This window comes from Passer montanus, unplaced genomic scaffold (assembly GCF_014805655.1).
Source record: "Passer montanus isolate IOZ18808 unplaced genomic scaffold, ASM1480565v1 scaffold8, whole genome shotgun sequence".
NCBI lineage: Eukaryota > Metazoa > Chordata > Aves > Passeriformes > Passeridae > Passer > Passer montanus.
Genome location: NW_024373256.1, coordinates 15,759,197 through 15,828,844, shown reverse-complemented (window position 1 = coordinate 15,828,844; position 69,648 = coordinate 15,759,197). Strand labels below are relative to the sequence as shown.

The 69,648-nt window shown below is 56.1% G+C and overlaps 1 protein-coding gene across 6 annotated transcripts; it reads right to left on the bottom strand.

Annotated features, from left to right (window-relative positions):
* Nucleotides 1–33,240: 33,240 nt before the first annotated feature.
* On the bottom strand, nucleotides 33,241–68,928 carry NTN3 (netrin 3). 6 transcript variants are annotated; one of them, XM_039732579.1, is made up of 8 exons: nucleotides 65,414–65,506; nucleotides 64,473–64,584; nucleotides 54,757–55,752; nucleotides 48,383–48,571; nucleotides 42,567–42,716; nucleotides 41,560–41,613; nucleotides 35,011–35,085; nucleotides 33,241–34,768 (listed from the first exon to the last, which is right to left on the bottom strand). In XM_039732579.1, the coding sequence occupies exons 3-8, from the start codon at nucleotides 55,721–55,723 to the stop codon at nucleotides 34,440–34,442; spliced, it is 1,764 nt and encodes a 587-aa protein (XP_039588513.1). In that variant the 5' UTR covers nucleotides 55,724–55,752; nucleotides 64,473–64,584; nucleotides 65,414–65,506; the 3' UTR covers nucleotides 33,241–34,439. The 6 variants fall into 6 exon arrangements, with proteins under 6 accessions (XP_039588513.1, XP_039588515.1, XP_039588514.1 ...); XM_039732581.1 differs by lacking the exon at nucleotides 65,414–65,506 and adding an exon at nucleotides 65,239–65,359; XM_039732580.1 differs by lacking the exon at nucleotides 65,414–65,506 and adding an exon at nucleotides 64,997–65,077.
* Between the last annotated feature and the right edge of the window lie 720 nt (nucleotides 68,929–69,648).

Here is a 69,648-nt window from a genome sequence, read left to right as displayed (position 1 = left end):
CATGAGAACAGCTTGTGAGACTTCAGGACTTGTCAAAGCTGAAGTTGAACCCTTGTCCCAGGCTGGCTGGGTGCCCACAGCCCAGCCAGCCCTAATCTGGGACTGTACACTGCCCATGTTTAATGAGGTATTGTGTACGGATGTGTCCGGCTGTGTGTATGCACACGTTGTGGGCTCTGGGTGTCTCGCTCAATGTTTGCAGCAGTCTGTTAGTGAGTTTGGGCATCTGGGGCTGTTTCCCCTGCCTGATTAAATATTTCCCCAGAAGCAAGTTTGTGTAGCCGAGGATCTTACCGCATGTGTCGGTGTCTGGACGGGGAGGAGCTCACAGCTCTCCACGTGTGCAGAATTTGCACAGTATCTGTGCATCATGCTGGGCTGTCCAAGTTGCTTCCTCCACCGTCAGCATATGCTGAGTGATGGCAGACGGGTGAGTGGCCAAGGAATGGCCAGATCAGTGCAGAACAGGATGGGCTTCCCCATCAGTGGTGGGCAACAGTGGGGACCAACACTGCTCGTGGCTATTCTCTCTCCTCAAGGGCATGTGGAGCCCAGCCTGGACACTATCCTGCATCCCATGGCCATGGAAGGAGGACAGGGCATCCCTAAAGCTTGGATGCAGCATCAGAGATGAACCCATCACTTGCAGTGAGGTGCTCTGTGAGGGGCTGCTGGCAGCTGTTGTGGCCCTGGGCCAGGCTGTGCCTCAAGTCTGGCTGGGCCTCCTCTAACTCAAGTGGCTCTACGGTTCAGGAGACACCCCCACTGCCCAAACAGCACATGATAGAAAAGGCAGTGCCTGTGTGACACTCTGTTCCCATGTCTCTTCCCTCCTGCTCTCCCTGCCTCCATCCCGAGGAGTGTCCCTCCAGCTGGGTCAGTGCCTGCATCATCCTGCAGGCCCTGCAGGGCGCAGGGCTGGCAGCCACAGGAGGTGGGAGGATCACAGCCTCCTGCACATGTGCTGTCCAACCTGTCAGCACCTCCGTGAGGCAAAGCCGGTGCTGGCTGGGGATGTGCCCCCCAGCTCTCTCCCTTTGTCATGAAGAGCTAAGCATGCGTGCCAGAAAGCTCACCCTGTGGTAGAAGCCATCCATCTCCTCTGGAGCTCAGCATTCCCTCCTTGCTCCTTGGCCGCAGGGGTTTTTGGCTGCAGATATTTACCGAGCAATTTGCATCCAATTACAGAAGCCTGAAAGGCTGGGAGGATTTTCCTTCTAGTTTCTCGCAACCAAAGCCAACTTGTCCGAATTACAACCTAGGAAGCATCTCATTAGTGGGGAGTGAGGTCTCCAAAACATAGAGTGCTTGGAAAACACTGCCAGAGGCATAGGAATGTGGGCTGGCTGGCAGGCGAGTTGGTGAGGAGCCTGTTTGGTCACCATCTTCTCTCACCCACGGTAATTTTCCCCATCTTTTCTTCTGTGGCACCTGAGTGGAGAGGAGATGGGATTTTGGAGGCTTCCAGCTCATCACATCACTTCCCTATTCCCACTTTGGTTCAAAAGGTGTTTGATTTTGCTGGGCTGAAGCATGAACTGATCTTCCCACCCATTTCTTTTCCCTCCAGCTTCTCCTGCCTTTCCTCTCAGCTGTGTAGTGTCACCCCAACCAGGAGGTGAAGATCTAGGAGCAGAGTCATGGGAATGATGGTTACAAATGTTTAATCACATTAGTGGAAGTAGGATCCTCAGCAGCATCTGGCTGGTCTGTCTCTAGTGCCATCCCAAGAGGCGGGGGCACATCCCTCACCCAGCCTCATGGACATCTGCTCCCTGGTGTGGCTGTCCCAGGGGGACTTATGCCAGAGGCACCTGTGTGGAGCCTGCATAGCCCCAAAACTTGCTGGAGGCTTTGTCTCAAGTGGGATACAAGCTGGCACAGGGGCGAGGATGTGGGGAGGAGGCGAGGCAGGATCCAAAGTGATCTGGTGACTACCAGCTGCAACTGCAGGGGAGCTTTCTGCCAAGGTTTGAGAATGGGAGAGATCAGGGAAGTGCAGCTGGCAGTTGTGCCTGGGCTTACATGGCTGCGAGGTGACTCCTATGCCAATGATTTAATGCCCTTCCAAAAATACTTCCCCAGATACAGTTTGCAAGCAAACTGCTGAGCTAGCTTGTACCAGCGCTGGGGATGGTGGCAGACACGGCTCCAGTGCCCTCCTCCCACCCAGCGCTTGGGGTGTGCCCACACAGTGCTGGCAGGACTGAGGGCACCTGTGTTTTGAGTGGCATGGTGGGTGTGGGAGCCTGTTCCCTGGCTGCCTCCCTGTCCCAACAGAGCCTGTGGGTGCTGGTGGGGAGCCGCACCATGACCCTGGCTCCTGGCCCATGTGGGGAGGGGTTTGTGCTCCCCTGCCATGGCACCATCTGCTCCCTGAGCTGCTGGCCAGGCTGATGATCCCTGCCCGCCTATCTCCCAACCATCCTCAGCTGCCTGGTGCCTGGGCAGGAGGATCTATGTGGGCTCTTGCTGCTGACGTGAAGGTGGCTATTGAGCAGCCCTGGTCTGCTCCTGGCATCACGTCACCTCTGCCAGCATCTGGGTGATAGCATGCACTGTCTGCACTGTCTCTTATGCCATCAAGAGCCCCTCCTTTTCTTGCCATCTCGGCAGCTGCCAGGCTGTAGCTTCTATTTCAAGGTTGAATTTGATGAGCTCCAGCTTCCAGAGGGGTGATCTTGTAATGACTTTCCAAATGAGTGTCACTCCTGTGTCCTCCATGGCTGCGGGTTAGGATGGACACAGCTCCCTCAGCACAAGGGGATGGGTAAAGCCAAGCTGCCTGCACTAGCTCAGCCACCCTGCCCCCACACCACACCAGCCCCATTGGCAGGAGAGCTGCTGGGTTCCTCTGCTGTGATGTGCTTCCCAGGGAGCCAGGCTGGCAGCATGTGGGCCCCCACATCCCCAGGACATCCCAGTGTTCTGGTTCCGGGCTTCAAAGTGCCTGAGCCCCTTGACATGACCAAAGTGAGTTTGGAAGATGAGCAGCTCCTTGCTCCCCATGAAGAACATGTCCCACCATGGGAAGATGAGGTGTTTCCACCAGAGGAAGCTGCTCCTTGCCAGCAGGACAGGTGGGAGAGGGTGGCTGGCCCTGCAGACACGGGATTCGGGTCTCCTCACTGTCCCCGATGAGCCCTTCTGTGTGGATGAATCAGAACCTCCTTTCCACAAGCCACTCCTGCCTGTCCCTGGGGGCTGCCTGCCCTTTGTCACTGCCCATGGCACTGCCTGTCACTGTCCCCGGCCAGGCAAGGCAAGTCCCCTGCAAGCCCATCCTGCACAGCCACTCCCAGTGGCACACCGTGCCCTGTGTCCTGTCTGGCCTTGCTGCTGGCACCCTGGGGATGGCCACCCACCACTGCCCTGGCCTGCAGCAGTCCACAGCTCCAGCACACCCGGCTGCCCGTCCAGCCTGCCAGCCCCGGGCAGCCCCGGGTCTTTGGGCAGCCCTGCCTGCTGTCCCTGGGGGCTGGGGACAGTGCGGGGGGCAGAACGCCCCCCAGGTGGCAGGGGGCTGACAGGAGGAGTGGGAAGGGGGTTGGGAGGCAGGGCAGCCCACCGCCCGGCTCGGCTGCGCCGGTTCCCCTCCCCGGCCCCACCAGCCCATTTATTACCCCTCTGCCATTCATCGGGCCAGACAGATGCCCCCAAATAAATACCCCCAGACAATAGGGTGGGAGGGGCCAGCGAGGCTCCTCATGAATAAACATGAGGGTATTTGGACACAGTTTCCTCTCTTCGCAAAATGGGACCGATTGTGTGGCAGGCATTTAAAATTCAGCCGCGGTCGGGCTGTCTTCCAGTGTCCCCGAACTGCTGAGGTGCTTCATTTATTTCATAATTTCCCCTCCTCCCCTCTCGGCGACAGACCTGGCTCTTTTCACGCCTTGTCCTCCCTCTTTATTTCCTTCTTGCTCCCTTCCTTTATTTTTTTTTTTAAATCTTCCTTCCTTTTCCTACTCCTTGTCTCTTTCTCTCCTTGGCTTTTGTGCTGGGGGCCATGACGAATGGCTCAGAAAAGAGGGTGCTGTGAGAAACTGGGGCTGCTGCTGTCAGAGTGGGTGGTGAGGACTTGGTGCTCGAGGGGGGTGGAAGGGGTCTGCCTGAGAGCTCCCGGCTGGGGCTCCCACACGGGGCTGGGGGGGGGAGGCAGCGGGGTGATGGGGGATCCCAAGGGCTTTGCTGCCTGGGGGCTTGGAAGGACAAGGATCGGGTTCCCTGCCTGTCCCTTGCCTGTGTGGAGACAAGCTTGCAGTGCCCACCCCAGCACATCCAGAGTGGGCTCCATGCACAGGAGGGAAAGGTCTACCCTCCTGTATCACCCACTGGGGGTGAAAAGCAGCCCTGGTGGTGCTGGAGCACCCAAAATTTGGGAGATGCAGAAGGAAGAAGGAGATACTTGTCCAGGCCAGGGCAGACCCAGTTTTGGTGGGAATGAGTTTGCTGGACCCCTGACCTGTTCCCATGCCTGGACAGCCCAGCAACACTGGTCTTTAGATCCAGAATGAGTGGCTTTTTGGGGACCTTGGACAACAGCATCCCCACTGGGGTTCCTGCACCTCAAACCCACACATGCTGCTCGGTCCTGGAGTAAAGGTAGAACCAGAGCAGCAACAGAGAATGGAGGGGTGGGAGCACCAGGACATGGCCAGCAGTGTGGCTCAGCATTCCAGGAGACCTGCCAGCACCCTGGTGTTTCATCAACCAAGTGCTGAGGTCCTGATGCCATGCACCCCTGGGAAAGCCAGAAGATGTCCATGCATGGGACAGCTGCAGAGTTTGTGGAACCTCCTGAGCTCCTTGCTGTGCTGCTGGGGCTTGGCAGGAGGATGTGTGGATGGGCAGAATCCCGTGTCCATCCTGCCCCCAGGGCTCTGCAGGCTGGGATGAGCATCACCCGGCACTGGGAGCTGCAGAAACTCCCTGGACAGCTCTGGTGTGTCACTCTATTGGGAGAAAGCATCTGCCTACCCCTTCCCCACCTCTGGGATCCTCTGCCTGAAGGCCAGGCAAGGAAAAAGGGAGTTTCTATCCAAGGGCTGATAAGAAGCACACTTCAAGTGAGGTGTCACCTGCCAGACCATCTGCCCCCTGGGACCTGGCTGGTAGGAGAGACCAGGGCCATGCTGGCAGCAACAGGTGCTGGTGGGGACGGAGGACACCACCAGCTGCAGCTTGGGGGTGGGCAGAGCCTCCATCCAAAGCCCTGGGGGCTCTCTGTGTCTGGGAACTCCGAGTGTGGCTTCCTTAGCTCATGAGAGAACACGGAGTGGGGGTCTCAGCCAGACCTGAGGGGTGTCACTGTGGATGTGGGTGCTCTCTGCCGGGCATTGCCCAGCGCCACCGCCCGCCAGGGCTGCCTGCCCCTCTGTCCCTCTGCCCCTCTGTCCCTTGTGTTCCTCTGTCCCTGTGTCCCTGTGTCCCTGTGTCCCTGTGTCCCTGTGTCCCTGTGTCCCTCTGCCCCTCTGTCCCTCTGCCCCTCTGTCCCACTGTCCCTCTGTCCCTCTGTCCCTCTGTCCCTCCGTCCCCCTGTCCCTCCGTCCCTCTGCCCCTCTGTCCCACTGTCCCTCTGTCCCTCTGTCCCGCCGTCCCGCTGTCCCGCTGGCCGGCACGGCAGCTGCAGCCCATGGGGGCCGGTGCTGGCAGGCTCGGGCAGCGGGAGGGCTCCTGCATTACAATCCGGTACAATCTGTCCCCCTTCCTGCTGCCCAGCAGTGTAGGAGACGGTTACTGTTTAATCCCATTTGACAGCTCTTTCATCATCTGCCTGCCTCCCTCCAGCTTCCCGTGGCTCCTCCAAGGCTCCTTTGTGGCCGTAATCAAAGCCTGGTGAGTGATGGCTGCTCAAGGCAGGGAGGAAGGGACAGTGGAGCGAGGGTGGCTCACCCGCGGGGGGGCATGGCCTGGCCGCAGCTCGGGGAGGGGCACGGCGGGATCACAAGGTGTGGGGCCTTTGCTGTCAGGTCCTGCAGGTGCAGCTGTGGGTGGTGGCTCTGGGAGCTGGGCTGCATGGAGAATCCCCAGTGCTGTGAACTGGACCAGATGGAGCATTCCTAGTGCTGGGAACTGGCCGGGATGGAGCATCTCCAGTGCTGGAAGCCAGAGTGAGCATCCACAGTGATCAGAGCTGGGCTGAACTGAGCATCCTCAGTGCCGGGAGCTGGTCTGGATGGACCATCCCAGCGCTGGGTGCCAGATGGGACAGAACATCCCCAGTGCTAGAAGCCATGCTGGTGGGATCATTCCCAGCCACAGTCAGGGCAGCAGGGCTGGTGTCCGGGCAGGCAGGGCCAGGCAGTGGGTCAGTCTCCCTGAGGGGCAGAGAAGCAGGTCTCGTCCCGCAGCCTTCTCCCACACACCCTCCAAGCACCCTGTGGCCCTGGGGACATGCTGGCTCACAACTCCCGTGTGCCTTTCACACCTGGCACGTGATGGTGGCCCTGGAGGAGCATGGCAGCTCTCTCCCCATGACACGGAAGACTGTGTGGGAGAGATTTTGGTGGAAGTTGCTTGGGCAGCACAGCTTCCAGCACAGCATTGCTGGCACATGGCTCACATGGGGGTGACCCTTGCTGTGCCACGGCAGCTTCTGCCATGCCCCTCTGAGAGCTGAGGACCTGGCTGCTCCCAGACAGGCTGGCGGCAGTCAGGGCAGGCTGGGACAGGTGAAAGGGCCTCTAAGGGGTCCCTGCTCTCCACATTTCTGTGAAACTTGGGAAATCTGGCCCCAGACTTGGTCTGAAAGCTGTGTGGGTGGCAGGCCCCCTCTGGAGGTTTTTGGCTAGAGAAGAGGAGCCTGCAGTCTGCAGGGTCACCCACAGCTTCCTCTTGCTCAGCTCTTTCTGGACTGAGACTCGGTTTCTGTGCCTTGGCTTCCCCCAGTGCTGACCAGTGCCACGCCAGTGCCACAGTGATGGAGCCACATGGGTATTCAGGGACTGGGGGGAGATACCCTCCTGCTTCCATTCATGCTTCTGGCAGGGATTCAGTACTCACCAGTGCTGCCAGGGAATGCTCCCCATCACCAACAGCCTGGCCCAACCTCGCTGTGATTTTTTTTTTTGTGGTTTTCAATAACATTAAACTTTTGGCTGAATTGCAAAGCATCTGAAGAGCAGTATCTCTCTCTACAAGGACTTGGTAGTGCTCTGCACTGCAGAGTTTCCCTGCTCAGCAACAATGAAGTAGGGAAGCAGGAGAGGAGCCCTCAAAAACCACAACACTGTGGCCCAAGGCAACTTCCCCTGAGTCCCCTTGGCTGAGGAACACCCTGATTCCCTGAGGAGAGAGCCTGCCCGACCTTGGGTTATCACCTGCACTGCAGCTGGGTGACAGCTTTCCCAAGAACACATGTTCCCTCATAAACCCTGGCTCTGCTTATCTCAAAGGGCACATCCGACAATTAGCTTATCTGCTGTGAAAGTGAGGAACGGCTTTGGATATCTGCCTGGCTTCCGCAGGCCTGGGAAAAACACAGGGGAAAGAGCCCCTGGAAGAGCGAGGCACATCCTCGGTTGTCCTGTAAATAAAGTGACTGCACTCCGAGCGTGCCGCAGACGGACTCCATGTGCTCAGGGTGGGGAGTGGAGATGCCCCTGACTCTTAGGGATGTTCAGTGCTTCCTGCTGAGAAACCCTGCCTGCAGCTGCTGCCAGCTTTGCCAGACCATCCCAGGGTGGGTGGCAATTTTGTGCCAGGTGGATTGCAGCCTCCAGTTAAATTTTTGGGGGAAATTTCAGCTGGAGACCATGGCTCTTTCCAAGAATGGGGAAAAAGGAAAAAATAAAGGATTTGTTCTCATTTAAAAATTCTGTCTTTGAAGCAATTTGGCAAGTAGAGAGGGAAGAGAGGCTGAGCTTCATCTTGTGTTCCTGGAATATGCTCAAATTTGACCACGCTAGAACACTTTATTTGGGAAAAAATGTGGTTAGCATGAGCTCGGTGCAAACCTCTTCCATAGGAGCAGCTCCCGTCACAGGGCATAGGTTTGCCACCACCCAGCTCCTGGGCAAGAGGGTGCCAAAGCCAAGGGTCTCCTGTGTCCCCACCAGTGTCATGGGGGTCAGAGGCATGGCAGAGGGAGCTGCAGCCCAGTTTGCTCCATCTACTGCACGCCATGCAGGGCCGTGCTCTGCCTGACTGTTTTCAGTGATTTACACCATTTTTCTCCTGTCCTGTAGCAATCCTCTGTGAGGCAGAGAAGAGCAGGCACGTTTAGCCAGCCCTGTGCAGTGTGATCACACTGTCCCCTGTGCAATGTTCTGCAGCCCCAAGGATGTTTCTCCTCCCTGCCTGGCCCAGGACATGTCATCCCTCACTTGGAGAGCAAATTAAGAATTGGTTAAGTTAATTTGCTGCAGATGATTGTTTGAAGAGCAAATAACCAAAAAAGCTGGTTGAAAGCCCAATTTTCCTCCCTCCTGGAGACTTTCTGGAAGACTTTCTGGAGCTCCTTTCTCCTGGAGGCTTTCCGGAAGGTGGCTGGTGCCCCATGCTATGCCCTGAGGAAGGCCTGGGCTGCCTTTGGGGGGGAACTTCAGTTGGCTTTCCCCCCACCCTGCTCCTCCTGCTCTCCCCAAAATTGCACCAAGAAACAAGTATATTGTTTGCAAGCTAAAAACTAGAAATGATTTATATGTTTATAAGCCCAGTTCTGGCTCCATTTATTTTGGCAAAGGAATTGTTTGCATCTTTGCAGAATTCCTTCACCAAAACCACTCATTAGATATGAATTTCAAAACAGCCAGAGGGAGCGGGTGACTCAGGGGAATTAGCAAATGGCTTCTCAAAGACTTTTACGTCAGGGACAGCAGCTTAATTCCAGATCTCAGTGCCAGTGGCCCAGAAGACATTGTCATCTCGTGTTGGGTCAGTGACTGTGAGTCAACCAGTGCATTTGAGGACCTTGATCTTTGGCTCCGAGCTGGCAGGTGTCTTCACCATGAGAAACTTCAGCCAAGGGAGAAGCCAGAAAAGACAGGAGGAAAAGGATTGCATCAATGAACCTTCACTGGACATGACAATATCAACTACAGGAGCTGACAGAGGAATGTTTTACCATAGCTCTTTCACTCCAGTGTGAAGATCTGGGAGTTTCTGGAAAGGACATTTGGGGAGGGTCAGCCTTGAGGTGTGAAGATGGGACGAGTGTGACCACTTGTGCCTCTGCTGCGGGTTTAAAGACCACCTTGTTTTTCACCTGGAAATTGTTAAGAAAGTTGTGCATGGAGATGATTCCAGTTATCACTTTCCTCCTTCAGACAAAAACTCACAAAGCAACCCGTGGGTGTGATGATGTCCCATCACCTTGTCCTGGCAGAGCTGCTTGACTTGGGCTGGCGCTGGGGATGGGAGGGGCTTCTCAGGCTGGTTTAGCAGAGGAGATGTGTGCAGGGAGGACGTTGCTCTGTGATGGCACCGTGGGGGCTATGGACAATTTCGGTGCCCTCAGAAGCATCTGTTTGGGGCAAGGGTACAGGCATGACTTTTGTGGTAGAAGGTCTGTGAGGAGTGAGAGTGGCTGAGGTCCCCCTGGTCAGAGGGGAGTCGTCCACCCTGGGCCAGGCAGCCTGGATTACCAGAGGTGTCCTGTCCTCTGAACCTCCATGGGTACCTGGCACTGGTGTCCCCAGCCTCCGTGTCACCTGCTTTCTCTGGAGGCATAGCTGGAGCTCTGGCAGGCAGCATGCCCTGCAGCAGCTGGTCCGTATCCACGTGCATCAGGAAGTTCGTGGTGCCACCAGGCTCCTGGTCTCCATCCCCACTCTGCCCCAACCTGCCCTGCGCCCCCGCCCTGCTGCTCTGACTCGCTCCCGAGCCAACCTTGCTCCTTGTCTCACAAGCAGAGATCAAAATAAACTCAAGTGAAGGGTCCTTTAACTTTCTCTACTCGAGTGAAAATAAATGCGCTTTCCCCACCACCCAGCCCTGTAAATTCCCTGCACTGTGAAATATCTTCCAGATATAGTAAAGAGACGGCTTTCGACTGTTTTTTTTAAACATCTTTAACTGCTGTATATATTTCCAGGGAGACGTAATAAGCGCTACAGCTAATTTATCTGCATGTACTGTAAATATTTTCAGGAGATAGCAGAAAGGATTTCAAACACATGGCTGGGAGTATTGGCACACAGCATAGGCTGGGTGGGAAGGACACCTTTAACCATTTGCATGCCATGTCCTTTCCCTGTGCTCCTCTCTGTGCCCCCAGCGCAGCATCTCCTTGCCAGCCCAGGGCTGTCCTTCCAGCTGATGTCCAGCCAGATGTTTAGTTTGAACAGGGTGTTGAGGCTTGTTCTTCCATTTGATGTTGTAGTCCTTGCTCTGGGGCCACTGGGAGCTCAGCTGGGAGTCGCTGGGAGTTTCCCTCCTGACCTACTACCCATAGCCATGCCTCAGTCCCTATACCCCTGCCCACGTGCAACCTGCTGCTACAAGCACAGGACAACACTTGGGAAGAAAAAATCCTGCTTGGGCATCTGAGTTCTTGCAGTCTCAACAACCTTTGGATTTCAGCAGAGGTTGCAAACCCATGGTGGGGGAAAACCAGAGTGCCCAGTTACTTTCAAGCGCTGGCCTCTGTGCTTTTGACCCCTTGGCCCTTGGGAGATGTGAGTTCTGCAGAGGAAGGAGGCTTGGTCCACCAAGAGCCCATTCTCAGGGTTCTCAGGTGTGATGGGAGAGACCCAGGTGATGGAGAGCTGGGGGAGCAGAGGGTGGCAGGGTGCAGGCACGTGTGTCTCCTGGGGGAGCAGCTGCCAGCAGCTGCAGAGGTTCCTGTCCATCCCCCAGCTGCCTGGCCACAGGGGATGCAGCAGCAGGCATCTGCTGGAACACAGCCCACCAAGCACCCACAGCCTGACTCCTGGCATGGTGACTCCTGGCTACACACCCCACTCGTGACCACATCCATAGTGCTGGGATCCTCTGGGGACCATAACCCTGTTTTGGGAGAGCTCTTGCAGGGATGGGTGAGATGGGGGTCCAATGGCCACCTTCACTCTTCCTGTGCCCTGATAGTCCCCAGCAACTTCTGTGGGAGACAGTGACTTTTCCAGAGGAAGGTCTGGAGAAGGAAGTCCTGGGGTGCTGGCCTGGGGGAGCAGAGGTCTTTCATCACACAGCCAGTGTTTGGTGTCAGCAGGGAACCATGCTAAAAGCACATTCAATTCAAAGCCTGTTATTAAGCAAACCCAGCTCTGGAGCACGAACAGCCTGTCCTGAAGCTGTGGGTCACCGCAGCCAGGCCAGTCACCCTGCTGAGGGGTCTGCTTGCCAGACTGCTCCCGCTCCATCACAGCCCTCCCCTCTGCTGCAGGCTCACCACAAGCTCCTGCCTCTTGGCTGGTGGGGGTGTTTTGGCCAAGGCAGTCTTTTCCCTGGGATTCTCCTGCAAGAAGTCCACTCCTTCACCCTGGCAGCTTGCTCTGTCCAGACCATACCGTGGTTAGGAGTCCTGGGGGTATCTGGGGCTCCCAGCCCATCAGCTGGGATTTCCCCAACTGTTTGCACAAACCCTTGAGATTTTGGGACTTCTCTCCATAATCTGAGCACTACAATCCAGGCATTTAGTGGGCATGGATCTAATCCAGACTAATTCCAGACAGGCTGCAGTCCCTTTGGCTGGTTCCAAAGCATCACCTAAGTTGTGGATAGAACAGTTCCTCCCACCAGCTGAGGCTGGACAACAGGCTAAGACTGTCAGGGCAGGAGAGCTGCCACAGCCACTGGGAGGAGAGCCCAGGCAAGATGAGTCTGGCAGCAGGCATGGATGCACTGGATGCATCATCCAGGCAATCTGCTCCCCGGGCTCCTGTCCCCGTGGTGTAATTTAATGCAGAATAAGGACAAGACGTACCTATTGGTTTGGAGCCCAACTGAAAAGCCACAAGAAGGAGATAAAAGCCTTTAAATGCTAAGCCTGTCTAAAGAGACAATAAAAGGCAAATGTCTTCCCAGCTTTATGTCCATGTCTTTTTACTTGATTTATGGACTTTTTGCTATAATCCTTCATGCTTTCTGACTCTTCAAGTTGTTCAGCTCTTGTAAAAGGCCTGTGGAAGCAAACTGCATCATCCAGGGGACTCGATATCCATCCCTAAGCCTCGGCTGATCCTGTTGTGGGGTCCAGTTTAGGATCTGCAATGGTCTTTGCCTGATGCCCCATAGGGTAGAGAAGCCCAGGGTGAGTCCTGATGCTATAGCACAAGGCACAGAGGGGGTTTTGTGGCCACAAAGAGGAAAAGGCAAGCAAAGAGAAAGGACCCAAATGTTTCCATTCAGCCTCTGGGTGAGCAGCAAGATGTTTGGGAGCTGGATCTACAAAGAGGATCCAGATGCGGGGAACCGCAGCTGCTCCCTGTGAGTGGAGCCTGAATGCTTTTGGGAATGTGGGGTGGAAGGCTGGCAGGGGGCAGCCCCGGGGCTGGGCGGCTGCGGGAGCGGGGAGTGGGAGGAAGCCATCCCCACACACCCAGCGTGTGTGGATCTGGAGCTAATCAGCCTGACACAGGATGCTTGGGTGTCTGCTGGGGCCGGGCTATGAAAGCAATTGCTCTCATTAAACGTTTCCCTCCTCTGTTGCATTCGGAAGTGAAGCTGTGAGCCCAAATGTCCTCAGCTGACTCTCCTGGTCCTCCTGCCCCCTCTGAGGGGAGGAATTGACTGAGACGTGGGGACTGGTGCAGCTGAGCAAGAGCACATGTGCCTTCACATCACACACTGCAGGTGCCCCCCGGCCAAGTCCCACAGCTCAGGGCACCAGCTGTGGCTCTGGGCAGCTAAGCAGCTCTGAAACTGCATCCTCTCAGGTGCAATGATCCCTCTGAAGCTGTGAGACATCTCTTCCCTTTGTTCTTTCCAGAGCAGCTCCTGTTGCAAGAGGAGCAGCTGCAGGGTGTATGGTGGTGAGGGAAAAGGGATGGAATGGCACTGGGAATGGTGGGGAGCAGCTCTGGGCTGGGGGCAGTGGTGGAGTGCAGTTCTACTCAGCGCCTGCTCCTCTGCTGGAGGTAGAAATTGTCCCAGCTGGCTGGAAAGGTGCTGGATACCAGGGAGAGGAGCAGCTGATTGTGGTTCTCCCGGGGCACCTCGGGGCACCCCTGCTACCTCCCAGCAGCTGGTGGCCCTGCTGTCCCCCAGCCTTGCTCCTGATGGGCACAGCAACCCTGAGAGCGGCATGAGATCACTGTGTGGGCACAGCCTGCCTTTGCTGTGCAGCACCCTGGGAAGGCCAGGCATGTCCTGTAATTTCCCCTGCCCACAGCCCAGACCACAACCAGTGATGCCCAGTGATGCCCTCCTCAATCCACCAGACACATTTAATTTTCATTTCTGTGCAGGCAGCAGCACTTCTGTTTGGTGCCCATCTCCAAAATCTTCAGGTACCAGGTGGGAGTTCCGTGGCTCCAGATGGTGACTGTGTCTCTGCCCTGCACTCCTGCTCCAGGCCAGGCTGCCCCAGGACCCCCGGCTCGCACAGCCTTCCATCACCCCTCACACTTAGTGACAATTTGCAACAAACCTGGTGAGGGGGAAGGTTTGGGAGATCCTGAGGAGAGGGAGATATGGGCAAACAGAATTTGGCCTGTTCTTAAATGTCTCAAAAAAAAAAATCTTGCCTGTAAAAAAATTAGTAATTTTAAACCGCAGGCAAATGCTTCACATTCCTGAGCAATGCTGCCCTCTGTTTACTGCCCTTATTGTTCTCAATGAGCTGGAACCGTGGAAATGAATATTCGCTCTGACCCCATCCTTCGCCCTGAGAAAGGAAGCAAGAAAGGAGGAAAAAGAAGCAAAACTGCCGAAGGAAAACAGAGTCATTCTCCCCATGATTGAGTGAAAAAATAACATGGGAGCATGGAAACAGAGCTGCCAGGGCGCAGCAATTGATTTACAGCGGGATCTGGACGCCGGCCCCGCCGGAGGCTGCCGGCGGTGGCGGCCCGGGGCAGGGCCGGGCCCTGGCGGTGCTGCCGAAGGACCGGAGCATTTGAAGGGCAGCCCGGGCTCCCCCGCTTGGGTTAGCTCCGGCCGGCTGTGCTGCACACAGCGGGCACATGCCGCGGTGAGGGCTCCGCTCCGCGGGCAGCGCTCGGGGTCGGGGGCTGGGGACACAGAGCGGGGACACGCACGGGGGGCTGCTGAGGGACACGCCACGGGCCGCAGCGACAATGTGCAGCAGGAGTGACTGCGCTGGCTGCGGGAGCATCCGCTTCACCCGCCCGAGGACTCCAGGCCGCCCGAGGCCAGGGAGCAGAGACCTGCCCAGAACAGGACTCCAAGCCCCATCGCTTGGGTTTCTCTCCCCTAGTCACCCACCAGGCTGGGAAGAGCAGAGATGCCAGCCCAGTTTCGGGCTCTGTGCCAAACATCTCTCTGCCCACAGCAGCCAGTTCCTGAGATGGGGAGGGGACAATTTCTCTGAGTGCCAGGTCCCCCCAGCACCCATCACCAGCAGATCTCTCCAGAGGCAGCAGCGCATGCTGGGCTGCCCAGGGTGGGGGACCCGCCTGCCCCCACCACGAGTGAAGGCAGTGGCAGCTGGAAGGGGGATGTCCCCATCCCTCCTGTGCTGCCTCAGTTAATCATCACGTTGGGTAATTGCACGAGTGGCCGAGAGGGCAGGCCGTGAGCATCTGGCTGCAGGTGTGGGGCCGTGGACGGGCACAGAAAGCTTTTAACTGGAATAGGGTTACAGTCAGGCAGCCCAGCAATGCCAGGGATGCGAGGAATCCCCTACCTGCTTCAAAAGGACGCTTTCTTTATCGTCTAATTAAAAAAAGGGCAGTGGTGGGGGGGACTGGAGTGCACCTGTGCTGGCAAACACCCGGCCAAGAAAGGGGGGAGTGAGGGCCTGAGCAGGGAGCAGGAGTGAGGAGGGTGTGAAGGGACTGTGCCGGAGGGCAGTGGCAAAAGGACAAGGACTGGGATGGGTCAGCACCTCCAGGACTCCGTGGAACCTCTGCTGCCAGTCAGTTGTGCCAGGTAGCCCCTGCTTGGTTCCACTGCAGCAGGGCAGGGCACACAGTCTTTCCAGCTGTAGTCAGGTTGCCTTCATCCCCATGCAATGCCATCCCTCTGTCTGACAGGTCTAGAAAGCACCCCCACCGCTGATTTATTGGCAAGGTTTAATATTAATCTGTAGGGATTAATGCTAGCTGGGTAAGATGGTGTGAACTCTATGCCCTGACTCAGCTCCTGAGCAGTGCCCTGGACAAGTTTCACACTGCTCAGCTCTTCCTTTCCTTTTCCTCAGCTGGTGTTATTGGAGCTGTGTCAGGGAAGCTTATGTGGAGATCAGGAAAAGGTTCTTCCCCCAGAGGGTGCTGGGCACTGCCCAGGCTCCCCAGGGAATGGGCACAGCCCTGAGGCTGCCAGAGCTCCAGGAGTGTTTGGACAGCACTGCCAGGGATGCCCGGGGTGGGATTGTTGGGTTTGTTCTCTGCAGGGCCAGGAGTTGGATTGGATGATCCTGATGGATCCCTTCCGACTCAGGAGATTCTGTGATTATTAGATCAGAAGACTGTTTTAAAACTGATGTTTCAGTCAAAATGACTCCTGCAGTGAATCAGCCTCAGCAGCATCAAGGCAAAATTTCCAGTAGGAAAGAGCAATTAAGTTTAATGGCAGTGAACCCTGGCTTTAGGATTTGTATCTCAAAAGCTCCTTCTCCGTCTGGCTCTCTGTGGCTCCTGCTGCATCCAGTGAAAACAGGGCTGGGGGTGCAGCATCTCCCACCTTATTAGAGAGTGCGTGGGGATGGAGCAACCCTGAACTCTCCATCCTTTCACTGATTCCAGCTGAAATTGGCTGGTGACTGTTGCAGAGCTGGACACAGAGACATACCTGCACATACCATGAGTGCAGGAACTTTGAGTGCTTTGGAAACCAAGCCAAAAAAGAAAGGAAAAAAAAATGAAAAAGAAAAGGATGAAGCAGAGTGGAATCAAGCCGTTCATGTGCTGTGGGAGCAGTTTGGACTAAGAGCCCAGCACGGATTTAATGAGATCATTTCACACCTCTAATTAAATAGGTGCAAGTCTCTGCAAGGAGGAGGCTTTGGGCCCTGGGACACCCCAGGGGTTTGCAGGATGGAGAAGTCAGGGGTGGAGGAGAGAAGCTGTTTGCCCTGGATGCATTTGCTGGCTCTGTCTCTGGGGAATGGAGTCATCACTGAGTGCATGCATGTAACCCCAGAGGGGTTGCTTGTGTGTAGAGAACTGCCACATCCCACTTCCACGCTGGCATGCCACAGGGATGGACACCCCCAGATGTTCAGGGGTATGCTGGCAGCACCTTGCTGAGGCCAGGCTGGGGGAGGTTTCCACCTGCCAAGCCTCAGTTTCCCCAGCTGTGATGTGCAGGCAGGACCCTCGAGATGCACTGTGAGGAGCTGAAATGCAGCTGTGTGGGGAGCTGGCTCTTCTTACAGCCTGTCCCTCCCTGCCCCCCCCAACTGGGACATGGGTTTTCCTGGTGTCCCTAAAGGTTCTGCTTCCCCCCCTCACAAGTGGGAATTGGGTGCCATCCCGCTGACACCTGCAGCAGTGATGGATATTTCCTGTGGTCACAGCAGCCAGCACAGAGCCCAGGACAGGCAGTGGGATCTCACCCTTAGGAATGATGTCCCAGCCTGTGCCCACGCCTTGCAGGGCTGGATCTGGGTGAGGACACAGCTGGATGTTGAGGCAGCAGCATGCTGGGGGGTGCCTGGGTTTGAGAAGGCTCCTGGGCCTCCAGCAGCCCTCCCTTTGTCTCCAGAGCAGAGGGGCTTTGCTGTAGCTCCCGAGCCTGCGGCTGCTGCAGGTGAGCACATCCACTGCTTTGCTCTGCTCGTGGCACAGGGGGAAGGCAGAGCCCTCTGGGGACAGGGGTGGGAGGAGAAGAACGGGATCAAGGACAGCTAAGCCTTGAGCTTCACATGCTGATTCTACAGCTTTTGGCTTCACCTCACCTCCCCTCCCTGCCTGGCAGCTGGGATCTGCATGGACCAATGCCAGAAGAAAACAAACACCCTTCCAGCCTGTCATGGGGGGCAGTGAGGCAGGAGGGTGGGAGCAGAGTTTGGGGGCTGTGCTGGAGAGGAGCAGCCCTGAAGTCTGCACCGTGCAGGAGAGGAGCAGGTCTCTGGGTCATGAGGGAGATAAAGTTCCCCCTTTCCACTCACTGCACCCTAATGATGTGCACACTGGGCCCCTCTTCCTCCATCCCCCTTTTGCAGGAGCAGGAGTGGCAGGAAGTGATGTTCTGCCTTGGCAGCAGCATTGTGGGGGCATCGCAAGGTGGCATTGCACAGTCCTATCCATGCTGGAGTCTCACGGGAGCTGTGGCACAGCCGGGGTGCAGCCCTGCCACAGAGCTGTGCCGTGCCGTGCCGTCCACTTCCACCCCAGGACGCAGTGAAGGGACAAGCAGCCTCATAATCCCCCACAGCACTCCTCGAGGGGGATGACCAGGCTGTGTAAGGCAGCCTGTGTTGGTGCTGCCTCCAGACACTCCCCGTGCTCTTCAGATGTCCAAGGCAGAGCTTGCAAGGACTGTCCTCACGTTGTGATGGATCTGTGCCAGTAAGAGCTGCAGGCAGCTGGACATCTGCCCACATCGCCTCCCGCCAGGCAAGGTCTGGGATGTGCTTCCAGCCTGGGATTTATTTTAGTACCTAAGTCTCTTCCTGAGGCAGTGCAGCTCCTGGATTTTCAGTACACCCGCTCTGGCCAGGGGCCTGGCATGTTCCTGGCCCCTGCCCCTTGTCCCCACAGTGGGAAGAGAGCCAGTTCCCTGAACCCTGCCAGTCCTCCCCTGGGACAGCACACTGCTGCTGCCCTGTGCCAGGAGTGGCACAGTGCCTCCACAGCCCCCGCCTCACATGGGCAAACACACGGAAATCTGTCCCCAAATCCGCTGTGCCAGCTCCATCCTGGAAACACCTGCTCAGATCCCGTGAGCATGGCACTGTGCGAGCTGGCCCCTCCGGGCCCCTCGCGACCTGGCTGGCAGCTCCTGGCAGGCAGAGCCTGTGGCAAAGCTGACGCTGCCCTTCCTAAAGTTCTCTCTTTCTGTCCCTCTGTCTCCAGTGACAAAGGAAAGTTCTGGGAGAGGCTATGGACCCTAGCAGCTGCTGCAGCAGTCTGAAGCTGAGTTCAAATTTGGCTGATTTTCCACTGTTGTGATGGTCCCTCAGCAGGTCATGTCCCTGCTCTGCAGCGAGGCCCTGTGGCTCAGCACGATGGAGTCCGGGGTGAAGACAACAGATTTGGTTAAAACATCCCTCCTCTGAAACCTCAGCACTGGTAACAGCCTGGCAGAGCCCCTCATGGTGTCACCAGCTGCTCTGCACAGCTCCCGCCCAGCTCCCATGTGATGAGCTGTGCCCTTCCCTCAGGTTATTGCTTTGGCATGCTGCACCCACCCTTGCTCCAGCAATCTCAGTGTTGGCCACCATGGGCTTCCTGCACACCATCCTGCTCCTGCTGCTGCCTGCATCCTGCCTGCATCCTGCCTGCATCCTGCCTGGACCCTGCCTGTGGGCTGGCACCATGTTCTTCCTCCCAGGCCCCTCCGATGACACTGTGCTGGCACAGCCCCACTGCCTGGCACAGCATGGGGAGGTGATCCCGGCTGGACATACAGCTCCATGGTGTCCTCTGCTTGTCCAGAAGAGCTGTGAGAAGCTTGAGCCCAGAGGAGAACCCAGGGGTAGGGGGAGCAGGAGAAGGGAGGAGGGGGACTTTTCCCTCCTAATTTCAATAAACTAAATGAAAGGGGTGGAAAATTGGTATTTCATGCAAACCTTGGTGAGGGTTAAACCACTTCCAGATGCTGTCTAAGAAGGTTTTGCTCCAACCTGATCTGTTGCAGATAAAGCCAGAGACACTCCTGCCAGATATTTATTACAGAGCAGTGGAGTTTCCAAGCAGTGGCGTGATCCAGGTGGCATTTTGTGCCATGCTGTGCCTTAGAGGGAGCAGAGACCACTCAGACATGTCCCTCCCAAGGACAGCACTGAGCAGCCCTTGGTGCAGACAAGCTGGGGCAGGTGGCCGGGGTGGTGACAGTCCCGTGGGGGACTGGGAAGTGGCAGATGCTAACATGAGGGACCCCTTGTCCCTAGACACCACTCTGGCTTTACCCCCTTGCACCATCCCTTTTCAGCAGGACCATCCCCGGCTTTTCCCTCTGCTCCCAGTCTGACCTGCTCCAACCCCTCCGGGCTCTGCTCACCTCGGTGGCACCCAGTGGGCAGGCTGAGAAGACCTGGGAGGGTGATCAGATGTGACAGAGGGCTTTCCTTCCCATAACATGGGAGAGCAGGAGCTCCCTTGGTCATGGCCCTGAGTGAGGTCCAGGGCTGGCTCAGCAAAGCCCTGCAGCTCCCAACCCCACAGGCACCTTGTGCCCACCCCAGCAACCCCAGGATGGATCTTGCCACTGCACAGGGTAATTTTAAAGCTGGAGAAACTGAGGCATAGTCAGGCCAAGCATAGAAGATGAGCTGACTGCACTTCTGGGGCTGCTGCTCTGCTGCACGCCTGCCCATGCAGAAGACACGAGGGTCCCACGGCTGAACGCAGCTTTGGCGTGGCCGGCAGTGGGTCCGGCAGCGAGTCCCGCAGAGGGTGCAGCACACCTGCCCGAGCGGGAGCAGAGCCGGCATTCCTGCCCCCGAGCCCTTCCTGCCCCCCCGCCGCCGCTGCGCCCCCGCTGCCTTTCGGCCTCTGCTTGTTTTCTTAGCAGGCGGGTCCCGCGCTTTCCGAGCCCAACAATTTCCTGCCCGGGCGAACACATTCCTCTATTCCCCCATCACAGGTCCCTCCTGCCACCTCCCCACCTTGCTGCTGGATGCTGCCGCTCTCCACTGCTCGCACCACATTGCCTCTCTCCCCCCGCACCCTCCGGCCTCAGTTTCTTCATCTGGGACCCCCACGCTCCTTCTGGGGAGCAGAGCAAAGCCTGGGGACGCGGGATGCTGAAGCTGGCATCCTTCCGCAGTTTTGAAGTGCTAACAGAGGTGATGTTTGCCCCCTTTTGCCGTGTCGGGGGGCCGGACAAGCACCAGTGGGAAGGTGGTGATTTGGAGTGCAATCTGAGGGGACCCATTCCAGCCCCAGCCTCACCATCAGCTCCAAAGCACTGCTGGCTGTGCTGAGGGCAGTGGGAATGTCCCCAAGCTCATTGCTGGAGTCCTCCCTATCCCCCAGGAGCAGGATGTGCAGAGCAAGGCGATGCCAGGCACTCTGCTGTCGCTGGGGGAACATCACGCAGGTGGGCTTCCCAACTCTGCAAGGTGGGAAAGCCAAAAAGGCAGCGGAGCAGTGGTGGGACAGTGACCTGGGATAGACAGTGACTGCCAGGGACATCCAGGTTGGCACTGGGGGGATGGGCATCACCTGGGAGTGCAGAGTCCAGGACTGATGGAGCTGCTGGGGCAATAGGGGGGTGAAGCACTGGGCAGAACTGGGCAGAACCCAGCAGGTCCACTTTGGAGACTAACTCTGCATCACCTGGGGGACCACTGAGTATAAGGTGGTGGTCTGAGCCAGAGGGACCATGTTGCTGGGGTTTGTGCTGCTGGCAGAGGGTTCAGGAGGTGGGTGGGCAGGGGCAGTGAGCACAGATGTGCCCTTGCCAGCTGCCCCCAGCACGCTGCCAGCACTCCAACATACCCGTGGCCCAAAAAGAAAGAAAAAACCCCGTCCCACCCATCAGGAAACCTCAAATCAGGGCCAATGTTTTTGTAAGGTTTTTTTCTTCTCTCTCCTTTAACACATCTGCCAATATAATCTGACCTTTTCCATATAAATAAAGCACGCGCGCTTGGGCTTTGATCCCGTGCTCTAAATTTTCTATTTACTTAATTGGCCCATCCAAGGGCTGAGCGACTCGCGGGCCGGCAGCTGCCGCCGCCGCCGCATTCCTGGGGGCTTATCGCCACCCGCTCACCTGGTTGTCATTAGCACGGGCCTGGCCCCACGCCCCCGCTGCGGCCACCTGAGCCCGGGCACGGCGCTGCCCTGCCAGCCCGCACCCAGCCCTGCTGCCCGGGGGGCACGGGGACACCCCGTGGGGGTTTCACGGGGGATCTCGCTGGTTTGGCTCTCTGTCACCCCACTCCACATCGCCTTCACCTCTGGAGGGAAGCTTGCTCCAAGGGAGAGGGAACCCCATGGGCTGGACCCCCTAATCCCATCCCTCTGTGGGGTCAGAGGGTCAGAGGCTTTCCCAGGCAGTCTGGGGAGGGTGGTCCTCCAGAAAGGGGACCAGGGCTTGATTTACTCCCTGGAGTTGCTTCTGTTTCCATACAGATCATATCCTGGTTACCGTTCCATGGATTAAGAACCATAAATGTCCCCACACACAGCAGGAAGAAGCACAAAGCTTTGCTCTCACAGGGGTCTGAAGGCTCTGGGCACCTGGAGAAGGTGACCCCTGAGCAGTAGCCATCTGTTTTCCCCCAGACCTTCCCTGCTGGTGCACCAGGCCATGGCAAGGACCAAGCCCTTCTGCTGCAGGCCTGTACTGACCAGCTGGGAGAGCTGACACCTCCTCAGCAGATCCCCACTGTCCTGACCATGTGGAGCCCAGCCTGGGGCCTGCAGGGCTGGGACCAGCAGAGATGGCAGGACTGTGTGTCTTGCTGCAATGCTGTCTGTGCAGGGTACTGGGGGCTATGGACCATGGGGAGATGCACAGGTCCCAAGAGTGGACTGTGACTGTGCTTTCAACCTTTCAGCTATTACTTTTTGGTCCAGGAAAAATAAACAAGTACAGGGAAGGCTTTAGGCAGACCCAGACATGTGCCTTGGTCTGCTGGCTAAGGTGCTGCCTGTCCCTGCTCTGAAGAGGCAGAAGATGATCCTTCTGCCCATGGTTACTCAGTTTCTTCAAGCATTAATAAGGGCCTGAGTGAGCTTTGGTACGCTCCAGCTAGCAGGAAGCTGGGGAGAGCAGCACCCAAAACGACCCCTCTCCAAGCAGGAGTTTTTCCTGCCTGAGGTGACACATGCAGGTAGAGCTTGGTGATGGGAGGGTTGGATCATCTGTCCTTAACTTCTCCATTCTCCTTTTCTCACTCTCACTGGAAGGGGAGGCAGGTCTCTTCTTAACCTGGTTCAGCTCAGAAGGAAGACATTGGTGGTCATCCTGCATCAAGTGTAATCTCTGATGTGTGGGAGGCCTCCTATGAGCCCTGGAGGGCTCCTGATGGTACCTGGACAATGCTGAGGCATGAGGATAGATTCCAGCTCCCAAAACCTCCATACAGCTGGTCATAAACCTTGGGTTCCTGATACCCACCATAATGAACAGAAAGCCAACTACAAGCCTCTAGACAGCACCAGGGCTGGACTGACAGCAGAATCATAGAATGGTTTAAATTGAAGGGACCCTAAAGGTCGTGTAGTTCCACCCCCTGCGATGGGCAAGGGACACCTTCACTAAATCAGATTGCTCAGAGCCTTGTCCAGCCCAGGCTGAATACTTGCATGGATGGGGCAGCCACAGCTTCTCTTTCCTTATTAATTTTCATGACGATATGAATGAGGGAGGAGGATGGTTCTGTGGTTCTGGCCATGGTGACTGCCCTGGACCAGCAGAGCCCTGGATTGTAGGATACAGAAGAGCAGCAAGTTAGATGAAGCCATGGGTTGGCCCTGAAGTAACAGCACGGGGAGCTGAGGCCAGAGGCTGGGTCAGGCACAGCTGGATGGACCTCAGCCTCTGCAGGACACCCAGCATGGAGAAGGAACTGGCCTGGCATGGCAGGTGCCACCCAGCACTGCTCTTGTCTTGAGGTGCCAGTCCTCCTTCTGAGCAGCCAGGGGGGATTTTCCTCTGATCAACTCCCCATTCTGCTTTTTCACATTGTGGCTAATGATTTATACACCAGTGGTGGGCAGAAGGAATATTTAACTCCCAAGTACCTCTGTGTGGTGCTGCTGGATGTGCCAGCTCAAGTGATGGATGGGCACCACAGGGTGGGACTGATGGACCACATCCACGGTGCTGCAGAGGGGCACCCCCAGGAGCTGAGTGCTCAGACAGCTGTGCCAGCTGCACCCATGAGGGGTGACAGCTCCAGCTGTGGTGTGGGACATGGAGCGTGTCCGGCTCAGGATGGATGTCACCCCCCTGGCTACACCGGCTCTTGTTAACCCGCTCTCCCTGCTCCCCCAGGCAGCCCTGAAGCTGCTATAAATCCCCACAGTCGTTTGCACTGAAGCTGGTGAGTCAGAATGACTGGTGTGTCCGGGACCTCCTTTCTCCAGGGAAGCAGCTCCATGGACCCCAGCGTGCTGGGGCCCTCCCCACCTCGCTGGCAGCTGTCTGCTCAGCTGTGCTCACCAAAGGACTGAAAGTCTTTCTTTGCATCTCCAGCAAAGCTTTGCTGCCAGAGATCCCAGATGGCTTTGCCTGCTGAAGCCCTGTTCCCAGCTCCTTGGAACCTTTGAAGATGCCTCCTCCACTGCCTGGCTCTGCTTCATCCAGTGCAAGCAGCACGACTGTAAGCTCACCTAGCCTCTCCACAGTCCTCTGCGTGGTGAACCAGTGGTTTTCAAAGTGACAAACTTGGTCCATTGGTGCCTCACAGTGACACCCATCGAGGTCCCAGACAAACTATCTCTTCTTCTTGGTGCCGTCCCAGCGGGATGATGTGGGCAGCACAAGCAGAGCAGGACAAGGAAGAGGGGAAGGAAGCTAAGGAAGAGGGTGTCGGGTGGGATTTCAATATCTGACATGTTGACGTTTCCCAAGTAGAAGCCAGTCATTCAACATCTGGCCAAGAATATTGCGTCTTGCTTAAGAGCAACTCCAGATGTTCCCAAGACCTTTTTCTCATTATTTTATTTATTTCATTCTTTTCTTCTCTCCGCTCCCTCCTAGGCACTCTTGACTCACTAAATCAAGGGAGACAGGCTTTTAACTCTCTGGAAAGAAATAAACGACTCAATGGTGATATGAAACAAATTTTCTGGAACTATGTGAGCAGATGTGTGTTGGGGGAAGGGAAAGGGAGGAGCAAGGTGAGGGAGATCAAGAGAAAGAGAGGGGTACGTCTACATGGGCATCTCTTCATCATGAGGTGCTCCAGCTGGATGCACAGCATGATGGTCAGAGGGACGTGCAGTCTTCACTACATATGTAGGACTGGCAAGGACAGGATTTGTGACTGGAGGAATAAAGGGAGATGGACCAGTTCCTGCTTCAATGAGTTGACTGGTTATCCCATCTCCAGTGTAATTTGGTCCAGTTCTTACCACCTGGAAGTGACTCAGAGCTGAGGAGGTCAAAAGAAGGATGAGTCTGGTATGTTCATGACGCTCATCTGTAGAGGTGATTTATCATCTCTGACAGGAGTGGGAGAATGAGCAGCCAAGCAGCAAGAAACTTGGGAAAAGAGAAAGTTTGGTGGGAGGAGGGGAGAGGTCAAAGGCGAGAGAGATTAATGAGAGAAAGATGAAGGAGGGCAGTGAGAATGTGAAAGGATGACCCAGATATACAGAAACGTGGTTTCTCGATCAAGCTCCCTGACTCTTGCTAATGTGCTAGTCAGGCCTGTTGTGCCAGTGCCCACCGTGTGCCACACAGGCAAGGGCTTCATGGGCCTCTGAGGGACTAGAGCTGCCACCTCTGCAATCTCTTCAGACAGAATTGCTAGCGCTGTGCTTATCTCCTGTTATCCATACTATCCCCTCCTGAGCCATCACCTCCAGCTTCATTTTGTCAGAGCTGCTTTGTCTGGATTTGAATGCTCCCAGCCTCTTACAATCCTACCCATCCTGTGGTAGAAGGGTGGTTTGTAGACTCTAGGTAAAGCCATGGGACTGAAACCATTTGCTTTCTCCTCCTCTTGCCAAGAAAAGCTCATATTGTTCCCTTCTTGTTCCCTTTTGAGTTGAAGAGCCAAAATACTGGATGACCACAGCCGTCAGCCTAGAGAAGGACCTGATCACAACCTGTGTATGGCCACAGCAGGCCTGAAGGAGCTCACCCAGAGAAATGTGCCATTAAGAGGCAGTGAGGGTGGTAGAATGCAGCTCTACATCATTTAACCCACTTGAGAGACCTGCCACTGGCTCCAGAGCACCCAAGGAGCGAAACACCTCTGCCAGCTCTCAGCACAAAGCCCTTTGCAGGACACTTCCCATTATTAGCAGAAAGCCAATGATTCAACGGGTGAGATTGATGCTTTGGCCTGGTGAGGTCCAAGCTCCCCAGCCTGGGAAGTTCCAGGTGCCTCCCTTGTGGCAATGATGGAAAGGCTGCCAGCTTTCAGAGAGCTTTCATTCTCAACATCCGCTGAGATATCTGGGTCTCCAAGAGGTCTGGGGGCTGGGAATGCACACACACAACCTTGCTGAGCAGTTTCTGCTGTACTGTACGCACTTGAAGCTCACAAGAAACCCTCAGAGACCTTCTGTCTGGCAGTAAGAGTCCTTCAGAACATGACAGAGGAGATCTTGAGAAACCACAAGTGCTGTCCAGCTAATGGCTGCTCACATGCTTCTGCAGAGCAGTTCAGCTCATTCATGAGCAGGAATTCTGTCTGGATTTGGAGCAGGAAAGGATCCCATGGGATGACAGCTCAGGGGCTGCTGAGGAGCAGTAGCCTGGTTTCCACACCAGAATGTAGCATACACCAGTCCCGTGTTTGATCCATGCCCAGCTCCATGGTTGTCAAGAGCTGGTTAGGAAATCCCCAATCCAACTGGTTTTACCCTCTGAAAAAAACAGTTTTCTTGAGCTGAGCCAGCTGACTGTCACTCTCCTCAGCATCTGGCCCCGCTCCCTGAAGCTGAATCCCTGCATTTGGAAAGCCCTGGGGAGGCTCCAGGTGGGCTCATGTGATCCCAATCCTGTCTGGGCTGCAGGTGGCCTGCAGCTCCTTTGGGCTCCAGCCTGAGTCATGGCTGTGAGAGCATCCAGGCTTCCTGCCCTGGAGAAGGGGCTTGGCTCCTGGTTCCTCGCTCTGCAGAGCAAGGCCAAGAGACCGTTCTGGCTCTCAGGAGGACCCGCACTTCAAAATTTTCCAAACAAATCACTTGGATTATTTCTAACTGACATTTTTTGGAGGGGTTTTCCTCCCGCCGGAAAGGAAGGACTTGATTTATTAATTTTTCAAAAGTTTTTCATCCAAACTTTCTGAATGCTCAAATGGGGGTGGAGAGAGGGACAATGAGTTTGGGCAGACCAGATGCACCAGCCCTGCCTGAAGCTGGCAGGCACAGGGGACTCTGTGCTGAGGCTCCTGGCTCCTCCTCGCTGTCCTCAGCTTGCAGATGAGTTCCCTAGGACCCCTTTGAGTGCCCACAGCCACCCCAGTGCCCTGCAGCACCCTGGAATGCTTGGGCTGGTGATCAGGCCACCAGTAGCACTGGCTAGGATGGAGACACCAGCTCATCTATGAGTAAAATTCAAATTTTTATGCTTTAGTGTCTTTTAGCTTTCCCTTTTTTGACTTTCCCTTTGACTGGAGGAACTGAGGGGGATTTCCAGACCATAGGGTACCCTGTCTCTCGGACAGGGCCCATAACCGTGTCCCTGCCCTAACCACAGGACACCATATTCCTATGCCAAGGTGCAGACTCCAGTCTGTGCCAGTGGGTCTCTCCCAGCTGGGTCAGCATCAAGGAGCAGCAGGCAGAGTGAGGTGTCTGCAGCCCCTTAGCAACCCGCACCTCCCCAAAATTCCCAACATCGCCAAGTACCATGGGGGTCAGAGAAGGGAGAGATCAGGACCTTGCTGGGAGGAGCCTTGCTGTGCCCATCTGCCCCCTGTCCTGGGTTGGGTGGCAGAGGGGCGCTTGCACTGGTGATGGGGGCAGGGTGGTCCCTAAACATCCCCTACTCTCCCATCATCCTCCCACTGCCCTGGGGAGTGGTTCCCACCTCTTGCCCTGATACTGCTGTCACTGGCAGGAGGTGGAGGCACCTGAAAGGCTTCACCACAGCTTTTTTTGGGGACCTGATGGTGACACCTCTTTCACTGGCTGCTCTCTCCTGTAGCAGCTCCTGCCTGTGCCCCTGCCAGCAGCCCCTGGAGCACCAGGAGCTCTTCCCAGCAGTCAAGAGCAGTGTCAGAGGCTGACCACCCTCTCCTGCTCCAGGGAATCCTAGAATGGTTTGAGTTGGAAGAGCCCTTAAAGAATGTCCCTTTCCAACCCCTGCCATAGACGGATACTTTCCACAGGACTAGGATGGTCGGAGACTGATCCAGTCTGGGCTTGGACACTGGCTATGGGAAGCAGGTTTTCATACCCACCCCACACCATGGGGTCTCTGAAGTCCTCACTGCCACCATCAAGGCCATGTGGTGGGAGAAGTAGTGACAGTGTGCTTCCCAGGAATAGGAGCCATCTGGGCTGGGGGATGAGGGAAACAAAGCCCTGAGACACCTGCATCCCTAGGAATCACACTCTTTACAAGGAACAGGGTGGATCTCTCCTCTCCAGAGAGGCTCTGAAATTCAGATGGAAAAAAAAATAATATTTTCCAACCATTATATTTTGTGAAAAAAGCTGTTCATCCACTTAAAATAGGTGACAAGTACAAAAGGTATTTTTCATTCTATAGCAGGCCAAATCTTCAGGAGATCCAAGATATATGGTACGCACCCATGGCCCAGCTTCAATCTGCTCTTACACTGTAAATTCCAATTACATCATGCTGCCTTGTTTAAATACCGTGAAACCTGGCTCATGCCCTAAGTATGTTTTATATATTGCCACATCCATTTGAAATAGATGGGCAATGTGTTTTACAGCACATGTGCAAATATCTCCATATTTTTCCATCTGGGGGTTTATGGGGTCTTTCAGAAAATTAATAATGGGGCTCGGAGGAAATGTTCGACTTGGAGGCAGTAGCGGAGATTTATGGCCATCCCACTGGATGCCAGGGAAAAGTCTGAAAGCACCCGGAGCAGACGAAGGCCCCACGATTTCACCAGGCGTTCCCTGAGAGCTAATTTTGCATAACAGTCAGGAGCAGGAATTTCCCCCTACAGCCAGCAGGCTGACAGGAAGGGATTGCTCAGGAAGTGAGGAGCAAGGGATAGGGATGGGGATGGAGGTGGAGGTGGGGACCAGCATCCTGGGGGCTGCTGCCAGCGGCTCAGATTTAGGCAGGGCACAGGAATGAGAGAGCCTTGCTGCTGTGGGGGCAGCACTGCCTGGCCACTCCAAGGACCCACTTTGGCCACCCTGCCTCACCCCCAGCTCCAAGTGCCATCTGGTTTTTCTGGAAAAGGGACAGTCTGTATATGTGTGCTGGCCAAAGCCACCTCATTTCTGGCTCAAGAGGCCAGCTAGAGCCTGTTGTGGTCTGCTGGGTTTCCTGATGGATGAGCTGCCCCAGCTGCCCCAGCACAGGGAGCACCCAGGGCTCCCAGGACAGTGACCTGAGTAGCGCCAGCCCTGTCCCAGACCACGGGGATCACAGCATGGGTGGCCAGCAGGGCTGGGAAGGGACACTCAAGAGTCACCACATACCAAAAGCCACAAATGGCCCTGAGGTCAGGTTAGTGACCCACAGCACAGTCCTGGAGCTTTAAACATTGGAGATTACTTGCTCCCACTGTCATCTGTCTGGCAGGACACATGCAGGGAACAGGAGGGGACAGACAGGATGCAGCACCTGGCTTCAACCACTGCTGCTGCAGAAGTCTTTGTGGGGATGTCAGTGCCAGGGAGAGACCCAACCCAGGCACTTTTAGACTCCTCAAACGTGCTGAGCTGGGTTTGCTCTGCCCCTGCTTCATGTCCTCACTCCCTGTGCTGTGAACAGGACCATGATCTCCACTGTGGCCAGCCCGGGGGTCAGCTGGTGACTGTGTGTGTCTGAGCTGCTGTCTGCTCTCGGACAGGGAATCCTCCAGGATCAGCCATCTTCACCTCTCTCTGCTCCTGCACAGCTGATGGTTTCCCATTGTATGGGTGTGCGGGAGGGAAGCAGTGTGTGGTGTTTATTTTGACAGTGGAGAGGCTGATTCTCCAAGATTTTGGGGTAGAGCTTCTTGTCCAAGACGAAAACATTGTTTGTTTATGGAGTCTCACAGTGGCGGCGTAAATAGAGGATCAGCTTTGATGGATGCTGAGTGTCTGATCCTGTCCCATGCACAGAAATCATTGATTTCTGCACAAGGGTGCCGAGCCCAAGGAACGGGGGTACCAGCATGGCTCAGATGGCAGCTGCATTCCTGGGTGGATGCTCCCTTTGTGCCATGACTCCTGGGCTACTGGCAACAACCACAGTGATGCCTCCGGGCCAGCTGGGGCACGTGCAGGGCCGGGGCTGCGGCAGGGTGCTGCTGGGGACCCCTCTTCTCTCCTGCCTCATCCTCTCCGTTGCCACTGAGGTGGGAAAAGCCCAGCAGGAGGGAGCTGACGGGTTTCTCCAGATGGTGCCCTGCTGACCCCAGCTGTTCCCTGTCTTCAGCTCTTCCTTAGGAAAACACGGCTCGGGCCAGCCCATCGATTAATGGTTTCCTCATGTTCCCCCCCACAGCCGAGGGGGGAAGATGTCTCCCTGCTCCTCAGGCCCTGCTGAACTGAGCCCCTGCCTCCCTATGCCCCCAGACCCCACACAGGTGCTGCATATCCTGTGCACATGGGGAGCATGTGTTCAACCAGTGAATTGTGCCCTTGTAAAGATGAACAAGGAGACAGGTTGGATGAAGGACTACATGAACAAATGAATGAATGACAGGTAATTAATGCTGATGTAATAAGTGCCCCTAAGGCTGGTAGAAATACACTAGGCTTATTGAAGAACAGCACATTTCTCACAGCTTTGCAAGGACAAGAGGAGCTTGGAGCAGCTAAATTCCTCAAACACTTGTTCGACATGGTCATGAGTGGGAAAAGCGTGCCTGCTCTGGTCCTACAGCCCCTCTGGAAGGAGCCTGAGTGAGTGAAAGAGCCCTGGTTGAGACTGGAAGGACAGGAGGAGGGCCAGGAATTGCAGAGGCTGTGCTTTGCTTAGGAAGCAAAATTTAGGATGTTAACGAGTCTTGTGAGGGTTGTAAAGTGCCAAGTAAAATACCATGCTTGGGTAAGGGGTGATGGACAGAGTGCTGCAGTACCAAGGGCATGGGACAGAGGATGTGGCACTGGTTGGATGGACAAGATGTGGTTGGTTGGACACGTTACCACACCTGAGGAGTGGCAGCAGGCTATAGTTGCTTCCTACCATGTCCACAGGTGGCAAAGTACAACTTGTTCATATTATTAACCATAGAAGCCTGAAGAGCACAGGCTGGCAGAGGCACCATCACTGCTCTCTGACAGCTGAAGCCACTACTAAGATCCACTGGGATCTGCATGGTAGCATGGACAGAAGTTGTACTGTGTACCAGAGAGCATCAGGAGAACAAGGAGAGCAAGACCAGGTCACACTATGACAGGGATCACTCTAAGTAGGTCTTGCCCCTTCTTAGAGGCTCAGCTCCTCACCAGGAAGAATATTCCCACATCCCAGCACTGAGCTGTGCCCTGTTGGCCAGGCAAAATGCTCTTTGCTTGATCCTATTTCACCTAAGGAACGTGTTTTCCTGTCTGATGCAGTCAATTTTATTTATGTGGATTTTGGTTACCAAGAGCAAAATGATGGAAAATACACATGCATCCATTTGTCTGTCCACTCAGGCTGGGGTTCAGCTGTTCAAACTCTTATGATGTCTCATGAGTGGAGCTGGCTGGACAACACAGAAAAAAAGCATTGAGTTTTCTGTAGTTTTCTCACATTTTGTGTCTTTCCTTGGCCAAATTCTGGGTTTTCATGAAAGATGTCCACTAGTGTTTTGAAATGAGAAAAATTTCAACCAGCTGCAAAATTCAGTCCCAAAGCAGGGGGGAATTGCAAACTCGCCTCTCTTTCCGCTGCCTTTGTGTCCCAAATGCTTTGCCCCAGCTGAATACTGGAAAAAGACCTGTTAAATTAAAAAAAACAACAAAACAACCAGATGGAAATGTGCATTTTGGCCCTTCCCACATGGGCCGGCCTCCACCGCCTGCAGCAGCCGGTCCCAGCACGGGGCTCCTCGGCACAGTGAGCTCAGCCAGCTGCTGCATGGGGCTGGGGATCCGTGCTCGAGGAATTGGGAGCGCACCAGAGTGCACCAAAGGCTTTTCAGATGCTTTGCTGAATTAATACTTTTTCTCTTGAAGAGCTATTTTGGAAAACATACGGCTTTATAGTGCCAAGCAGAGCTGGCACTCAGTCCCTCTCTCTTGCCCTTGCAAAGCCCATAGCTGTTGGCTGCTGCCACCAGGACTGTGTGACATATCCTGCTGCCACCTGAGCCCCCTGCCCTGTGTCACCCACAGCCTCTGGCCGCTCCCAGTGGTGTCAAGCACTCCCCTCCACCAAAGAGGTGGACGGGGCTGGGGGGGTGCTGGTGGATGTGGAGCTGCCCCTGGATTTGCAGCCCTCTGCCAAATGATGCCAGTGCTGGTGTGTGCTCCAAGCCCTGCCCGATCTGTAGGGCAGGATGAACAGCACCTCTGAGCAAACCCATGGTGCCTCCTCCACTGCCCTTGGTGTCCTGGCACCAGCTCAGGGTAACTCAGCTACAGTGTCCCAGGTGCAGCCAAATCCATGTGCAGCCCCCAGTTCCCAGCTGATCGTGCCAGGCAGAGGGAGAGGAATAAGAAAGGTGAATTCTTGCTCTGGACATGGAGGTGACATAAGCAAGAGAAGTCAGGAAAAGTCCTTCAGGGATCAGATTCGGTGAAGATTGTCTTCCTCAGTCTAGACTCAGTGCAGAGTGGCTTCCTCCAGTCCTTCAACCAGGATTTTAGGACATTCTCCAGCCAAAGGGAGAGAGGGAGAGAGGAGAGCTCCTCTCCTCAGCACAGACCATGGGGTGGCAGTTCTGCTCTGGCATCCCTGATCTGCCCCAGCAGGACACTGAGATGCCATCTGGGAGCCATTCCTCCTCAACAGTCCCAGATGGCAGAGGTGAAAGAAGAGGGAAGAGCTGCTGAGAAGACAAATGAAAAACTCCAATCACCAAACTCCTCAAAGAGTTTTAGGTGCCCCACTTCAGTGGAGGAGAAATCAGGTCCCAAAGGAAACCCTGGAGTTCCCTGCCTGAGAAGGGAACACAAACACATTGTGCCTCTCCTTGCTTGGAGAAACCGTGTGTTGCTGAAGCCCTGTCCTGAGAAGTATCCATGCCCATGGAACGGTGGTGCTGCCCTGCTCTTTCTGGGCTGTGGCTGCTGAGAAGAGGGGTCAGAGAAACCCCACACACCAAGGGGTGATGTTGAGGGATGATCCTGATGAAAGTCCTGTCCTTGCACACCCAAAGGGTGTTCCACCACTGACCTCTGTGTGAGGACTCCTGCATTTGTCCAGAGAATCTGTGGCTGTCCCATCCCTGGCAGTGTCCAAGACCAGGTTGGATGGGGCTTGGACCTGCTCTAGTGGAAGGGCTCCCTGCCCGTGGCAGGGCTTGAAAGAAGGTGACCTTTCAGGTCCTTTCCAACCCAAACCATTCTGTGACTGTTGGGTGCATGGGGTTGGAGTGAGCCTGAGCCAAGGGCAAGTCTGGTGAAAGCAGACATGGGAGGAAGAGGAGAACTGGGTGGCCCAACTACATCAAGAGCCATCTCATGGCAGAGGCCAATAGTCTGTGACAATCCAACAGGAGGAGCCAGAGATGGGAGGGTGCCCTCAGCTCAGACAGAAGAGGAAACAGGGTCTGTGTTGGGAGGGGGATAATATCAGCTCATCCAAGCCCAAGTGGTCCCACCTACCCATTACACCTCAGCTTCTGGCCTCCCCACACCTCTGCCCATGCCATTCGTAGGCACCCACAGGACCTGAACAATGGCACTGCAGGCCCTCCACAGCTCTGAAATGTCTCTTCCAGCATCTCCAGCAGCTTCACCAATGTACCTGCATGACATCCCCAGGGCCTAGATCCTCATTCCCTAAATTCCCTTGTCCTGAAACCCAACAGTGCTCCACTAGTCACTTCAGCTGGAAGCTCCAGCACCACCCTGGGTTGCTGAAGCCCAGAAGCACCACCCTGGAATGGGGAGTCCACACAAGCTGCCGTGGGCTGGAAAGGGTAAAGTTTCATGGGAGACCATTAGGCTACAACCCCTCACTGAGCCATTCAATAAGCAAGGCAAGGTTGGTGTGGAAAGGAATATCTATTGTCAGAGCACCTATTATTTCTATTTGTATTTATTAAGCCAAGACCGCTACAATCTCAACATGGGAAGATACTGGTGTCTGTTTAACCAGAGACTAATACATAGTGAAGAAGATATAAAAGCCTAGAGGTGGATCAATGAAAACTCTTGTTTCTTCCTGTCACCTCTACCTTGTGCATCTCCTTGGACAGCCCTGGCCACAGCAATTCTTCCCAGGAGAGCACATAGTTTGGCCAGTTCTGAAGATGCACACCAAGGCAGATGGTCACTTGGTGTCATCTCAACAGAAACAGGTGGAATTATGTCAGTTGGTACCAGAGAACACAGGCACATAGACCTGGCTGGATGGATGATTATACACACGATGGCTCTGGTCAGCCTGGCCAGTCCAGCTCAGGTTCAGATGGAGCAGGTGGACATGGGAGGGGAAAATGGTGTGTCCAGGTCCTTCTCACTGAGCTGTCTGGACTAGGCACCAGGACAGTGGCGACCAGGGGTTGCCAGGTCTGTCCCTTTCTCCCTGGTGGACACAGTCCTGCCTGGTAGTGGCCACCAGCACACTGCCAGGGTCTGGCTTCTCCCTATGGCACTGCAGCACCTCACAGGTCCTGCCCCAGCCAGCAGCACTGGTCCATGTGAGCCCAAGGTCACTGGGGAATCAGGCCTTGTAAAAGTTCATTTGTCCTTCCTGGTGGAGGTCCTGGGGCTGGGCACTCTGCAGCACTGGACAGTTTCCACTCAGCCTGCCCACACATCGGAATGAGGACAGAAAACTCTGACCTCCTGTTCCTCCTGGTCAAGGAGAAAGGCAGAGAGAGGTCTGGCAGCAGCACATTTTCAGAGTGAGGAAGAATCATACCCTGGGTGCTGGAGAAGGGAGAGCTGTCAGCTGAGATGTCAGCAGTGGGCAGAAGACAACTGTGTTAAAGGGAATATAAAAGCCTTGAAAATGAGCTCCAGAATGACCGGAGCAAGACACCAATCCCCTTCAAGCTCCTTCAGGTGACAGGCACCCACAGGGCCTCGCTCCACTTTGCTCCTCATTAAAGGTTTGTCATTACTGCATTATTTTTAATACACACTTAGAGAAAAGGACTGACACGCACACCCACCCGTGCACACGCACACAACAGGAAACCATTGCCAAAATATACACTATAGACAAAGAGTCCATTCACACTGTGTATATGTACAGAGTCTGTGGGCGCAGTCTGGCAGCACCCAGCTGGGCTGGGGCTGGGCATGGGGGACAGCGTGGCTGCAAACCCCTCAGGGCTTCACACACTTGCCCTTCTTCTCCCTCCGCTGCAGTTTCCGAAGGCGGCGCGTCCAGGCGTCCCGCCACTGGATGACCAGGCTGTTCTTGTCGGCCATCAGTCCGGGCCGGTCGGTGGAGTTTTCGCTGATCCCCATGACCAAGTACTTCTTGCTGATCTGGATCTTGGGGCACTTGCAGGACAGGTCTTTCAGGTGGATCCACAAAAAGTTGTCACCGCGCTTGACCCGCTCGTCACGGCACTTGTAGACAGAGAGGATGTTGATGGTGAACTTGGCCCAGTTGGCCACTGTCTCCATATCAAGGATGTTCACCTGGACCACTGAGGGTAAAAAGGGAGAGGCACAGTGATGGGGGATGCTTTGCTTTGCTCCCCAAAGGGGCCCTTTCCAGCAGCCCCACCTGCCTCATCCATTGCAACTTTGGGAAGGCTGATATGGGGACCTCTCTCTATATGGAGTGTCCCCCGACCCCTGGATGCTTTCATCCGCCCCACCCACAGCCAGCCCTCATCTGCCTCTGGGCCAAAGCCCAGGGTAGCTCAGGGAGGTTGGAAGTCCTTACCATAGTCCTTCTTGCAGTACTTCTTCATGTTAATCTTGTAGTTGCCCTTGGCTGGTTTGCAGTAGGAGTCACAGTCTGAAGCAGAAGAACAGTGGGTTGAGCACTGAGGGAATTGAGGCACGTGGGGACTCATCCCACCACAGGGGAAGAGGGAGTGGGGTGGAGGGGACAGCAGCAAGACCCAGCCTGGCAGACGGTGGTGGGTACTTGACTCCTCCTGAGCCAGGGCCTCAGCACTGCTGGGGACAGGGTTCTGTTGAGTCCAGCTGCTCCCCTGGCACTTCACAGGGACTGGGGGCTCAAAGACCAGCACAAATGGCTGATACCACATCAGCTGGGAAAAGGAACCAAGTGGCCTTGGGTGCATTGAGCAGACTCTGTCACTTGTGGTGATGGTGTCCTGCAGGGTAAGTCAGCACAGGGATATTGGAGGAAGCCTGGGGACTTCTTCTAGACACAGAAAGGGATGGATGGGAGGAATGCAGGTGAGGTGATAGTGGCCTCCATGGAGGGCTGGTAGGGGCTATGGCCAAGGTGAGTCAACAGAACAGCTGTGACCCTGCAGTCCTGGGGGATGTGGGAAAAGAGGATTTGGCACCAGTCCTAAAATCAGCCGCACAGGGGGCACAGCCAAAGGCAGGTGTGACACCAGACCAAGGGTCTCATGATCCTCAGAGTGATTCAGCTCTCAGGGACCAGAGTGGTAGGAAGCACCCTCGGGGGCAGCCCCTCCAGGGACCTGTGCCTCGTAAGTTCCCACAAGTAAGGAAGGGGACTCAGGTTGTGGGAAGGAGACAGGTGAGGGAAGTAGCTCTGCTCTACCACATCACTCCGGTTGCCCAGGCACCCCCTGCTCAGGCTGCTCCAGAGGGGCTGGGGAGGCCACCAGGCTGTCCTCCACCACCCTGCTCTCCCCCAAGGCTCCTGTCCTCCAGGCAGCTTTTTTCTGTGCATTTCTAAAGCCCCCAGATTTGCATCTCAAGCAGAGGGAGGGCAGGGAATGCCTCTTTCCTTCTCCCCAAAGCCTTTGATCCCAACAATTGCCCGAAGCAGCCCTGCTCTCCTTCTTTCTTTACCCTGCCATCTTCCTTTGAACATCTCAATTTGTCTCTTTCCAAATGGCATGTTTTTTTTCTGAGCCCATCTTTCTTCTTTTCTCTGCCTTTTGCAGGTTCTCCCTCTGGTTTGGCCCCACATCCCAGGACAGAGCCAGCAGCCTCTAAAGTTGTCTTTGTTTGCGGGTTGCCACAGTGATCACTGGGGATGGAGGCAAAGCTCTGGGGGAAGATGGGGAATAACAGAACCCTGTGCCAAGGGGAGGAGGAGAAACGAGGAAAGAAAGAAGCCCAAGAGCACAAACTCACCCTGGGCTCCTCTCTGCCCAGCTCCTTTTTATCTGGGACTTCATGCCACCTGTTCCAAATTTGTCAGTGATAGAGGCTGTGCAGCGTGAAGCTAATTCTTGGCAGAGGGGGATGAGCTCTGATTCACAGTTCAGCCCTCCCATGCTGCCACACTGCCCCTCCACCTGGGCTGGCAGAGCTGCCTTGGTCCCACTGCCTCCCCTGAAACAGCCCAGGTGACTACAGAGGGGGCTCAGGGCCTCTCCATATGGGGGGTGACTGCTGAGTGTGCTGGAGTGCTTGGCCCTGGCACTGAAGTGCCCTCACCTACTGCACCTCTGGGATGTGCTACAGCCTCGGCCTGCTGTGCTCCCTGGGGTACACCACAGCTGTGCTCCATGGGGTACACCACTGCTGTGCTCTCTGGGTACACCACTGCTGTGCTCCCTGGGTACACCACTGATGTGCTCTCTGGGTACACCACTGCTGTGCTCTCTGGGTACACCACTGCTGTGCTCCCTGGGTACACCACTGCTGTGCTCCCTGGGTACACCACTGCTGTGCTCTCTGGGGTACACCACAGCTGTGCTCTCTGGGTACACCACAGCTGTGCTCTCTGGGTACACCACAGCCCCATGCCAGAGCCCATGGCATCCCGCAGACGGCCACAGGCCCAGCCCCACACACTGCTCCGCTCTCTCCCACTCAGGCCCAGCCCCACACACCACTCCACCCTCTCCATGCAAGGGACTCCAGGAGAGCCTCCCACCTTATTTTGGGGAGTGCCTGTCAGGACAGGAGCCCCTTTCCTCCCCAGGCAAAGAGGCACAGAAGCCATCCTGCCCCTGGCAGTGGCGAGGGGGGTGGCACGGCTTGGGGGCTCGCTGGGGTGATGGGTGCTGGCCTGGTGGAGTGTGGGGTGATGTGTGGTGGGAGGAGGCTGTGGGGAGCCTCAGCCAGCCTGCCACCCCTTCCCTTGGCAATGGGAATGAAAGAAAAGCAGAAAGAAATCCTGTAACTGCCCTGGGCTCCTGCTCATGATTAACAACATAACACTGTGATTCAAAGGAGCCAGAAAATGGTGTTGGGAATTAACAATTTAGGATTAGTTTAGGGATTTTTTTAAACCAGCTTTGTGCTGTGGAGGAACATTCTTCAAACGTAAAATCAATTCCTGCTCCACATATCTAATAAATTTGGGAAGAAAAAAAAAGGTCAAAATAACTGGAAACATTTCCCTTCCTTGGCCCTGAGCACGTGGCCTCCTCCATCAGTGGGTGTGGGGCAGACACGGGTGCTGCGCCTGGAAAGTGGCAAGGGATGTCAGGGCAGAAGGATTCTGCCTGCACCTCCCCAGACTGCCTCTCCCTGAGCATCCTGTCCTGCTCCTGCAGGGTTTTGCCATGGGAGGGCCCTAACACTGCTGCATCCCTGGAGATGCTACAGGTGCAGAGTGGGAGGAGGCAGCTGAGGACCAGAGCCACTGGCCTGGTGTGGGCATTCCCCATCCCTGTGGGGGAGTGCATGTGAGAGAGGTGGCAGGTTTGCACATCTGGTTTACTTCTCCTCTCCTTGAAAAAAAGGAATATTTTGTGTTAAGGGAGATGTAACTTAATCAGGTGCTATGGCTGCAAATCTTTTACTGCTTACTTTGAATTCCCTTAAATCCCTGTTTTGCGCTCCACGAGTTTTGTTAATTCTGCTAATGGGGAACGTGGATTTTATTTTTTTTCCACTAAATGGAAAATATTTTAAGATAACAATAATAAAAATTATGAGAAGTGGACCCAGGACGTTTCATCACCAAGCCAGTCAGTTCTCAGGCACAGACATCAAAGCTGGACCTCAAAGGCTTTGGAAGATTGGAAAGGCAGGAAAAAGCTGGGAAAAGTGATGCAGAAGATGGCAATGTCAGTGAAAAGCCTGGACACACCCTGGACTGAACCCCAGCATGGAGGAGGATGGGGAGAGGGGAAAAGCCCAGCACCTGAGCATGGCAGCCCTGAACAATGTCCCCCTGTTCCTGCAGCCAGCACCTGCTGCCAGAGGCAGGGTGGGAGGTAGGGAAATGGGGGGAGAAAGAGCTTGGAGGCTGCCTGAGGTGCTGAGGGCCCTCTGGGGAGTGCCCTGCTCAGGGACAGCTGGGGGCTCCTGGGGGCAGAGGGGCAGCAGGGAGCAGGCAGGGTGTGGGTAGAACTGGCAGCCCTGCTTGCAGGACAAGCACAGCAGGTGCAGGTAACCCTGGCAGTGCAGCCAGGGCAGCACCTCTGATCCCCCCAGCGAAGGGAGCAGCAGGACCCCCACTGGGTCCCCTGATCCTCCAGTGGCACTGGCTCTGGGCAGAGGCAGCTACATTGCATTAAGGATTTTTGAGCTAGAAGCCAGAAATCTTAAACCAACAAACCCACAGATAAACTGGAGGCAGTTTGAGGCAGACCCACTCTGCTAAAACAGAGCAAACAACCCAGCTCTCTGCCAGTGCTGTTTATTTTTGTGCAGCTGAACAGCTCAGACATCATTGTGAGACTGTTCCTATTTATAAAGCACTGGAGGGGAGTCACCTTGATTAACTGCTCCACGCTGTACCCTCTGTTGGCAATAAAACCAGCCAAATCTCTCATTCCATCCCCCCACTTTTTTTCTTTTTCCCAAAGCCTGATGTCCTCAGCTCTCTCCTTACAGCCGGCAGGGTGGGCAGGGCAGGCAGGAGCAGAGGTGGTGGTGGTTTGCCCTGTCCCATGCAGCTCCCCCCAGCAGTGGTACCATCATTTCAGCTCAGCATCTTCCCATCGGGCAGGATGTGGACTCCAGGTCTCATCGCTCCCCCTCTGCCACAGTGAGGAGTGAAACCTCTGCCAGATCCAGGCAGGGCTGCTCCTCACTGTCCTGAAAACATCCTCTCTTTTCCAGAGCCTCCAGGGGCAGAGCTGTGAGGGCTCAGCAGTGCCCATAGGTGCTGGGTGGGGTGCCAGACTGTGCAGAGCTCCCCGGCTCTGCACCACTCCCTGGGGTCCACGTGTGCTAAGCCAGCACTGCCCTGTAGGGAGCTACAGGTTCCTCCTTGTGCATCTCCCCCCTCCATCCCCATCCACACACTTTACTCCTGCCAGAGGAACACAGAATCATTAAGGCTGGAAAAGGCCTCCAAGACCTTCGAGTCCAACCTTGAACCAAATGCCACCAAGCCCACTAAACCACATTGCAAAGGGACACATCTACTTGCTTTTTGAACACTTTCAGGGATGGTGACTCCACCACTGCCCTGGGCAGCCTGGTTCATTGCCTGACAACCTTTGCTGGAAAGAAATTTTCCCTGATGTCCAACCTGAATCCCCCCTGGCACAACTTGAGGCTGTTACCTCTTGTTCTATGACTTGTTCCCTGGGAGCAGAGCCTGACCTCCCCCTGGCTGCCCCCTCCTGTCAGAGAGTTGTAGAGACAGAAGAGGTCCCCCTGTGCCTCCTTTCTCCAACCTGTGCCTCTCCATCTCCTTCAGCTATTCCTCATCTGACTCATGCTCCAGACTCTTCCCAAGCTCCTTTCCCTTCTCTAGACATGCTCTAGCCCCTCAGTGTCTGCCTTGTTGTGAGGGGCCAAAAATTCCATCTCTTCAACACAGCTCATTTCTGGCTCTGCTGCAGCCGGCAAGATCATGCAATGGGCTGCAGCAGCCATCCTAGAAAATGTTCCCACAGGGCTGGAGAGCACATCCCAGGCACACACCAGCCTGGGAAGAGGCTGCTGGCATTTTCCACTGCCAAGGCAAGGTGGTCACGGCAAGGAGACCCAGGGAGATGGATACAAACAGAGCACTGGCTCTCCAAGAAAGGAGAAGGCTTTCTTGAGATAGATGTAACCCAAACAGGGCATAGGGAAGTTGCTCATTAAATATGGGTGTGGGGAGCTGGAGGGGCCCCTGCTATCTTCACAGGAGCATGTGCCATGGGATGAAGAGGAGGATTGTTTGGGATGTCTATTTCAACACAGTGGAATGCAGGGGAAGACCAGGCTCTTGGGGACAGCAGGAAGAGGGGTGGCCCAAGGAGGGAAGGGGTTGCTTCTTTCCCAGCTTTTCCCCCTCCACCTGGCTTGAAATCCCTACAGGTGATAGACCTGGTATGGCTGGGAACAGCCACACTGCAGTGCTGAGGGGACTGCACAAGGAAGAGGAGGGGAGGGAGGAAAGCCTTGCTACAGCCCTCTCTGGAGGGCTCAGCATGGATCCAGGGGCTGGCACAGCACTGCCTGGTGCCACTGGGATCTGCCATGACACAGTGGGAGCTCAGGGCACTTGGGTGGGACCTTGGTCCCTGGCCAGGCTGGAAGAAGGACCCTAATCCATCAGCACAGGGAGCACCCATATACCCAGCAGTGCCTGGCCCCAGCCAAGCCTGTGCAGGAGAAGTGAACCTGCAGCTTGGTCTGAGATGCCAACCTTCCTACTCCAGACTGGGGAACCAGGGCAGCTCTTGAGGAGCTCTGAGGACCATGGCAGCAACGCCTCCCTAGCCTGTGCTAGGCCTGCACTCTGTCACCTCCCTCTGGGTGACCACAGCAGTGACACTGGTCCCTCCATGGTCCAATTAACCATGATCCCATCACCCTGTGCAGCCAGGACAAGCAGCTCACACCCAGACCCTTCTCTACTCCAGACCTGGATGACGTGAGCACCGTGTCACTCACGTCCCAGGGGAGACCTGGCAGCCTGTGCCCAGCACAGGGGCCCCAGAGCCGGCCTGAGACCAACCAGAACCCCCACGCCCCAGCACCTCCCAGAGAGCTGGGGTCTTGCAGAGGCCAAGGACACTCAGGAGAAACCTCTTGCACTGGCCCTGATAAAAGGAGGTTAAGCAAAGCCAGCCCCAAGCACCCACTGGTGCCATATGCCACAATCCCTGCCTTAACCTGCCAAGGGATGGCAAGGCCCCAGTGGACTGCATGCCTGCTCTTCTCCTTGGAGGTGATGGAGGAAGCTTTTCCTGAAAAAGTCCATCAATCTTAGTCAGTTCCTCTCCAGAAATACACAAGATTTTAAATCTCGGTCACGTCTTTCACCAAAAATTTTTACCATTAATTTTTTGCCAAATGGTTTGGTAGAGCTCAGCCCTCCCCTGTGCTGTGCCAGGCAGAGGGAAGGTGGGATCTGCCCCCAGGTCTCTGGGTAGGGCTGAGGCCATGGACTTGGCCAGGGACATGCAGCACTTACCTGCAGGTGCCTCTGTGCTGGTGACCAGGGAGGTGGGGTTGATGGCAGGAATCTCTGGAAAAGAAAGGGAGAGGTATCTTAAGGTTGAGACCCCCAGCCCTGGGGGTGACAACTGGGCAAAAGCCCTCTGAAAATGGGCCACAAGGAGATTTTGCTGGTCACAAATGAGAGATGATGGGAGAAATTTAACCTGACCATTGCAGACCATTGAATAGACCTGGAAATGCACAAACTGAGCTCAGTAAATTGGGCCAGGCTGCAATTCTGCAATCCCCAAGGGCCCGAAGCAGCTGTGTGGGGATGTGTGCTCCAGGGATGGATGCTTCCCGGGTGCTCAGCTCATCTGAACTGAGTCTGGACATGAGATGGGTGTTTGGCTGATCTCAGCACGCCTCAGGCTGCCCAGCACAGAGATAAATGTTGGAAAAGATAACACTTGCTCAGGACTCTTGGCAGAAAAACCTGGGCGAATTTCTTTCCTAAACTCAAATTTGGGGAGGAACAGAGAGAGGAGCCAAGGAGCCAGCTCCACCAGTCACCTGCACTGCCGCTGCTCCAGCAGCCCAGCAAAAGCTGCAGGGTGGGAGGTTGTTCCTCTGCCACTTGGGTCAAATTCAAAAACCCACTGTGACAATAAACACAGTTTTATGCTGACCACAGGCTCTGGCCTTGCCCCAGAAGAGACCGTACTCAGGGCTCAGCTGGGTGAGGAGGGCACGTGCTGTACCAAGGATGGGACCCAGCAGAGCTGTTTCAGCCACCTGGAAGCACTGACCCAAGGGGTCATCCAGAGCCTCCTGTGCTGGGGCAGGTGAAGCCCAGGTCACCCCAAAAAGTGATCAGAGCGCCCTACTTGAGCACTTTCTGGAGAGCATCCAAAAGGACAGACAGCCTCTTGTCTGAGCCTCCCACCCATCACAAACCATCCAAGGTGAGTGGGGGACCAAGAGGCATCCGCTAGTGCCTGTGGGGATCCCTGAGTGCAGAGCAAGGCGTGGGGCACTCACTGATGCAGGGGGCCACTGGCGAGCGGCTCTGCTGGTAGCCCTTGGCGCAGCGGTTGCAGGTGAGGCCGGTGACGCCGTCCTTGCACGGGCACTGCCCCGTGGTCTGGTTGCAGGTCTTGCCGGCCGCACCGACTGGGTGGCAGTCGCATGCTGGGTGGGAGAGAGAGAAATGTGTCAGAGGGGAGGCACAACACAAACCCCAACTAGACCCAAGGTGCAGTCCCAGAGCGGTGAAGAGGAGGGGGGCCCTTCCAGAACACCACTGGAAATCAGCTGCTGGGGCTGGCACAGCACAGACCCAGCTGGACCCATAGGTCTGGACCAACCGTGGCCCCACATGTGCTGTGAGCAGCACAGGCAGGAGGGCGAGTGAACAAAGCAGTTGGCCAGGGCAGGCCTTAATGACAGGGATGCTCAGGAGGAACACCTGGAGCCTCTGCAATTCCCACAGGTGCCTGCAGCCACCAGCTCTCCTTTAAGATCTTCCCCCACCTCAACTCCAGGAAGATGTTCCTTTGCAGCAGTAAAAACCATTTTCTCCACTCGCTCCCCTACCTCTGAGCTTTTCAGTCCATGGAGCTAAACCAGCACTAGGTTTTTACACAAACCACAAACCTTGTCTTGGTTTTAGAATGCAGCAGGTTTTCTCAATGTTTCCCAAGCTCATAAGCCTCAATGCCCCTCCTGACTCCTGGAGACCCTGCACAAAGGATGACACCACACCTTTCTACCACAGTCTCTCTAGGGACAAACCACACCTGAAGTGGGTGAAAGCTGTCTTTGTTCTCAGAAGAATACTCCATCACATCACATCACACTGGATGATGGACCCACTGAGGGGTGTCTGCGTGGAGGGATGTGGGAAGGAGATGCTTGCTCAGAGGAAGACCTTCCCATCTGCTTGCCTGGAGCTGTGCTGGCAATGAGCTGGAGGAGGTTATCTTGGCCTCCATCAGTGTAAGAGTTGAACGTGATTTCAAAGCAAAACAAAAACATCTCCCCCACCCGCCCCCACAGCCCCCTGATGTTACTGTTTCCCTAATTTTCACCAGATGGGACTGGTGGGAGCACCATGGCACTTGAGCCCCTCTCCTGCACAGCTAGAAACCAGAGCGAGCAGCCTCTAATGGGGACCAGATGCTCCATCCTTATCAGATCTTGGCTAGGACTAGAAGCGGACATCTTTCTGACAGGGATATTTTGGGGGCTCAGCTGTGATAACAAATGGCAGCGAGCAAGGGAGTCTTGGCATGACACAGGGCTGTTGGAAACACAGGGCCTTTCTTGGGCCCCAGTGGTCTGTTCCTGGTGTAAAGTTTATGGACAGACATAAATCTCAGCCCAGTCAGGATCCAGTTCATCTAAGCTGGTCTCTCTGCATGCGGTGGAAGGCACATTTCAGTGACTCCGGATGTTTTACCCAGATTGGTAAGTAAGGCAGCTTTGCTCATCTTAAGTGCACAACCCATCAGTGTTATCGGGGTATGAGCTTGGTCTCTTCCAGACCAATCCCTGCCCACTTGCCCTACCATAGTGGGATTTCCCAGTCCCACAAAAATAACTGTTCCCTCCAGTTCCCATGGGATGAGCATCCCAGGCAAGAGAGCTTCCCCTAACGGGTCCCGCATTGCAGCGCAGTCCATCCAGGCACTGCGGCTTTAGCGTCGCCGTCCCTCCTCATCCCGACATAACCGTGGAGGGGGCTGGCTCAGGGAGCCCATCCCAGCCCCAGAGAAGGCAGGCCTGGGGGCACGGTGCAGCTCTGCACTGCTGCCCACACACCGAGCCCTGCTGCTCCCAGCCTCTGGCTGCCAGGATCTGGCCCACGGAGCTTGAATGGTGGATTAAGTCACTAGCTTGGAGCTTAACTCATCAAGCTGTGCTTGCCAGAAAGCATGTCTTGCACCTCATTTTGAGGGTATTTTTGCATCTTGAGGCTTAGCTGCTACTGCTTCACCAGTTTTCATTGGAGAAAGACTCACGGTTTACAGCTTTGTTTAAATTACTGGGATTAATGCACAGCCATCCTTTATTTGACTTTTCAATTAGCACCATTGAATTAATCCTGAAGGTTGCTCTGCCTTTTCCATCCTCCCAGCTTTTCCATCCCACAGGGTCCAGCAGTGATGCTGGCAGTGGAGGGAAGCACTCCTTGCTCACTGGCCAGTAGCTGAGGGCTCTGCTCAGTTCGACACAACCTGTATCTGGTATTTCTGTTCCTATTTCAAGGATGCTGCATCCCAGCAGAGGCAAACCATGGTTGAAGAATTATTTAGTAACACATGCTGGGGTTTCTTTAAATAAGATGTAGTAGTTCCTGGCCTCTGGGTTAGTAATTTGCCTCCTGAATATTAACTGAGGCATCTGCAGCCTGGTCTAGTGGAAGGTGTCCCTGCCCATGGCAGAGGATTGGAAGCAGATGATCCACAAGGTCCCTTCCAACCCAAACCAGTCTGTGTTTCTATGAGCATCTGCCTTCATTGCGATGCTCAGCCTCTAGCCTGGGCCAGCGCTGTGGTAGGTGCAAAAGCCTTTGTTCAAATCCACAGCACACTGTTCCCATCCACCTGCTCCATGCCTGCTCTAAACATCCACTGAGAGGATCCTTGCTTTGCCTTTTTCCTGAGAGTAAATACCTGAGCTGCAGGTATGGGACACATCTTTGGAAAAAACAAGTCCAAATTATAGAGTCACACCTTTATTTATATGCCTCTCTGGAAGCACCAGCTCCATTGCCAGCACCTGGGACCTTGCTCCTCCTCTGAGGAGCTCCCAATCCCAGCAGCTCCACCTCTATATAAGGGAGGGGTGGAAATACTTTCTGCTTTACTGAAGGAGGAGCAGCCAAAGAAGCAGAAGCATCAGGGATTTTATTATTAACTCTGTTCTCCAAGGGAGAACCAGGAACTGGCTCCCCACACCCAGGGTACCCCCTTTGCTGCCAGATCCTCCTCAACATATGCACCATGGCAGGGGTCGGCCCTGTGCACATGTTCATCTGGCTCGGCTGAGCCTTGCAGCACTTCCAAACCACAGGCAAACCCTGCCAGCCCTCCGGAAGCAGCATCCCCCACCCAGCCTGGCAGAGCCCTGCCCGTGGCTTGGCACAGGGACAGAGGTTTGTCTGCGAGGGGGCACCTGTCCCACTCCTCTGCAGCCCAGGCACTGCTGGCTGCCATTTCTCCTGTGCTGCAGCATCTGCACTCAACGTACCCCATCAAATCCTGGGCATCCTGGGATGCTTTGCCCACCCTGTCCCCTCCAGAGGAGCCACCTTGGATCAGAGATACTTTCCATCATGGTAATGCTGCATAATTACTGCCCTGTGAGGGTGGTGGAGCAAGACTCACACAGACAAATGGTGAGCATATGCAGGTGGGAGCAGCCAGGCCCCCTCTGCCTCCCCCATTCCCTGCAAGGAGAAGGACTCGAGCCATAGCCAGGTAGGAAACACTGCAACCTGCAGCTGCCCTGCTCCCACAAACCATGCTATATTCAGTAATCCTCTCTGGTCCCAGCCAAACCCAGCTTGCTTTTTTAGGTTTTGGCATTTTTTCTATTATTGCTCTTTGGTAAGTACTCTCTTTCCCATCTGGAGCAGAAATGGAGCCCCTCAATGCCCAGGGAAGTGGTGCTGGGGGCCCTGGAGAGGTGAATGCCTGCATGGCATTCACTTTGCTTGGTATTGTAACAGTTTTGGGGCAAAAGTAGAAGGAGCTGGTCAGAGAATTACAGAATATCCCAAGCTAGAAGGAACCAAATATGATCACTGAATCCAACTCCTGGCCTTGCACAGACACCCCAGCATCCAAGGGCATCCTTCGCAGTGCTGTCCAAAGGTCCTGGGGAGCCTGGGCAGTGCCCAGCACCCTCTGGGGGAAGAACATTTCCTGATATCCAGCCTAACCCTCCCTAATCCAAAGAACAGCAGAAACCGTTCCTTGGAGAGGGCTGGGAGGTGAGGTGCTGCCTGCAGGAGAGGAAGGCTGAGGTGGAGGCAGCACAGCCACCCCGGTGCCTCTCAAGTGTTGGGGGAGAGCTGGGGCTGCCTGCCGGCCCTCAACACTTGAAGGAATCCTCATAGAAAAGAGAATTTTGCTGCAGCTGCCCCAGTTTGGTGGTGCTACAGCAGGAGCTGTGGCTGCTGCCATCCATCCCTGGCCTCAGCAGAGCCAGGACCCCTCCTGGGAATGGGACTCAATCTGGGATACTGTGCATAGACCACCAGGATGCATGCCTTGTCCTGCCTCCTCAGTGTCTCCCCTTTGCCACACTGAGGATGCTGGGCCCTGGCACAGCTTGGGTCCTGGCTGACACCTGACACAATCTTCATCAATGGTGTGGTGCCAGGGGCTGCCATGCCCACAGCCATAACTGTGGCATGGCTTGGCCAAGGCCACAGGGTGGAAACACCTTGTGTCCCTGGGAACACGGGCTGTGAGGGGGACATGTCAAGTCAGCTGCTTGGGTTGTTGAAAATTATTAGCTCGGTTTGCTAATGAGCTGGCTGCAGGTAGGGCTCCTCCTGCAGTGCCCTCTCAGCCCTGCTCCCACTGTGACACTGCACAAGCATGGGAAGTTTCTCCCTTCACTCCATCTTCTCAAGCATTCCTGGCAGTAGCAAGGATGAGAAGAGGCACTGGCACAGACCAGGCAATGGAGGGATTTCCTTTATTATATCCCAGCCTGAATGAGCCAGACCTCCAACAGCACTATACACCCGACAGAGGAACCCCAAAAGTCAAATCCTTCAATTTGGGTCCATGCCAACAATGTTAGTGGTCCAAAACGAGCTCCAGTAATTCCTGAAGGCCCTACATAAGCACATGAGCACCGTGTTCTTGCAGCAGTGAAGGGGCCCAGTGCCCACATGGCTGCAGAATGCATTGGAGAGAGATCTGAGAGGGACACTGTGCTCCCTTCCAGGAGGGACTCACAATGAATGACAGAAAAACAGGGATCAGGGATGAATTCTCAGCCTCTGAACAGCCATGGCTGATTTCCTGCCCATCTGATGTTCCAGTCTGGATCTCAACAGTCCTTGGGGACAGGCAGGGTGTTTTCTTATCTCAAATTCTTTGGTGAAACTATTGTTTTGAAAAGGCTCCATTGACAGGTTGAGTAGGGAGAAAGAAGAGGAACCAGACAGGCTTGGCCAGGAGTTAAGAGGAGGGAGAGGAGAGGTACAGGTCCCATGATGTTTGGCATAGGCTAGGGACCTTGAGAGGTCAAGCTGAAGTTTGATGGCTTGGAGCCAGTGTGGCTCCTGGCCAGCTCAAGGCGAGTCACCAGGAGCCACGGTGCTCAGCATCTCCCCAAAAACAGATCCCAAGAGCCATCCCACAGCTGAAAAACACAACGTGGGGTCCAGCCCCACAGCCCACCTGGAAGATGTGACTTTCACCCTCATCCCCAGCCCTCCAGAGCAGGGTACCCATGCTGCAAGCATGTCTATATCCCAGACAACATCCATTTCAGAGACAGATTTCCAGCATATTTAGTCATGTCTGCTTCAGCACCTCCCCACCTCTCTCCAAACACTGACCAGTGGAGATAGTAACTGCAAACACACCAGAACCCTCCCAGGCAATCTGCTTTCTCCCTTCCTCCAATCCTCCTCCACCCTGAGCTGATGCTGGGCTGAAAGTGCAGTCCCTGTCTGGTGCCCTTGGGGTGGTAGAGGAGATCATGGTGGCGGTGGCTGGAGCTGACCTGCAGCTGCCAAAGTGAGCAGGAGATCCCAAGGATGGGAAGGGAGAGCAAGGAGACCGAGAGAGATTCTGTGGCCTGCCTGCCCCCACGGAGCCGCAGCTTACCCTTGCAGGCTTTGCGGTCGGTGATGGCCTTGCTGAGGTCGCGGTAGAAGCCCTCCTTGCAGTAGTGGCAGTGCCTGCCCGCCGTGTTGTGCCGGCAGTTGAGGCACACGCCGCCGCTCTTGCGCCCCGACAGCTTGAACAGCTCCATGTTGAAGCGGCAGCGCCGCGCGTGCAGGTTGCAGTTGCAGGCTGCGAGGGAAGGGGAGAGCATGAGGGCTGAAGGTGCAATTCAGGACCCTCTGGGTGGGCTGGAGCTGCCCTGGTGTCCCCCACTGGGATGGACACAGCACAGGCTGTCCCAGTGTGCCATCCCAATGGGCAGCACCCACCACCCTGTGGGGCCGGTGCCATGAGGTCAGGGCAGAGGAGGAAGGACACGTGTAGGAACTGGCACCACTCAGCAAGTGTGGGATGGAGGGCTGCAGCTAGGGGGTTTGGCAGTGCCAGCTGGGCACTTGCAGCCCCATGGTCCTCTCTGCCCCTTCCCTGGCAGCTGGCTCTGGTGACAGAGCCCACCCAGCCTTCCAGCAGGACCACCCACCTCATGCCAGGCTGTGTGACAGCCCTCCCCTGCAACCGAGCCCTCAACTCTTTACATTTATGGCTCTATCTTGTGTGCCTGAGCCACACACACAGAGAAACCCACACAGCAACCCCCGTGCGCTCACATCCCTGTGTGTGCATGCACAAACATGCACGGGCGCACGTGCACACAAACATACCCATGAACATATGTGCACACAGACATGCACCAAAATACCCCCAGAGCTGTACACGTGCCCACAGGCAGCACACACAGATGTGCACAGAAACATCTGCACACCCTTACATGTGCACGAAGAAATTAGCCCCAGGAAGCACACAGCCCTCCTGGCCGAGTCCATGTGTGTGAGATAAAAAGGCAAAGCACTGCCTATTCCAACTTAACACTCTTGCAAAAAGATAATGGGAACAAGATTTCCTTTGGCAAAACGTGGCGCCCTGCTCCCCCAGCCCTGGCCCCCTCCCCGTGCTGGTAAATTGAGGCTGGGTGAGAGCTTTTCCAGGCGTACTGTGAAATTCATTAACGTGTTGGCCCAGCTTTAACTGCCTGGGCCTGGCCTGTGTGAAGTTGCCTCCCCGCAGCCAGCGGAGCTTCACCCGCACAGATCAAACACCGCCCTGCCTGCCCCACGCTCCGGCCATGGGCACGCTGCAGGGAGAAACCCAAACCCCAGCCATAAAAAAGAGTTTTTTGGAGGCTTGAGTTGAGCAGAAGGTTAGTGCCAGCACACTCAAACCTCAGCTGCCCCCAGAGCTCCCCTGAGTTATGAGATTAGTGAGAAATCACATGGCAGGCATCAAAATAACACCCAGTGTGGCTCTAGTGCTTGTTCCTTTGGAGCTATTTATTTTTCCCTGGTGACAGTGAAAAATAGGGATTTTTAAGGCAAATTCTGGGTTGTGGTGTGTGGAGGAAAAGCAGCAAATATTGCCCAAGGTCCCAGGTAGCACAAGATGCTGTTGAACTGGGGATGTTGACATTCAAATAGGCTTTGCCAGGGCTGGAAGAGACACAGTGAAGTATCCTGACAGCCAGGGTGCTCTTGAGGTCTCCAGATAATGTGACAGGGACAAGACAAGGTGGCTTTTGCTACAGAACTGTGGCAGAGGAGCAACTTTTGGGAGGAGAGGGGCCTTGTTTTCCCCTTGCAGCACTGAAAGGCTGAGAGGTCATCCCAAAAGGCCTCTTGGAATGCCCCCAGCACCCTCTGGGGAACAGAAAGGCTGGCAGCCCAGAGGGGAGGTGAGGGGCAGTGGAGGAGAACTGTTGGGTAAATGATTCGCTGCCCTCAGCACAGGTCCCTCTCTGCCTCCTGTTTAATTGGTGACAGAGTAACTGGCAGGGCCTTCTCCTGGCACGTCCTGATCTACCCCAGGACCACCTTTCCCTCGGAACATGCTGCAGACCCCCTGATCATCCCAAGAGCTGGGTTTGGGGAAGAACCCTGCCCTGGTAGGCCAGCAGTATCCCCTCTCCTTCAGGCACTGGTGCTGCCTGCTCTGGGCCAGTGTTAGCAGCTGCCAAGCCAGGATTCCAGAGCCAGCTGGGGAACTGGCTGGGCTGGGCCACCCTGGCTTGGGTGGCTGTCCCCACTCAGGGACAGGGTCACACCAGCACGTATGGCAATCCCCTCACCCCCTGGCGCAGTCATCCGGAGCTAATCGGGGCAGACAGGTCCCCCTCTTACCCAGCTAAATACTCTCACTGTTCCTCAGTACTGAGGCAGTTGTAAGCTCTGTCTGTCTCCTGTTAATCACTAATTAAAGGCTTGAATGTTCCCTGCTGTTTGGGGTATTAATAAGAATTTAATTGCACAGTTTGGGGCTAATTACCTGGTAGCTTGCTTCCGCCCTTGTACAGTATGCCCAATTAAACAATCATATGATCAATTAAACAATCACAAGATCTAATAGTTTGCAATAATAGACTAATTAAATGTCGACACCTTGCAATGGAGCAATCTTTTGTCTCCCTTTTGATGGTGTTTGAACCCCTTCCCAGGCCCTGGCCACCCCAAAACCTCTCCTCCTCCTCCAGGCTGCTGCAGATGCAGGAGCCTGCAATGACAGCACGAGGGGCTTTGGTACACAGAGCCTGGCACGGGACAGGCAGCGCCATGCACCGAGGCACACGTGGGACAGGCAGTGGAGCCCGCAGGGCAGGAGCAAGGCTCACCGCCCCTACAAGTTCCCTGGGAATAATTAGGGAAGGCAGCCGGATCAGCGAAACCCTAGACGGGCTGCTGCTGCCAACCCGCAGCAGATTTGAGCTACGCCCCTGCTTTGGCTGGAGGAGAGCCTGGCTGGGACACGGGGCAGGATGAGGCTGCACCTCTCGGTTCCATGGCAGCCGAGACCAGAACAGCCCCTTTCCTCTCATTCACACTGTCCCTCCATCCTGGAGAAGGTGCTGGGGGAGAAGGGCTCACTCTGCTCCTGCCAGGAAGCAGCAGAAGCCCCAAGAGGCTGCGAGGGACACGGCTGAGGCACTCCAGCCCCATCCCAGGAGGAGCAGGACTCAGGATGGTCAGACAAGTGTAAATCTCCTCTGCCGGGGGCTGCCTTCCCCTGCACTCCAGGGAAGCGGAGCGGGCGGGGTGGGCAGACACGGGGGACAGGGGCATGCTGTCCGCTTGCCCACCTCCCAGAGCCAGGCGCCTTCCCCCTGCTCTCCCCAGGAAAGGACCGTGGCTGGTGCTCCTGGGAACTCAGTGGTTTCCAGTGCGTCTGCTGGGGAGCAGGTGCAGAGAACCCTGTCAGGGGAACTCCCAGTGCAAGGGAAAATGTACAGGAAGGGGCACAGGGCACAAGGGAATTACATGTGATCCTCCAAATCCCACCACCGCTCCGGGGATTGGTGTTTTCAGGCAGCGACATCCCGGGTGGAACACCACATCCCCCCCGAGCAGCCCGCGAGGTTTTCCCAGGAGAGCGCCGCCCCCTCCCCGCCGAGGCCCCGGATCAAAGCGAGCCCCGGGCATTATCCTGGTGCTCCGGGGAGTGCTCCTGCCGCGGCGGCCACAAAGGGAACAAGGGCTCCCGCATCACCAGCGAGTGCATCAATTACTTCCAGTGACTGCTCGTGCTAATCCGCTTCCCCTCCTTCCCCGGGCCGGGTGTTTGGGGGCCGGGCTGCCCCCAGCAGCCCGTGGGTGCGGGCTGAAACCGGCAGCAGTGGTGGGGAGGCGGAGGTGTGAGTCTGCAGAGTCCCCAAGACTCTGGCAATCCTGCTCCTGCCAGCCCCTCTGCTGGGATTATCGTTCACACAGCCTGCCCCAGGCTAAAAGCTGGGGGGATGCATTGGTGGGGACACGTCCCTCCTCCCTGCCCTGGCCACACAGAGCATGCCCATACCGGCAGGGCAAGCTCCCTGCGGGACATGCAGCCCCTGTGGTGTGTCAGGAGAGCCCCTGTGCCTGCGGGCCGATGGTCTCCAGCCAGCAGGCACGAGGCCGTGCACTGCGCGCACAAAGCTGGCACGGTGCCCTCTTGCCAAGCCAGCAGCTTGGCAAATCCACTGTCACTGTCCTGGCTGCAACAGTCCCAAACCTCCCTGCTTGCCAAACTCATGCTGACCCCCTCAACACTGCAGCACAGTGATGTCCCCACAAACACTACAGTCACCCTACGGCAGCCGTGCTGGGGCTGTGCCCTGTGCCAGTGCTCAGAGCTCAGGTAGTACCTGCCCGTTTCACCTGTTCATTTCCCAGAGACACAAATTCTAATGAAACAACAAATGTTTATGCTCACCTCCAGCTGAATGGATGCATGTCCCAGCATCGTGCCATGCTGTAGGACATCAGTTTGTCCCTGTGCTGGAGCAGGCTCCCGTGCACTGGACTGAGAAAAACCCCCATGCAGAGTGCTGGGGAGCACAGAGCCAAGAGCTGACACATCCCAACATGACCTGAAGCTGTACCAGCCCCATGGATCCACTCTTACCCTCTCTCAGGGCGCTGCGATCCCCCACCCTGCCCCTGGGCTGTCACTGAGCTGCCAAGCCCCAGCATCCACCCACTCTCCTCCTCTTCCTCCCCACTCCCCAGCCACGTCTGACATCCACCACCACGAGCCAGCATCAGCGCTGTCTGACCACAGGACAGAGTCCGAAACCCGGCAGCCCCCGGGCTGAGCAAAGGGAACTTCCCGGGCAGCCTCTCCTTTTAATTGGTGCTAATTGCTGCGTCTGTTCGTGCTGGCTGGGGAGATGTCATTGTTGAAAGGCACAGAGGGGAAGGCTCGGGAAGCTAATCCAGCTTTCAGCCGCTAAGCCCTTCGAAGGCGGGTGATGGAGAAGCTCTTTCAGGTCCCTTCAGAGAGGGCACAAAGCCCGAGAGAGGGAAGGGAGAAAGAAGGGGAGCGAATCAACAGGAAAAAAAACTACTTTCACACGCAGCTCGAGGAAGGGTCTTTGTGTGCGGGGCTGTTGGGGGGGTTGAAGGGATGGCGCTGCGGCCCCGCCTCCTCTTCCCTCTCTCGTTTATCTTTTCAGCTTCATCTGCCAAAAGGGTGACGCAGCTGGGGGCTGGATGCTCAGAGCAAGGGACCGTCATCCCACCCGAGATGGACAGAAAACCTGCAGATGCTACTCAAAAATGAGCCTCCTCTGGTTTAACCCCTTTTGTGCTAGCAGAGCCACCTCCACTGCTATATCGTGCTGCTTTCCTGGAGGATGTGGCAGTGAGGCAGGTGCAGAGTGGGGGGCACAAGGGGGCAGCCAGTGACGTGAGGTCCTCCTTGTGTCCTGGGAGTTTCCATGGCCTCACACACCTGCTGAAGGCTTCCCCTGCCTGACCTGCAGCAGCCCTGGCAGGGTGTAAAGTCGACTTTTTTTTCTGAGCTCCAAAACTCATCTTTCTGAAACAAGTGGAAAAACACAAGGGCTGACACATTCCCACAGGGCATGAGGTGGCTTAAAGCATCAGCTCCAGCACTTGCTTTGAATCCACTGCCTTTTTAGCCATTCTTAGAAGAAATCTGCTGTAACATGTATATATTGAAGCAGACAGCTGGGTTCTCAACAAGACATCGATCACAAATACTAACAAGTCCTTCTGACCTCTGGCACATCCACTGAGCCTTTCAGAGGCTGATTAATGGTACAGCTCTCCCTTGTCTCCATCTTCCCGCCACCCCCTGAGACCTGGGCTCCTGTCCAGGAGGAGCAAAAGGCTGTTCCTCCCTCTCCCAGACGTTCACAGGGCTCTGGCATCCCCCAGCTCCATCCCAAAGCAGGACAAAAAGTAAAAGTCTCCACCGAATTCCCATAAAGATTCACGACCAGGAGAGACAACTATATCACTTTGATGTTTTGGAAATGTTTCATTTTGTGACAGTATTTTTAACTTAAGGAAACCTTTGCAAGGACAGACAAGCTAAAACCACCACACAGACTGAACATGAAGGATGAAATTTCAAACTGGGAACCTCAACCTCTGCCAGGATTTTCTGCCTGCTCCCTGTCCTGAAGTACATCTCACAGGGAACTGCTGCGATTGCCCCTCCAGCCCACGGACAGCTAGTTTGCTGCCCAAGAGAAAAAATCTCAGAGGGGCATCCCACACTGAGGTCTGCTGACTGGCTGGAAGACACCAGTGATTTTTGGGAGGGTTTTGGTGCTTTGGCTCATGGTGGAATCACTTACAGGACAGCTGCAGCAGAGACAAGGTAGATGGTTGAGCCTTTCCCAATCCTCCAGCACAGGGGATGCTCCCCAGCATCTCCAGACAACCACACTCCATTGCTTTGGCTCAGCACCCATCACTTCCTACCCTGATGACCTGTTTTAGCATTTCAGCCCCAGAGAACAAAAACATTTAAAAATGCCTTACCCAGACACTCGTTTGCCTCACGGGCACTAGCCCGCTGCCAGGGCCGGTCGTAGTGGAAGGGCTTGCAGCGGTCGCACTCAGGTCCCTCTGTGTTGTGCTTGCAGTCGCACACCAGCTTCTGCTCCTTGTCCTTAACGCAGCGTGCCGCATGCCCGTTGCACTTGCAGCGCCCGCCGACCTGCAGCTCCCCCACCGCGTAGTAGTAGGGGGTGGAGCCCGTGGCCCCCTCGTCCTCGCCAGCGTCCCGGCTGCTCAGGTCGCGGAAGAGATGCGGGCGGCTGAAGACCACGCGGATGTCGGTGGCCGTCACCCAGTCCTGGAGCACGGGGCTGCTGTCGAAGTCCTGGGCCGAGGGTCGCCCGTCCAGGGTGCTGAAGGCAATGAGTCCCCCGGTGAGCGGGTAGAGGTCAGTGAGGCCGTCGGTGCACAGGGCCTCCTGCTCGTTCTGCTTGGTGACCGTGGCTTTGCTGGGCTTGCCATAGATCTTACGGCACTGGGAGGAGTAGTACTGGTAGGGCACCCAGGTCTTGCCGTAGTCCATGGACTTGAGGATGGCGGTGGACTCGGGCCGGGGTGAGCAGAACTGGAGGCTGACGTAGACCACCTCAAACTTCTTGCCAAGGGAGAGGGTCAGGGTGACGTTCTGGGGTGAGTGGTGGAGGGTTTCCGAGCGCCAGCAGGTCATGTTGGAGGCGGTGTTGAGGTCAGTCAGGTAGGCGGGTGGGTGGGCTCGGCGGGGGTCCGAGGCATTGCAGTGCCGTGTTGGGGGCTTCCCACACGTGCTGGAAGCTTGAACCTCCTTCCCAAAGGCAGCGTTGACAAATTCAGGGATGCAGCGTCGAGGAGCACCGCTCTCATCATAGCAAGGGTCGGGGGGGGTCTGCTGGGCCACGAAGGGGTTCACTGTCTGGGACAGGCCCAGCATGGCAGTGGTAAGGAGCAGGCGCAGGAGCTGCAGGACCTCCATCCTTCTGGGGAGAGGGAAGTGGCTCCTCCCTGCAGGAAGAAGAACAAGAGTGAGTGGTATCAGCAGTGTTGTGGCCACAGCACCACCCATATTGGGAGGGCTGGTAAGGGATGGAAAACTCGCCCATGTCTGGTCCATCACCTGTACCCATCTTCCCACCCTGTATCCACTGATGCGGTATCCTGGAAGCAGGGCAGGGAGACAATTACTTTGTGTTGCCTCATCCACACCAATCCACAGCTCACTGCTCATCAGCAGGACTGAAATACCATGGAAATGGGAAAAGGGCCTGAGCTTTGGGTGCAAGGGGTTGAAATTGGGGTACAGCCCTTCCCTGGCCTCTTACAAACTTCCTGTGGTGACAGGAATGTTCCTGTCTGCCAGCAGCCCTGGCTGTCACACAGTTCAGAGATGCTGTTACTGCATGGCTGACAAGGGCTGGTGGTGGGGAAGAGTTAGGGGAGATCTTTCAGATGCAACTGAAGCTGCAAACCCCAAGTTATCCACCTGTAGCAGAAAATAGCTCCTGACAGAGCAGGAGAAACAGCAGCAAAAACACCTTGAAGGCACAGTGTGCAAGAAGAAGGGGCTCATTGGCTTTCTTTGCTGGCCATGGGCACAGTGGCTTCTCCAAGCCAGGAGCTGGATCCCCTCCATATTCCTCTGCCACACTACCCAGCAGCAATGGAAGTTATTCTGGCCTCACCCCCAAGAAATCCAGGTCTGGGTCTGGTATGTTTGTTGACTGGGGGAAAGGCCAGGACCAAATGCAGGACCTGGCTGGGCCCCTTTCTCAGCAGCTGCTGCACAGGGCTAGGGAGCTTAGTGGCTCCCAGGGGATGTAGCACATCTCCTGAGTTATTGGCTTGAAGAGTGGAAGAGCTGTGGAGGTCACATTCCCTGCTGGCTCTGAATGCATGAGGGACTTCTACACAATGCAGATTGGCCATGCCCCATTCTTGCCATAGCAGACCCCTGAGCCTCCTGGATGGGTGGGTGCCATCAGCCCTGCCATCCCATGGGTTGTGCTGAGCCAAAGCCAAGTTGTCCAGTCTTGACCAGCCCAATGCCATGACCAGGCAGGAGGAGGGGGTCCCCTGATCGTCCCCTCTCCCACTAGTAAATCTTTACAGGATGACTTGTGCTTTTCTCTGAGGAACAAAGCTCTGCATGACCTAGCCCAGTATCCCCAGCTCCAGCCTCCACCTAGGGCCCAGTGCCACTCCTGCCTGTCCAGCTGCCCACTCTGGCCAAAGGAGGCTCCAAGGAACAGCCCATTTAAATGATCCAGGACCTTTTTTTGGTTTGTTATCCCATTTCTTTTGCAAAGAAAAAGGAGCCATGGCTGTGGAACAAAACAGCCTCTCCATACTGCCAAACCACTAATGAGGGGAAGCTCCTCCCTGCCCAGCCACAGTCAGCCCAGCAGCCACAGCCTGTGCCTACCAAGGGAGCAATGGGGACAACGGTCTCAGCCCATCCTGGGATATCTCCCCCAAGGCAAAACCTGCCCCTGCCACTTCCGTGCTGTTTCCTCATTGCTTAATCCTCTGCTGATGGAAAAAGAGATGTTAAAAATTGGCAGCTCCGTTGGTGGTCCCTGCATCACCCCAGCAGCACAATTCCAGCTTTACCACAATGCTGCAGAGCCTTTTGGGGACATGTCAGCCCATGGCTTGGTGACTTGGCTGCCAGCAAGGCAAAGGATACTGGCCCTGGAGTGCCCAGAGCATTGAGAACCCACTACTTGAGGAGTGTGGCTGCAAGATTAGAGACTGCAGGCATGTAGCAGTCACCACAGCAGAGGAGGTGCCATGCCACGAGCACCAGGCAGTGGAGAATGCCCCCCCTGTAGACTGCAGGCAGCCTACAGGGCCCTGTTGGGACTCCTGGCCCCACTGCAGGCAGCTGCCTCCTGGGCAGGAGATGAAGCTATGGCTGCTGCCAGATCCCTGCATCTGCTTGTTGAACAAAGGCTGCAGCTGGTGAAACCCCCAACACAATCCTGGCAGGACGACCCCCAACCCTTGCCTGGTGCTGAGCAGCGCGCTGTGGGCACAAGCCCCTGCCAGCCCATTGGTAGAGCCCTGCTCCTGTATTCTCACCCTGTAAAGGGGCTGCAAGGTGCTGATGGACCCCCCTCAATGCCCGGCAAGACCCGGCCATGCACGTACTTGCAGAAACCAGCACAGCACCTTGGCCCTGCCAGCCTCTGCCCCTCCAACTACATGTCCCACAGAGGGCACACAGTCAGGTGCTGCAGCCATCCCACCACCCACAGGGCACCACTAGCAGGGACACAACCCTGTGGGAAAACCTCTGCACCAGGAGAGAGGAGAAACCCCCAGGGGTCCACAGCAACTGCACCCATCCACTCCAGGGAGAATCAGGTTATATGGAACAAGGCATCTACTAAACCCTGCCAGCAAAGAGTCTCCTCCACCTCCTCTCTGCAATGTGGCAGCAAGGTGACAGGAGTAGGGACATGCTCAAGCAAAGGCCTTTTAATTCCTCTCTGGTAGGACACAAAGGTGTGGGGAAACCCTCGCCCAGGGGAAAGCGACAGCAGCAGCATCTCTGGTAGCCAGGGGAGAGACCACGGGCGCAGTTGTTATGAGCACTGGAGCAGCAGTCTAGGACCCAGGACTTGGTTACTGCTGGTTTAGGCACGCATGGGGCCATAAGCATCTCTTGCTCATTCTCCCTGCCCCAGTGGGGAGCTTTGTCCCTCCTGCCAGTCTTACCAAGTCCCTGAGGTTCAGTGTCAAAGTTTTGGTGGCTCTGCTGCAGGGGAGCAGCCCCCGGGGAGCCAACAGTCGCTCAGCAGCACATCAGCACTGCGGAGGCAGGGCAGGAGTGGAAATCATTATCATCCGCAGGACCACACACAGGCACGCACACTCCGTGCTCAGCTCACCCCATTATCCCACTGAAAGAGAGCTGGGGCCAGTGGTCTCCGTGGGCCTCACCTCCGTATTGGAGAGGAGGGCAAGATGCAATCTGCTCCCTTTCATGCATATTCAGCATGACCCTGGGACTGCCGGCAAGCTGCCAGAGAGGCCTGGGAGTGGGTATTTCTCTCCCTGGTCCCCATCTGCCCCCCCCTTTCTACTTCCCATTTTTGCTGCCCCGGGCTCAGATCAAATGGAGACACTGCTGACTAAGCAGAAAGAATTGGGATGACCCCTGGGTGCCGAATCCAGCCCAGCACGTTCCTGGATCCGGCATGAAGAGGGACATGGGCAATGGAGCCCCTTTCCCAGGGACAGCATCCCAAAGGTGTCCCCAGCAAGGCTCTCTGGTGGCTGCCAGCTCCCTGCCACCAGCAGCAGCTGTGGCCCGGGGAAATGCGGCGGCGGGGCTCACCGTTCCCGAGGAAGCAGCCACCCTCCAGCTCCTCCGCAGAAACGGCTGCATTTTTGAGGTGGGCGATTTCCTCACTCCTCCACCCCGGGAATGCTAACAGCCGTGCAGCTTGGAAGGAAGTCATGCTGCCAGAGTGCTTCAGAAGTGCTTTAAAAAAAAATTAGCTTCCACATCCAACACCTCCACACCCCTTCTCTCTACAACCACACACTTCCAGAGCAACCAGCAGTGTTTCCCTGTCTTGTGGGAGACTTGTCAGGACGATGCTCCAGCCCACCATAGGCTTCTTTTCCATCATCTTTGCAGGAGGCAGTGCCACTGAGGGTGATGCCAAGTGCAGATGCATGCCTTGAGCTCCAGGTTTCCTGATACTGAGCTATGGGGTAGGTGCTTGGTCCCCAAAATAGAATGGATGAGGCAAGTGCAGCAGGTGAGGCAGGGGAAGGAGAGCAAACTTTCAACAATGGATGCTGGTCCCTACAGGAGGCTCAGGATCACCACCTGGCAGACTGGGGCCACAGCAACTTTGCTGAAGTAATTACAGGATTAGGTGGAACAACACAAGGCGGAAGGGAAGCAGGTTATTAACCAGATTTGATCCCAGGACCTTTGCAGCACAGGAGCAGCCTTCTCTAATTAGAGTGGAGGGGAAGGCATGAGTGGTGCTCTGCTGTCAGAAATATGTGGGCTTAGAGGGCAGGTGATGGCTAAAGCTGAGCAGCCAGCACTGCCCTGGAAGAGGATGGGAGAACCCCAAGGAATGACAGGGGAATGGAACTGCACTCCTGCCAGGGACCTGTGCTGCTCCCCCAGGCTGATGCCCCCGCACTGATGCTGCTGCCATGCTCAGCCCACTGCGCTTCTCCTCCAAGCCAGGACAGCATAGTGTGTGGGGGAATTGCATCACTTGAGGAAAAGACATGGCCTCATTTGGAACTGGCTGAGATGGAGATGACTGGTCCCCATGAGGTGCACAGAGATAAGGTCCTGGGTGCCAGCAGGGATAGAGCCACCCACCCCCATGGGGCACAAACATGCACTGCAAAAGCCATGGATCAGGAGGCAGAGATTCCTGGGCAAGGACCAAAACACCTGAGCACTTCAGGGAGTCCAACAACTGACTCTTGGGTAAGACTGATCCAGGAGGACTGCTGGTTCCTGAATTGTGTCATCCCCACTAAAGCCCACCAGCACCTCAGATGTCCTCTGTGAAGGAAACCACTGGGAGGATAGGACAGGACCCCAAGTAGAAGATAAATTATGTGCTCAAAGAAGCTGAAACCAGGAACAAATGACCAGAGCATGTCCCTTAACCAGGGTGTATCTGCTGCTACAACCTGCACATTCCCACCTTGTTACAGACCCTTTGTAATGAGGGCATCTGCACCCCCTTGCCACATGTGCTGTAGGAGCCACCCCATGCAGCTCTGCCCCAGCCCATGAACAATATCCATCCTGGGGCACTGCCAGGGTCCCGAATATCCAGGTCCCTCTTCCACCATGCCAGTGCCAGCTCAGGGAAGCTTAATTCCTCCAGCCAACAAACAGAATAAGGCCCAAACTTTGCTCCGGCTGTGGATAAATCATTCCATGTGTTACTGGGATATAAAAACACAACTGAGAAGTATTTAAAGTGAAAGGAAAAACTCCATGGAGCCAAGGTACTGGTCCGGCTCAGTTTTCCAGAGGGAGGGAGCGTGCGCTGAGAGAGGCTGGAGGGATGCAGTGTGGCTGGGAGTGCTAATCGCCTTCCCAGCTGCTAATGGAGCAAGTGGTGCCCACTTGGGACTCGGCTAATGGCACAAAGGAGATGCCTCACTTTCCTTTACAAGCTCCCTCATCTCTCCTGATATTTAAGTATCAGAAGCTTCTCAGTGCTTATGGCCCCACATCCGCAGGGCTGCCCACTCCATGCAGCCCCTCAGGCTCAGCCCCCTGCACGCACAGCTCAGGGGGGCAATTACACAGCAGCATCTTCCTGCAGCAGGCACTGCAGGTGATGGATATTGCAATGCACTCTTGGCAGGTCAGAGCCAGAATTACACCAGCCATACGATACCCCGGCGGTGCCAGGAGACACGTACAAATTACACTGCACACAGGAAAGGATGGGCCAGATTCTGACCTCAGTGCTTTGGCATCAGCCCGAAGTAACTCCATTCACATCGGGCCAAACCAAGACGTAAGCAACTCCATTCAAATTTACACTGGCATACCTGTGGTCAGGATCTGGCCTGGCTTGAATTAGTTGCAGCCTGATTTGTTACAAAAGGCAGCAACAGAGCCCAGATTTCCAAGGTTATCGAAAACAATCAAAAAATAAAAGAAAAAAGAAATCCACCATAAAGCAAACAGTTCTCAGGCTACTCAGCTATGTGCATGGAGCTGTCAAATGCAGGATGCTCAGATACATCTCTGCTCACCAGTTTCAGTAACTCAGAAACCATGCTGACCACAGGAAGGAGGGACCAACACTCAGCATGGGTGTCCTGCTGGGTCTCCCATGCCCACTCTGCTCACCGCTGGCCGCAGGTAGAGGAGACTTCAGCACAGTATCACCCATATGATGTGGGCCTGAATCCATTTTGCTGCAAAGCTCTTGCATCCCCTAGCTAGTGCAAGCTGGAGATCTCCTCCTAAAGTTCCCAATGCAACAGCAGCTCAAAGAGACATTTGGAGCCCTTGACCTTGCAGGACAAGCAAGCACTTCCTGGATGCATTTGGACAACTCAGGGTATTCTATGTTTTTTTTTTTCCTACCCCATTTATTAACCTCTACTACATTTTGACCAGTTAGTTTTTTTCTTTTATCCAACTCTAACCCCACTGCAGTCTCCCAAACCCCTTTGCACATTCCTACCACAGTGCTTGGCTCTACTGAGTGGTCTCAGCAGCATCCCTCAAGGTGCAGAGGGTTTTCCTCCCACTACTCCCAGTGGATGCAAGGGACTCAGAGTTCCAGTCCAGAAGTCCTCATTGCCTCCACTCCTTTCCACTCTATATGAGAATGAAGTGATCTGGTTTCCATAACATCCCTCACTGCATTTTCACAACATGCTGGGCACAGATGTTGAAAATAGTCTGGATGAATATTTAAAATGGTATTCAGAAATGACAACATTTGGCCAGCTTTGAAAGATCTCTCATATCGGGCAGAGGATGGCTCACAACAACGGGCTGGAAACACACTGCACTTTGACATCTCATTTTTTTTTACCCCCCTCTCTGGCTATTGGTACGATATTTCATGCCCCTGGTGTCCCACAGTCTGTTATTGCTTGAGTGCCAGCCAAGCCTGCAGCATTAGGAAGAAGCTGTCGTGTACATTTTTAAACATCATGGGGCAAAGTGGAATATGGAAAATCTGTCGCGTTTCCACACCGAGCGCAAGTGTCCTGCGCAGGCTCAGGGAGGGGCTCGAAGGGGCACAAAATAATTGCTTCCTTATGGGGCAGGGCCTGACTAACCAGGGTGGGGGAACAGGAGGCAGAGGTGCTGCCTCAACACCCTCGACATGCTGGGCTGCTTCCCTGCTGAAAACGTCTCAGCACATCCCCCGAGGAGTGCACTGATGTTCACCTCCTTCTTCAGGGCTGGGGAAAGCCCCTCTCAGAGTCACACCTCTGCCAACAGCCAGCCAAGCTGGGACCTCCATTCCGTCCAACCCAGACTGATGATACCATTGTTCTGGTGCTCAGAGAGTGGTGGAAATGCTCCTCAGCCTGGACACCTAGCAGCTTGCATTTCTGGTGAGCATCTTGCGCTTGCTCAGCTGCATCCTTAGGCCAGGCTTCTCTCTTCCACAGCCTACAGACACACATCAGCTCCCACCCAGCCTGGCATTACATCTGCCCTCTCTGCAGGGACCTACCTTCCTTCCACACACAAGTAGAAGAGGAAGGGGTGTTGGGACCCTTTCAGCCCACCCTGCTCTTGGACTGCTGGATCTCCCTCACAGCCCACTCCGAACAGGTGTCAGAGCAGCACAGCAGCTCCCTCTGTTTTGTAAATGGGATATTGCAGAAAAGGAGGAAAAAAGTTGCCCTCCATCCATCCAAACATCGTGGAGGCTGTTTCCAGCACACAGCCGAAATCACATTCCTCTCCACTGGTTACAGAGAGCTCTAGCCTCTCCTGGCTCTGAGAGACGGGCAACAGCAAACTTGGCTGGGGAAGAAGGATCTGTGGCATTTCCAGCCATGCAGGGTATGCACATCCATGTCTGCACTCACTATTGCCTCAGCCTGGCTACTGGTCCAACGCAAATGGCACGGATGGAGGTGGGGATCCTCAGCCTGGCTTACATCCCATATGTTCATGGGATGAACTCCCTGAGAGAGAAGTGCTGCCTAGATGAGCATCAAACCAGCAGGACCCAGTGCTGCCAGAGCAGCTCGTGCTCCTGCCCAGGGGGCCTTCCCCACCTGCCCTGCTTGGTGACATAGCAGACTGCCAAGCACCACGTCCCCATCACACCAGTTAGCCCTTATCCCAAGAAAGGTATTTCCACCCACCCACTCTCCAGTGGGCCAGGGAAGCTGCAGGATGGTGTTTTGAGGAAATGAGGTTTCAGCAGCTCCAAGAGAAGAAAGCAAAAGCAAACCCACCAAATGCAGCCCAGCTTCCCTTCCCGTGAAGCTGCTCGCTCATATGTTCACTGGCCAGAACTCTCACCCCAGATGTGGCTCAAGTGCCAGGTGCTCGGGGTGCCGAGGGTCTCGCCCAGTCTGGCTCCAGAACTGCAAAGGAGCAGAGCACATCCCACGGGAGCCGTTCCCAAAGGGAGCCGAACCACCCTGCAGGCGAGTCTCTCAGGGCAGCCGTGATGGGAAGGGACCAACGATGGACCCCAGCCTGGGATGGTGACAAGAGCGGTGCCGCCCGCCCAGATGGCTTTGTGCCGGCGGAGCCCTCACGGGAGGAGAAGGACCTGCGGCGGGAGCGGCGGGCAGGGGACCACGTGCATGCCTCGTGCCCGGTCAGCCGGGGCTGGCACCGCAGGCTCGGCCTGGCAGGGCTCCCGCCGCTGCCCGCACCGCAGCCGCACGGAGCGGGGCCGGGGCTCCGCCGGGCTGCGGCACTGCGGGGCTCCCGAGACCCCCGAGCCGCTCTGCGGGGCGGCGGCAGCGAGCCGTGCCGAGCCAAGCCGGGCCAGAGTGCTGAGCGGCGGCGGCCGGAGCTGCCCGGGGACGAGAGCCGGGCTCAGCGGCGGGCGGGCGGCCCCGCTGCGGGGAGGTCCCGTTCTCGGCGGTGAAAGGATGGAAAGGGAAATAAAGGGAGGGTGAGTGCGGGGGGAGAAGGAGGAATAAAAGGCAACGAGGGAGGGAGCGGTGGGGAAGAGAGCGGGAGCCCGGAGCGCCGGGAAGTTGGGAGCGCAGCTTACCGCGGCCGGGCAGGTAGCGGGGCCGGTCTGGGCGACAGGTCCGGGAGCGGCGGCGAGAGGAGCCGGGGCCGCGGCGGGGCGGACGGCGGGCAGGGGTAGCTCCTTCCCGGTGCTGGCCGCAGCACGAAGAAAGCAAAAAAAAGTGAAGAAAAGGGTGTGTGGGGGGGAAAGCAATGATAACAAATTTCCAGGGAATCGTGCGTGAGGGACGAAATAAAGCGAAATAGTGGAAAGCGGGAGCGCTGCTCCCGGCGGTGCGGGCGGGTCCCAGCGCCGTGCCCACAGCCGGCCGCGCTCCCGCCCGCTCCACCGTACCGCCCGCGGCTGCTTCGGCTGCGGGAGGGAGGGGGGAGGCGGCAGGGGAGGGCGAAAAAGGAGAGGAAAGGGAAAACAAAAAACACCCCTTAAAAAAAATAAAAACTAAAAGAAAAGCAAGAATTGGAGAAACTGAGCCCCGACCGCCGCCTGGACGTGGAGTAAAAAGACTCCAATAAATCCCGGGTTGAAAAGAAGGGAAAAGTCACCTCCCCGAGGAAATCAGAAGCAGATTTCGAGCCATTTAATCACATGCAGGGAGGTGTGTGCGTGTGCGCCGCCCGCCGCCGCTGCCAGCCCTGCCTCCGCCCTCCGCCCCGCCGGCAGCCCAGCGGGCAGGGCTGGAGCCGGGCGGGAAGCGGGGCCGCCCCACCGGCGGGCAGCTCTCCCCGCGGGGTCCCGGGCGCCCCGCCGGTCAGCGCCGCGGGGGTCCCGGTGGCCGCGGTCCCACCTGCTGCCTGGCCAGTCCCGCCGCACCCGGGAGTTCGCTCAGCCCGCAGCGGGGCCATCCCCGCGGAATGCGGGTGGCTGCCGGCCACAGCCCACCACGCCGAGGGCTCAGCGGTACCGCAGCCAAGGCAGCCGATTATTCTCCCTCTGCTTCCCAAAGCAAATGAGGCATTTACCAGGCGGAAGCAGCTCCTCTTATGGAGAAAGCTGGAGTCTCCGCTCCATCCCGTGGTGCAGGGGCTTTTCACGTGCTGCTGCACCAGAGTCGCCCTTGGTCTCTGATTTTTGGGTAGGGAGGGAGAGAAGCGAGGCACTTACGTACCCAGCACAGCTGCCTCCGGGCTGCCCCCGGGGGCTGCTCCGCTGTCCCCAGACCACCTGCGAGCGGGCCACGAGAAGGTGAAACTAATTTAATCAGTTTGTGCAAGGCGGTGGAGGAAAGCAGGAAACTCGGACCTGGATTCTGTCTCTCACTGGGGCCGTGTTCACAGCCCTGCGGCCCCCACATCTGCCAGTTTTGCCTGGGGAACATCCTCTTGTAATTGCCCTTGCAATGGATGTGAGGACTGAAGCACCGGAGGTGGGAAGAAGGGCAAGGTGCCAGCACAGTGCCCAATCCATTACGTTCAAAACCCCCACCCACCATCACCCTGCTCCCGGGGGACCCCCGGTTGCCCACGTCCTGTTGCCCTGGGGCAGCAGGTTGCAGGAGCAGCTCTCCCAGCCGGCTGGCAGATGCTCACTGAAGGAGTAGACCCCAGCTGGCCGCGAGCCCCAGGGGAATTGCTGTTTGCTGCTCTCTGCCTTGTTGCACTAAAGACATTTCCCCTCCTATTCCAGCAGCAGGGATGTGAATAAACAAGAGTGAAGTCACCAAGATGGAGGAGACCTTGGCCATGAGCAGGGAAACATCAAGGCTCTAAGTCCAGTGCTACGGGTGTCTTGTAGCCCCTCTCTCACATTTGGAGAGCTGGGCAGTCAAGCCAGAGACCACGAAAGCAGCTCCAATGCAGATCCCAGATGGAGCACTAGTGCAGGGCCAACATTTGCTTTGTGTGCGATCACACTGGACTGCGGGACTGAGCAAGGCCCAGCGTTGCCAGGACAGTGTGGCACCATGGACAGGCTGGGATGACGAAGGCAACAGGGCAAAATGGGGCATGGCTAGAAGATCATGAAGTGACACAAAGCAGGGATTGTCCAAGGGATAGACCTGAAGGCATTTTCCTCACCAGGAAACACACGGATAACCATGAACAGGAGCTGTGATACTGACCCAGCCTGGCCTGGCCGCTCCAAGGTGGTGCTGAGCTGGGGGCCTGCATCACCACAACCTCAGTGCTGCTGTTTGCACACCTATTGGACCCCCACCCTCCCGGGACAAACATGGTGTTGAAAGTGCTGGCCACCATACGGAAAAGTTTTGGGACTGCTCTCCACAGGCATTACATCAGTGAAAGCCCAGTTGAGATGGGCAGAAGCTGTTTCCTGAATCCCTGTTTCCCCTGTTCCCTCTTCATAGGATGGAGAGGCTGAGAGAAAGATGTAAATCTGTGTTTGGCAAATGGGAGTGCTACAGACATCAGCAGGGATGGAACACTCACTGAGGTAGGAATCAGACTGAGACTCTGTTGGTGTTCCTCAGCCTGCTGACATCCCCCAGTGTTCTCTGCCTTCCTGGGCAGATCTGGACTGGCAGGATGAGAGGGCAAACACGCTGTTCTGTTTGTCACCCTGCAGTCTGCAGGAAGCTCTGCCTATCGCAAGCTCCCATTCTGCATCCATTCCTGCTCCTTGTGTCTCATGAAAGCACAGCATCTGGTGCCAGCCAGCCCTCCCAGTCAACAAAGGATTGCTGAAAGGACACACACATCCACAAGCTGTTGGAGCAAAAGCACCAGCATCAAGTCAGCTGGGGTAGATACAGAATTGTCAGATGGGTTGGAGGGACCTTAAAAGATCATCCAGTCCAATTGCACAGCAGGGATATCTTTCACTAGACCAAATTGCTCATTCAAACCTATCCTTGAGCACTTTCAGGTATGGGGCAGACATAGCTTCTCTGGGCACCCTGTGCCAGGCCCTCATGACCCTCACAGGGAAGAATTTCTTCCCAATATCCCGTCCATCCCTGCCCTCTGCCAGTGGGAAGCCATTCCCTATGTCCTATCACTGCAGAGGCCCTCTCCAGCTCTGTTTGAGCCACTTTAGGAACTGGAAGCGGCTCTAAAGTCCCCCTGGAGCCATCTGGCCCCCTTTGATTGGGGGGGGGAGGCTGATGCCCTCTTTTACCCTCTGTGCCTCGCCCCCCCCATCCCTCCTTCCCCTGCAGCACACGTTCAAAGCCAGTCCAGCCCTGCAGAGCACTCCCCTGGCCATTGCCTTGTGTTCACAGAGCGGCTCGGACACAGCACCGGACAGTGGAGAGCGGGCAGCAGAGAGCGGGCAGCGGAGAGCGGGAGTGAGCAGCAGAGAGCGGAGAGTGGGCAACGGAGAGCAGGCAGCGGAGAGCGGAGGGTGGGCGGCGGAGAACGGAGAGCGAGGAGCGGAGAACGGAGAGCGGGGAGCGGAGAGCGGGGAGTGGGGAGCGCAGAGCGGAGAATGGAGAGCGGGCGGTGGAGAACGGAGAGCGGGGAGCGGAGAGCGGGCGGCGGAGAACGGAGAGCAGAGAGCGGGGAGTGGGGAGCGGAGAATGGAGAGCGGGCGGTGGAGAACGGAGAGCGGGGAGCGGGCGGTGGAGAGGGGGGAGCAGAGAGCGGAGAGCGGGTGGCGGAGAGCGGAGAGCAGAGAGCGGAGAGCGGGGAGTGGGGAGCGGGGAGTGGGGAGCGGGGAGCGGAGAGCAGAGAGCGGGTGGCGGAGAGCGGGGAGCGGAGAGCAGAGAGCGGAGGGCAGGGAGCGGAGAGCGGAGAGCGGGCGGTAGAGAGCGGAGGACGGAGAGCGGGCGGCGGAGAGCGGGGAGCAGAGAACGGAGAGCGGAGGGCGGGTGGCGGATAGTGGAGGGCGGGTGGCGGACAGCGGAGAGCGGAGAGCGGAGGGCGGGGAGAGCGGAGAGTGAGCAGCAGAGAGCGGAGAGTGGGCAACGGAGAGCAGGCAGCGGAGAGCGGAGGGTGGGCGGCGGAGAACGGAGAGCGAGGAGCGGAGAACGGAGAGCGGGGAGCGGAGAGCGGGCGGCGGAGAACGGAGAGCAGAGAGCGGGGAGTGGGGAGCGGAGAATGGAGAGCGGGCGGTGGAGAACGGAGAGCGGGGAGTGGGGAGCGGGGAGTGGGGAGCGGGGAGCGGAGAGCAGAGAGCGGGTGGCGGAGAGCGGGGAGCGGGCGGTGGAGAGGGGGGAGCAGAGAGCGGAGAGCGGATGGCGGAGAACGGGGAGCGGGGAGCGGAGAATGGAGAGCGGAGAGCAGAGAGCGGAGGGCAGGGAGCGGAGAACGGAGAGCGGGCGGTAGAGAGAGGAGGGCGGAGAGCGGAGGGCGGCTGGCGGACAGCGGAGGGCGGGGGGCGGACAGCGGAGGGCGGAGGAGGGCGGAGGGCGGGCTCTCGAGCCCCCTCACCCCGCGGTCGGTGCGCGGCGCTCTTGCGCCCCCTGCCGGCTCGGCCGCGCAGGCAGCGGGTGCCCCGGGGCGCGGTGACGCCGGGCCCGGACCCCGTGGCTGGCTCACTTACTGATGAGCCCAGCTGTAATCCACTCCACAGCCCCGCCGAGGAAGCAGAACGTGTCGCAGCCCCAGCCTCATCCCGGCGTGTTGGAACGGCTCCTTGAGGTGAAGGCTGATGTTTCCGGACAAGCAGGGAAAAGACCCTACATACTGCCTTGCCACGTCCTTCTTCAACCTCCTCACTGGAGAAGGAATAGGTTTACTGCCAGAAGTGAGGACTCTTTCTTTTGACTGGTCCCAGAGGCCCCTCTCCCAGTGCACTAAGAGAGGAGGATCCCGTTTCAGCCACTGGGTCATCCTCAGGATGACTCCATAATTCTGATATTTCTCTTCTTTCTGTGCTATTTACTCTTCCAAGGGCACCTTATCTGCCTCCCTTTTGGGACTATCAGTCTCCCGACAGACACATCTGCCTTCCCATCCTGTGCTCAGAATCTGTTCCTGTTCCCACACGTGGTTTCTTCTGGAGTGCAAATCACAGCAGCTGTTGCCAGGAACTGATATGTGACCTTGCAGGGAGGTACAGACACCCTCCTCCTGCGATTTGCACCCAGGGTTTGAGCACTATGGGGATATGGTGGCAGCCCAAATAGGCAATCCCTGGGGACCTGTAGCCCTGCTCTGGGCCACAACAGCTCTTCTCTGCCACCCAGAGCGCCAGTAGGGGCAGTTCACCCTGGAGGAGACAAGGTTTGTTGAAAGGTTTGCAGTGAGTGTGGCTTGGGGAAATGGAATCCAGTGTGACATCACCAACAAACCCA

Excerpts from the sequence above, each read along its gene's own strand:
- NTN3 (XM_039732578.1), bottom strand. The coding sequence starts at position 55,861 with ATGGACCAGACATGGGCGAGTTTTCCATCCCTTACCAGCCCTCCCAAT. Across the intron at positions 48,572-54,756 it reads TGAGGCAAACGAGTGTCTGG|CCTGCAACTGCAACCTGCAC; the intron begins GTAAGGCATTTT and ends CTTCCCTCGCAG. Across the intron at positions 41,614-42,566 it reads GCCAGTGGCCCCCTGCATCA|AGATTCCTGCCATCAACCCC; the intron begins GTGAGTGCCCCA and ends TTTCTTTTCCAG.